This window comes from Mustela putorius, unplaced genomic scaffold (genome assembly GCF_011764305.1).
Source record: "Mustela putorius furo isolate JIRA1106 unplaced genomic scaffold, ASM1176430v1.1 tig00003898_pilon_pilon_pilon, whole genome shotgun sequence".
NCBI lineage: Eukaryota > Metazoa > Chordata > Mammalia > Carnivora > Mustelidae > Mustela > Mustela putorius.
The window spans coordinates 12,163,475-12,235,563 of record NW_025422047.1 but is presented as its reverse complement, the minus strand read 5'-3'; the positions used below and the strand labels follow the sequence as shown (position 1 = coordinate 12,235,563).

Here is a 72,089-nt window from a genome sequence, read left to right as displayed (position 1 = left end):
TCTCTCACTCTGATCTGCTAAGATTAGGTCTTCCATATCAACATCACAGGAGTGAATCTCCCATCACATATGCCATATTCATTGTGTAGAAGCAAGCCTCAGGTTCTGTCCACAACCATATGAATGGGATCACCCAATGATGGGATTAGTTGTGGCTTCCCATAGAAGCTAAAATGGAACTCAGAATTGTCCCACTTGCAGAACGAAGATGGTGCTTATCTGCTAATTCCCAGCTTGCTCCACAAGGGGCAAAGAAAAGTGCCCCTGCATTCAGAGGAAGCCCGGGACCAGTCTCATGAGTTTGATATAAGAAACCCTCCATGTGTTTGAGAATGTCCACGGCTGATGAGAAGTCAGCTGCCCGCTAGAGCACCTGCTGACTGCTATTAAGCAGAGAAGCCTTGAAAAGTTAAAATAAAGGTGGAGGAGGGACAACAAATTCTTAATATTTTATAATATTTTAAACACCTATTCTTTTAAAGGTGTCTAAAATGCTAGATACAAATGAAAAAGGTTAAGGCTATACAACATGGACATAATACTTGTAGCAAATGTATGAAAGACTTCTTTAATGTTAATTATGGTTTCATAATGAAGTTTTTTTCCTTAAATATTTAGCATCAAAGAAAGTCACAGTGAAAATACAAATCAGAAAACTTGCCAACATATTCTCAGGATCCAGGCCCCAGCCACATTTTTGGCACAAACCATCCACAGAGGTGAGCAAAGGTCATGGCAAGAATGCCACAATGTTATCATAGCAGAAAAAGCAGAGGTCTCTGAAGCCTCCAGACTTCCCTGGACCTTGAAAAGAGGAATAGAGGTTCGATTCTGTATCTGCCACCTCTCGGTCTGTCTCATAGTACAAAGCTTTCTGTTGTTACTTGGTGTTCCTCTTTTATCGGAGTTAGCATTCAGGTGTCTGAAGGAGAGTGGTAAACTCTAGTCTGCACCCTTTGGGGTTCAAGTCTCTCATAGTCATACCCCTCTCTTAACAGGAGCATTTACGGCCAGTGCTATGGTTATGACTGTGTCCTCACTGCGCTCTTTCTGCTGTGCCTTAGAAGCAGGAAGGATGGGGCACCTGGGTGGCTCAGTGGATTGAGCCTCTGCCTTCAGCTCGGGTCATGATCTCAGGGTCCTGGGATGGAGCCCACATCGGGCTCTCTGCTCAGCGGGGAGCCTGCTTACCCCCCTCTCTACCTGCCTCTCTGCCTACTTGTGATCTCTGTCAAATAAATAAATAATATAAAATAAAGAAGAAGCAGGAAGGCTAGATTCATGCATGCACTGGATAATGACATCTAGCTTTCTGTCCTGGTTCTATTGATTACAAATTGTGTGATCTTAATCAAGTCTCTTAACTCCCCTGGCAAACAGTTGTTCAGCTGGAAATGATACTGAACCAGACGACCTCATCGTTCTCATCAAATTCTCAATGTCCTGAGCTCTGTGACAGTATTGTCAGGTCTCTGTAAAACAGCACAGCCATCACTCCAGTGCTGGAAGTATACTTTCTCTGTGCTATCCAATATGGTAACCACTAGTCACCTGTGGCTACTGAACAGTTGGAATGGGGTAGTGTAACTGAGGAAATGACTTTAACTTAAATAGCCACACGAGGGTAGGGCCTACTATACTGGATAGCACTGCTCTAGAGACACATGCATGGGTAGAGAGAATAATTATTTCCTTATTAATGTGTAATCAGTTGTTCCATTTTTTTTTTAATTCATAGAGTTGTTACAAGGATTAAACAAGAATACATGTAGAGAACTTCAAACAATACCTGGCCCACAGTAAGCACAAAATAAATGTTAGCTTTTCTGTTAATACTCTTATTTTATGTAGTTGGCTGTTAAATTTTAATTACTAACCAGCTTTTTTTTTTTTGTAGTTTGATAAGATAAACAATAGATTTATAAAACTCTAAGCATTTATCTCCTTTGGTTCAATATTTATCTGCATGGGTAGAGGAAAATGGAGCTTGGGAGTGTAGGGGGGGAAACGTTTAACCAATTCCTGAGAATTAAAAATATATAGCAGCATAATCTAAAAAAATTCAGAATGGAATTCTTTATGCTTTTATGGAGTAGTTTCCATTTCTGATGGTATTTTTTTCATTTCAGCTCCATTTCCTCTCCACCCTTAAAGGGTCTCAACCTGTTTCTGTGGCTCAGTAGTTTTACAACCACTGAAAATAGCTCATTTTACCTCTTGTTAGGTGCCCTTCAGAGCAAGATAAGATGGCTAATTATATATGCCATTAACTGAGTGCAATTCTAACTAATTGACAAAAAAAGTATTATACAGCAGCAATTTTTAAAGAACAAAGTTGTATGAAATACAAGGTCATACTTCAGAAGTTTGTCTCCAGGAACAAAGAATTCTAAACATTGACTGTCTCCTTTATGAATTCTGCTAAGATCTGTGCCTGTCACGTAGTGTCCCAGAACTGCAGGAGCTCCAGCATTTAACCCAAATTCATTGTGTGCCTGCTACACATAAGCTCCACTAGGGTGCCTGGGTGGCTCAGTCAGTTAAGCGTCTGCCTTCAGCTCAGGTCAAGATCCCAGAGTGCCTGGGATTGAGACCTGCATCAGGCTCCCAGCTCAACAGGGAGTCCGCTTCTCCTCTGCCCTTCAGCCTGCTTGTGCTCATTCTCTCTCATTTGCAGTTGCTCTCTCTCAACTAAATAAAATCTTAAAAAAAAAAAAAAAGGCAGCAGCAGCAGCTCTGCCGGGTGTCATGAAGGAAACAAATGCATCTAAGATATAGTTCCTGACCCTCAAGAGGTTTGCATTTTCTCTTCTACTGATAGTGGTTCCATGAGTCCTCCTTGCGCTAGGGTAATACCTGTAGCACAGTCTATGGCCAAGCATGCTCTTGTCCCAGCTTTCCCACCCCACCTGATCTCTCCAGTTCTCCATTATATGTCCTGTGCCTCAGCCTCACGAGAATACATCTAATCTTCCATCCATGCAGCCCAGCAGTATATGCAAGACGACCCTCCACAACTGCTCAACATCTATTACCTTCCAGATTCATTTTTGGTCTCTCGTGCTCTCTCAAACACACACTCCATTCATTCATCACTCATTTTTAAATTCTAACAATTTCTTCTGTGAAAACTGCACTAAAGCCATTCTCCTTTCTGCTCACAAGGCAGCTTCAGCATCACATGATAATGACTGTGATGGAGATAATGTTTTATGGATCCCTCTACCCTGCATCAAACGCTCCTTGAAGACAATGGCCAAGTCTTCCCATTTACATAACCCCAGATCCTAGACATAGGTTCTCAAAGTTGGCTAAATAAATAAATGAAGTAAAAATGAGATTTAAAAATATGCACTTAACTAGATTTCTATGCAAAATATCATAGAATGCATTCAGATTTTTGAACACATTGCCATGGGCAATTTAATGGGGGATATCTTAGCCTGTAAGATCTCTCAGAAAAATACTGTCACTTTTGGTTGAGGTGACAACTGAACCACACCCCGATGTAGAAGGTAGAAATGAGAAGGAAATCACCTCAGAAGTGGCAGGCAGGCATTGAGGTTAACCACTAGGACCGATCTTTATTTATTCATCCATGATCATCCAGTCACTTTGAGTGCTTTGAAAAATCCAGAGAATAAAATATATGGTCCCTATTCTAGGGGATTTTAGGATTTAACTGAGCGGATAAGAATTTTTGCATATTCTTATACTGAGGGACACATCTGAGCTAACAGGTGATTCTGAGCATGCCGTTCACAAAAATAATTCTATTTCATCCTGCAAAGAATCCAAAGGGAATCCTTGATAAGAGTGGAGAAAAGTGGGGACAGTCTGAGTCAAGCAGATATTGTCAAGGCCCTGGGGTGTTTTGGGGTTTTTTTTGAACTAGCATGAGATACAAGGTGCACACAAATCCATCCAGAAGTCACTGAGGGAAGAATAAGTATTTGGAGGTATTCCTTTCCAACCCTGCAAACACAGAAGTTTCCTTCTTTTTCTCTCTTAGCAGCCTGCCTGTGCAAGGTTGCCTCTCTGCTTCTGGAGGTAGAGGAAATATCACAGAGGATCTGACTCCCTGAAGAGCTGCTGATGGACTGGTGAGATAAGAGAGTTAGCTCCCCTCGAGGACCAGAGGAAATAAGACAAGAGAGGCAGACAGGTAAAGGTCTACTCCTTTCTCTCCCCTATGACCTCCTGAGGTGTGGTACTTTCCTGGAGAAGCCCTATGTGTTGAGTGAACACAACTACGGAGCAAGACACCATGTCCTTCAGCAGCCAATTTGTAGCAATGAGCACTGAGGGAACTCTCGAATTGCTTCACATCTTTCCCAGCTCAATTCCCTTCTCCCCTCACACTCACTGCCCTGAGCTGGTAACACTTAAATCCTTGTCTCAATTTCCAGAAGCTCCAGGTTAAGACATTATCTTATTCTTTGTTTCTCAATCACTGTAATTCTTTAATAAAAATTTTCTGAACAACTCTGTGAGAATTTTATTATAGAAACAGAATATAATCCAAGCTAGTTATAATAGATGACTTCACATGCAGCCTTGGAATAAGGACCATTGTGTTTCTCAAATAATGGCTAATAAACAGTTCTCACTATGTGATGTATCCTAAGCATATTACATAGATTAACATAATTTCTGCTCACAATAGCCCACGAAGGGGTGTGATACTCCTTCTCTTGCCAGGTGAACACACATGACAAGTGTCTCTATAATTCCTTATGTAAAGGCAGTTAGTATCACCTAATATCACACTGTTTGGTGTCTTTCTTCAGGTCATCTGCTCTTTTCTTCCTCAGCCTTAGCTCCCTGGTCTTGGACCTCCAGTATAAGCACGCCTTATTCTGCTTTCTAGATGATCAAGGAAGAAATACACTACACTTAGGACTCAATTTTAAAACTGTGCATTTAATTTCAGTAAGTTAGCTAAACCTTACTAGAAAATCATGCAGTCAGCTTTACGTGAACCTTCCATGCAAAAATATCGTCAGTATGCCCAGCCAGAGTGAAGGCTTTACCGAAGCGGCATGTTGGTACCTCTGTCATAATGGTAGCTCTGCAAGAAAACGCACATGGGAGATGGATTTTAAGTATGATTCTAGTAGAAATTCTGCAGAAGAGGGAAACTACAGCCCTCATAGACCACTGCTCTCATTCCAGTAGAATAAGATTGTTGCCATCCATTGAAAAAACTTAAAACAGTTTGCCTGTTCACAAAAAGCACACAGTATCTTTCCTTTTTTTTATTATGCTTATCCTGGATCACACAAAAATGAAGGCAATCTGTAAGACATATGAAATACATTATTAAAGAAAATATCAGGAGTGAACAAACGGTCAGAACTTTGAGATGGTGGCTCTTCAGATTCAGTCTTAGATAAGAAATGGGAGTAGGACTGAAGTTCATTCATTTAATCAACAATTGACTGTCCTGATGCTAGTTACTGCACAAAATGCACACAACACAAAGACCACAAAAGCACTGTATGCCTCAAAGAAGGTTATCCTCTAATGGAGAAGCTGTGATAAGAGGAAACATGTTCTCTCTGAATTTGTGCAAAAGTATTTGAGGGCTAGCATGAGAGAAAAAGCTGTAGCAGATAGGACGCTATGCTTAAATCTCATGGTCATTCAGAGAGCTTCAAGAGTTCTTTGTGATTGTTGTTTTTGGGTTTCTTTTCTCCTTTTCTTGTTACCATAGTAAATGTCGCTCCCATCATAGGAATTAAAAAACTGCAGAGCTGCATCAAAAAAACTATGAGTGATACAGGTAAAAATAAAGCTAGAACTTGGTGTCAATGTTCATAGGCATTCAGTTTCTACAGGGCCATTGAGGGCTTTCTCTGCTTATAAACTAAAGTGTAGGGACTCAAAGATTAGTTTCAACATAAAGATTATCATAAAATTGTCCTAAAAGCAGCTACCTGGTATAGTAGGAACAGAGCAGAGTAAGTACCTGTTGCATTCAGTTCCCTGAAAACAGTCATAAAATATATGGCATTTGAGATTGTCTTTGATTATCTGTAAAAATCGAACCAAAAGTTTTATTGTCTTATCTACAACTAGTAATTGGTGCTGGAAGCAGGATTCAAACTGGTCTGTTTCCAAAACCAGCCATGTTTCTGTTAAAGTCAGGCATCCCCCCTCATATCAGTCAAGATAATGTCTGGTGCTGTCACTTACTGTGTGACTTTGAACTTGTCACTAGAAACCTGAAGCAAGAAGAGACCTGGGAAATGTAGCTTGGCTCCTCCATTTCGAGGATGAGGAAACAAATTTCAAACAAGCTTAAAGAAACAGAGCTGAGAGCATTTGACAGGTTTTGTTGTTTTCTACTGAGAGATAAGAAATTCCATTAACATGCTTAGTGCCTCTAGACAAACTTAGTTATACCATTTGCTGAAATATCCTTGAAATACCTGTAAGAAAAAAAAAATCAATTTAGAATAACTGTCATTTTTACTCTAAACGCACCTCAGGTAAGAAAGACATCTGCTAAATCTTGCCCAAACAATACTCAGAAGATTCTTTTCTGAAGATTTTTAAGTAAATGCCGAAGTCAACAGAGATGAAGAGTGTCTTTAGTTGGGGTGAAACTGCTGCATTATTTATTATCTCATTATGAACCCACATATTTTAATAAGTTCCTTTCTCCTAAGGCCCATTCACCAGAGGGTTTAAGAGAGAAGAGAAGGTCATGAGAACAGTAAGGAATAAGTCCATCTGAGTGGAATGTGAAAATCCAGTTTGGGGGTACTCCTATTGGGGGGCTACTTCTTTACTCCCTTGCCAAAATGAAAAGCAGAGAACACAAAATCCAAAAGCACTTGCTCCCCGACGCTTCATTTCTTTTGGACCATGCTGCATGGGGAAAAAAAAAAAAAAACCCAACAACTTTGTCTTATAATTATCGGTTTCCAATAGTTAATGCTGTTCGATACCTGTCAGCTTGTTAAAATTTTTAAATAAAATCCTTCCTTAAAATAGGAGCTTCAGGGGCACCTGGGTGGCTCAGTCAGTTAAGCATCTGCCTTTAGCTCAGGTCATGATTCCAGGGTCCTGGGACCGGGTCCTACATCAGGCTCCCTGCTCACTGCAGAGCCTGCTTCTCCTCCTCCCTCTGCCATTCACTCCATTTATGCTCTTTGGCTCTCTGTATCCATCAAATAAACAGATAAAATCTTTTAAAGTATGAGCTTCATATATATATCAGGAAAAACTCTAACCATGGCTTCTCTGCTGAATCTTATTTACAACTGCCTCCAGCATTCACTCAGTTTTCCTATCAATATCGCCATCAGGTTTGAACATATTCCAAACCTAACTTTCCCCATCTACCCTCTGTAAACTAACATCCACAGTTATTTGACTGCCACTACCATTATTCTAGCAAGCTACGTTCAGAACTCTCGAATTTTCTATCTTCTCACATTCAGCTACCCAATTGTGTAGATACTACTTGAGTATTTGTGTCCATTTCTTTCTAAGATGTTCTCAGGGGCTTCAGAACCACTTGCAGAGTCACCCAGGCTAACTGGTCTCCCTATCTTATCTCCACTCTTACCAAGTAGCAGTGGATAGGCCAAATTAATGAATGAACACAAAACTGTCAAATCCGAAACAGAAGTAAACACCACACATGACACACAATGAAGGTAAAAAGCAGATTATTTGTCGATGCCTAAAGTCCTAGAATTAGCAAAAGAATGTATTTGATAGCAATTTCTCACCATACCCCAGAGAGGAGTACTTGGGTATAGCTTGACACATCAGGGGTTGGGCTCCAGAAGATAAGCACAGCCGTGCCCCCCCCACACCCCTTAGTTCTATTTATTTATAGAGCACTAGAGGAAGAAGGAAAAGGAACACACCAACTATTATCTAATAATGAGGATTAAAAGGCCCTGAGCTCACATGGTGAGAGAAAGCAGCCTTGCTGGCAAAAGAAACATCCAGCTCCCAGGGTTAGTGTCCTAGGAGACAGCATACCAACATCAGTATCAGCTCGAGACCTTGTCACTCTTTTTACTGAGACATTTATCCTTAGTCTACCTGAGGGAGCCACCTGGACCACCTGGACATTCAGCAGACAAAGCAGGTATGTCTTACTTCAAAACAAACTCATTTTCACAGCTTAACTCAAAACTTCCTGATTCTTCATCACCTAGGTAGGGCAATATATTTCTCTAGCATAGAAAACAATATTTCCAGGAAGTTATTAGTCCATCCTTTAATATGGCCATAGTATTATCCTACTTCCATGAAGATGATACCTGCTTTTCCTCCATATCAACCCTATCTCCAAAGAGCAATCTTCCTCCTTTGAACTTCTGTTGCATTTGTTTTACCTCTCTGGTTCTTTTCATACTCCTCCTTGTATTATAAGAATCCATTAATCATCTTTTTTTTTTTTAAGATTTTATTTGACAGAGAAAGACACAGTGAGAGAGGGAACACAAGCAGAGGGAGTGGGAAAGGGGAAAGCAGGCTTCTCACCAAGCAAGGAGACTGATACGGGGCTCGATCCCAGGACCCCAGGATCATGACCTGAGCCAAAGAGGCTTAACGACTGAGCTATCCAGGAACCCCCCATTAATCATCTTCTTTACAGCCTACTTTCTCACACCTCCACACCTGTTTGTCGGTCAACATATCTAATTCAAATGTAAAACACAATGCAGAGTCTAGTTTAAGACAGTGACAAAGGCTCCTGAACTCACCTCCCCACAAGGATGCACCAAATCTCCAGCTATACACAAAACAATTCCCTCTGAAAGAAATCCAGAAACTAGCTGAGCAACTCCTACACATCAGGCAAGTAAGAAAAATCCCTCGTGAGGTGCCTGGGTGGCTCAGTCCGTTAAGTGTCTGCCTTCAGCTCAGGTCAGGATGCCAGGGTCCTGGGATTGAGTCCCACATCAGGCTCTCTGCTCAGTGGGGAGTCTGCTTCTCTCTCTATCCCTCACTCCTACTCATGGTCTCTCTCTTTCTCTCTCAAATAAGTAAATAAAATCGTAATAAATAAAAAAGATAATGTAATAATATGTTTTTTTTAAAAAGGAGGAAAAAGAAAAATCCCACTTCAAAATGAGTAGGAGAGGCTGAGACACAATCTCCCCATAAACTCCACCCCCTCCACAGCAAAGTACAGTCAGAAGGAAACACAACCCCAGCTTCTTCCCGGGGAGTGAAGGGTTTGCACCCAACATCTAGATACCCAACTTTAAAACTTCCACTTGAGACACAGGGTCCTAAAACACCTAGCTCTGAAAGCCAATAGGGCTTGCCTCTACAACACTCACAAGACTATGGTAAACAAAGAAATAGTTCTTGGGGCATCTGGGTGGCTCAGTGGGTTGAACCTCTGCCTTTGGCTCAGGTCATGATCTAAGTGTCCTGGGATTGAGCCCCACATTGGGCTCTCTGCTCAGTGGGGAACCTGCTTCCCCCTCCCTCTCTCTGCCTGCCTCTCTACCTACTTGTGATATCTCTCTCTCTCTCTCTCTCTCTCTGTCAAATAAATAAATAAAATCTTTTTTAAAATATTTAAAAAAAAAAAAAGAAAAAGAAATAGTTCTTAACAGGCTCGAGAGGACTTACTGTGGCAATCCCCCACCTCCTGCAGAGTCCAGCAGCTCACTAAAACACCCAGTTTTTCCCTGAAAGCAGCTTATCTATATATCGCAAGAGCTGGAGCCTGAGAATCAGGATTCTAATTTGACACAGGTCTAGGGGCCAACTGCAGTCCTCTCCAGAAACTCAGGAGGCTGGCATGTGCCACCTTCACACTGTTCCCCTGCCCTGACTCAGGTCACCAGTATCATATGTCTGACATCCCATCTTTTTTGGCTGCAAATAAAAGATCATACCCCCTTGGTCTTCTGCCCTTGGTGGCCAGTGATGTTTCTGTTCATGGGTCTCACAGTAAAGAAGGAAACAGTTCTTGACTGGCTATCTCCCTAGAACTCAGCACAGAGTCACTCAACTCTGAGGCTTTCCCTAGGGAGGCCAATTTTCCTATCTTGGGGACTGCAGCAGGGTGTCTGTCTTCTAGTCTGACACACATTTAAAGGCTGACTGCAACACCCTCCAGAGGTGAGGGAGATACCATCTTCACATTCACCTTCTGCCCCATTCCAGATCAGCAGTGCCCACATGAAAGGAGCCTGGGCATACATCTGGTATCCCAGCTTCTGTGGCTGCTGCCCTGAGGACACATCCCTTGAGAGCCTGGCTGCTGGCCAGGAGGGCTTGTGTTCATGGGTTCAGTGGCACTGCAATGAACAAAGAGATAGTTCTTGGCTATGTGCCCAGCCAGAAGCTGGGCACAGAAGGAGCTGAAAAAGTCACCAACCTCCTATTTTTCCCTGGAAGTAGTATATTTACATACTTTAAAAACTGCTGCCAAAGGTCCAGCTTCCAATCAGCCTGCCTCTAGGTGCAGACTGAGATCCTTCCTTTGGGACACTGATGGTCTTGACACAACCTCAATTAGTGGGAGCCACTAAGAACAAAGGAAGCTGCTTAAGCCATCACAAAAGTTTGAGAGATAGCCAAGATCTAGGGCTGGAATAAATAATAAGTTTCTTCTACATGGGATCTCTCCTTCTCCTGGTAGAGGTAGCAGCTTTATCTAATTCACTAACCAATGTAGAGTCAAAGAAATTGAAGAAGACATGTTTCAAACCAAAAGACAATAAAATCCCAGAAACAGACTTAATGAAAGAGAGATAAATGATTTTTACCTGATAAAGAGTTCAAAATAGTGGTCATAAAGGTACTCACTGATATCAAAAGAATAACACATAAAGAATTTTAAGAAATATAAAAGATAAGAAAGGACCACAGAGTAATCACTGAACCAAAGAATACAGTAATTGAACTGAAAAATTCCACAAAAAGTTTCACTTACAGACTAAAACAGTAGAAACAAGGATAAAGCAATTGAAGATAGGGCAGTGAAATTCCAACAGAGAAGCAAAATAAAAACAGGATGAAAAGAATAAATATAGCATAAGGGACTTATCAGACATCATTGAGTGGACCCATATTTGTATGATAAAGATCCTGAGGTGGGGAGTGGGGTGGCAGAGAAAAGGCTGGAGGGAAGAAGCAGAAAGCTTATTTGAAGAAATAAGAAGCAGAAAGCTTATCTGAAATTTTCCCTAACCTGGTGAGAGAAAGAGACAACCAAATCCAAGAAACCCAGAGTTCCAAATGAGATGAAATCAAAGACACACAACTGAGACACATTATAATTTATTTGTCAAAAGTTGAAGACAAGGAGAGAATGTTAAAGGTAGCAAGAAGGAAGAAGGAAAACACACACACACACACACACACACACCCGAGTTGTTACATACAGGGGTAACCACTATAAGACCATCAGAAATTTCAGTCAAAACTTTGCAGACCAGAAGGGAGTGCCAGGATATATTCAAAGTATTGAAAGAAAAAAAAGTGAAATAATAGAAAATATTTCATATTTCAAGAAACAATGTAACTTTAGACTTCAAGGAACCAGGAAAAAAACAAACTAAACCCCAAGGTAGCAGAAGGAAAGAAACAACAAAGATGAGAGCAGAAATAAATGAAAAAAAGACTAACAGGACAATAGAAAAAAGCAATGAAATTATGAGTTGGTTTTCTAAGGTTAAAAAAAAAAAATCACAAGAAATCACAAAACCACTAACCAAGAAGGAAAAAGAGGACTTGAATAAAATACAATCAGAAATGAAAGACACATTACACCTGATACTACACAAATACAAGGATCATGAGAGACCACTATGAGCAATTATAGGCCAAAATGGACAACCTAGAAGAAATGAAGCAATTCTTAAAAATAACCAACCTACCAAAATTGAATCATAGACAGAAATTCTGAAAAGATCAGTAACGAAGAAAGGATATTAAATCAATAATTAAAAACCTCCCAAAAAACAAAAGAGCAGGACCAGATGGCTTCACTGGTAAAAATTTTAGCTAACATTTAAAAAATACCAATCCTTCCCGAAATCTTCCAAAAAAAAAAAAAAAAAATGGAAACGATCCCAAACTCATCTTATAAGGTCATTCTTACCCTGATACCAAAGTTAACCAAGGACCACACAAGAAAACCATAGTTGATAAACATAGATGTAAAAGTCTTCAACAGAATATTGTCAAACTGAATTCTACAGTAAAGAATTTTATAATTCTTTACACATAATCCCAAGGTTAAGTGGGAATTATACCAGAGATGCAAGGATGGTTCAACATACACAAGTCAATGTGATACAGCCCATTCACCAAATGAAGAATAAAAAGCACATGATCATCTGAATCAATCCAAGAAGAGCATTTAATAAAAACTTTTGACCCATTCATGATAAAAATCTCAGACAACTGGATATAGGGAAAATGTACCTCAACATAATAAAACATATTTATGACAAGTCCACAGCTAATACCAAACTTAATAGTGAAAAGCTAAAAGGCAAGGATGCCCAATCGCATTGTAATGGGAGTCATAGCCAGAGCAATAAAAAGAAGGCATCCAAACTGGGAAATAAGTGCATCTATTTGAAGATATGTAGATAGATACACATACATGCACCCTTAAGGCTCCACCAAAAACTGTTAGAATAAATTTAGTAAAGTGGCAGAATATATAATATCTAAAAATCAGTGGTCTTTCTATAAACTAAAATAAGCTAGAAGAAAACTTCAAACAATTCCATTTACAATTGCATCAAAAAAAATACCTAAGAATAAATTTCATGGAGATGAATAAATCCATGGAGATGAAAGATCTGCACACTGAAAACTACAACACTGAAGAAAGAAAATGAAGACCAAATAAATGGAAAGATAGTCAATGTTCATGGATTATTAAAATGTCCATACTACCCAAAGAAAACTACAGATTCAATATGATCCCTTTAAAAATTCCAATGGCATTTTTCACAGACCTAAAGGAAACAGTCCTAAAATTGGCACAGAACTTTAAGAAGCCTCCAAAGAGCCAAGGCAATCTTAAGAAAAAAAAGAAAACTGAAGGCACCACACTTCCTGATTTTAAACTATATTACAAAGCTATGGTAATCAAAGCAGCAATGTAGCCACATAAAAAGGTCTCACACAGATCAATGGAATAAAATGCAGAGCCCAAAATAAAACCCACATATACCGTCACTAATAGGACAAAGAAGCCCCAAGTATACAATAGGGAAATGACAGTCTCTTCAAAAATGATACTGGGAAAAATGACAGTCACATTTAAGAGAACTGAACTGGACCCGTATCTTACACCATACGTAAAAAGCAATAATTCAAAACCAATTAAAGACCTGGACATAAAAGCTACAACCCTAAAACTTCTGGAAGTACACATAGGGGGTAAACTCCTTGCAGTTGGTCTTGGCAATGATTTCTTGTGATGATTGTGAACAAAAGCAAAAACAAACAAGTGGGACTACTTCGAACTAAAAAGCTTCTGAACAGCAAAGGAACCCATCCACAACATGAAGAGGCAACCTATGGAATGGGAGAATATTTTATAAATCATATATCTAATAAGCAGTTAATATTCAAAGTATATGAAGAACTCACCCAACTCCGTAACAAATCATAATTAAAAACAGACAGAGGAACTGAATAGACATTTTTTTCAAAGATGACATACAAAAGGGCCAATAGGTACATGAAAAGATGTTCAGCATTGCTCATTGTTTGAGGTTTTCTCCTAGCTTGTTTTTAGTTTATGGAAAGACCACTGATTATTCAGTATTATATATTCTGCCACTTTACTGAATTTATTAATTCTAACAGTTTTGGTGGAGCCTTAAGGGTGCATGTATGTGTATCTATCTATCTATCTATCTATTTATCTTCAAATAGATGCACTTTTTTTTCTAATTTGGATGACTTCTTTTTATTGCTCTGGCTATGACTCCCATTACAATGCTGCATAAAAGAAGTGCGATTGGGCATCCTTGCCTTTAGCTTTTCACTATTAAGTTTGGTATTAGCTGTCATAAATGTCTTTTATTATGTTGAGGTATATTCTCCCTATACCCAATTTGCTGAGATTTTTATCATGAATGGGTCAAATGCTTTTGCTAATCAAGAGGGAAATGCAAATCAAAACCACAATAAGATACCACCTCACCTCTTAGAGTGGCTTTCACCAATAAAACAAGAGGTAAATATTGGTGAATTTGCAAAGAAAAGGGAACCCTTGTGCAGCCACTATAGAAAACACTATAGAGGTTCCTCCAATGATTAAAAATGAAACTACCACTTCCTAGTACATATCTGAAGGAAAAGAAATCACCATGTTGGAGAAATATCTGCATCCCCATGTTCACTGCAGCATTGTTCATGAAAGCCAACACAAAGAATCAACCAACCATGGGGCCAAGAACAGATGGATATTGAAAATGTGGTCTATATACACAAGAAGGTATTTTCTTCAACCACTAAATAGATAATCCTGCCATTTGCAACAATCTGCATGGGACGTGAGGGCATTATATTAAATGAAATAAGTCAGAAAAAGACAAATACTGTATGATTTCACTTATATGTGGAATAAAAATAAATGGAACTCATAGATACAGAAAACAGATTAGGGATTGCCAGAGGTGGGGTGGTGGGTGAAATGGGTGAATGTGGTTAAAAGGTACAAACTTCCAGCTATAAGATAATTAAGTTCTGGGGATACAACATATAACGTGGTGACTAAAGTTAATATTTTGTATATTTGAAAGTCTTCCTAAGAATAAATTTTAAAGTTTCTTACCACAAGAAAGTAACAATGTGAGGTGATGGAGGTTAATCAGTTGTGGTGATCATTTTGTGATCATACATATACTGAGTCCCAGTATTGTACATTGGATACTAATACATTGTTATGTGCCACTTATAGCTCAATAAAACCAAAGTGAACACACAAATGCATTGTACAACATAGTAACCATCATAATCCATTACTGATAAACTTCTCATGGTTTTAAAAAATTGTTCAGGTCTAAATATATATATGTATGTGTGTGTGTGTACATCTGTGTATATGTGTGTATATACATATTTATACGTAGATCCTTTTGTATATATAAGTATTATACATGTATTACATGTAATTCAAGGAATCTTCATTAGTTGAAGCTCTTTGGTTTTAAGACACATGTGACTGGTTAGAGCCAAACAAGTTTGTTGTAAGACCATAGGTTTGTTTCACACTCCGGAACCCAAAAGGGAGGAGAACCTCAGGAGCATAGGTCATATATTATTCAGTCATGATCCCAGCAGGAAACAAAAGGCAGTCTCAAAAAGGCCTAATTAGATTCATTACAAAAAGGTCAGAGGCAGAGTTAAGAGAATTCAACAGGGCAAGATGAAGCCTTCTGCACCACCTCCAAAGCCTTTAGGTGGTAACAGTGTCTTCCCAGTCGCTAGACAGGAGGGGACATTTCCTGAAACACTGTGAGATCTATAGCTACAGCTGGAAGAGAAATATCATCCTGCAAGTTCTGTGACCTTGTAACAGAAAGGCAACTGCTGCCAATCCGCAGCCTAAGAGTGAGGAAGCGAGGAAATAAATACTCCAACCTTGCTTCCTGCATTTTGATCTCCTCATGAAACCATACATTGTCCAAATCCCCCCCGAAGCCAGAAGGTGAAGGAGTCACCTTGAATCAGATGATGGAGGGCTGAATCCTGGGAAACAAAGCAGGAAGAAGAGTGAAGATGGATTCAAGAAGGGAAAAGTGAGTATTCTCCCTGTTGGCATTCCCTCTTCATACCACGTTTCTATAATGATGGGGAAGAATAGAGAAGCCACGTGGAAGGAAGTCAGGTTGGCTTTTGAGCTTCTCCTACCCCATACAGGGGCAGATGGCCACCGTGTAGTTCTCAGGGTTACAGATCCCCCGGCCTAGGATCAGCCCTCGCTCCATCTCCACTGCAAATTCCGGACAGAGAATGTCTGGCCAGGCTTCAGTTAGGTATCCACTTCTCATTCAATCCCAGGTGACTGAGGGTATCAATGTGACTGCCAAAGGACTCAACCCAGACGATCCATAAAAATCTCAAAGAACCAGGGCAGCACACACATCTCCAAGGAGTCTGCAACTGAATCCTAAGGAAGCATATTTAAAAGCAACATGCTCAACTTGTGAACGTGATCATCAAGTAACCGTGAGATCAAAAAGGAGAGAAAAAAAAAACAAAAAACATCGGAAATAAAGGTTTACCTCTGCTCTGAGCCCTTCCATTAAAGCTGCCAAGAGTGATATCCACCTGATTAGGCCCTAATGGGCTGAACACATTAACCAATCTGAAAGGAACATTTTCATTTACCAACAGAACTCAGTGTTAAAAATGCACTTGGGTGCGTTTTCTGTTTATTTGCCTCAAACTCTGCCTCAGGCTCATTGAACGCCACTCAAAGAAGAGAGCATCTCAGAAATAGTTCAAGGCCCCAGTTCAACCTCAGAAAATGTATTGACAACTAAAACAAAAACAAAACACCCCCCAACAGAGAAGAAAAAGTATGACTGAAATGGTCTCCACTGTGAAAAACCGACTCTTCATATTACTGCCCCAAGATGTACTAGCAATAAACATTACAGTAACCTGGTATCACATATGTGACAGACTGCCTCGTTCCCAAATGTGTATATATTAAAATGGAACTTCATGAAAGAGGCAGAAATTACATCTTCTGACAGATCAACTCTATTTGAAACAAGACAATCCAAAACCCCTATCCCACGTCTCCTTGACTTGTCCTTAGCATAGAAATTGTGTGCTGCCTCTACCATGTGCATATTTTCCACCTGTAAAATTTAATTTCCTTAAGGTGACATAGGATATCCTGAATTTATGCTTTGGAGTCAGACTTGGACTCAAATTCTGGATCTGCCACTTAATCGTGACTGACTTAGCTCAGGTCCTTGGGAAAGCAGAACCTTGGGGAAGGATTAAAGTGATAATATCTTCTTTGGGAGATACAAGACATATTGGTGAGGATGAAAAGGAAAGAAAGGAGTAAAGCGTGATGTGACGCCTTCCCACACTGGCTTCTACTCACAACAGGCTGTGAAAAGACAAAGCAAGATAAGCAGCAGGTGCGTTCCCTCAGTACATACCCAGTGCTTCTTTAGAAAAGTTACATATTAAAAGTGATAATTACAGTAGCCCGAGGAGGGAGGGAATTTAGGAATTCATGCTCCTCTTCCTCCCATCTCTCCTTTCCCATTGTCAAAACTCCTCCAGCACCCACCCCCCCAACCCTGGGGAGTTGACTCCCCTGTACTTCTGGGCTGTCATCTAACTCCAGCTTGGGAGACCAGATCCTATGCACTGCAGTGTGTGTCTCATTTTATATTACTTTTCCATTGCTGTATGACAAATTACCACAACCTGGCTTCATAAAACACAGTTATCTCTGTTTCTGTGGGTCAAAGTTATCTCCGTCTCTGCGGCTCTTCTGTTCAGGGTGTTATAAGGCTGACATCCAGGTGTCAGCCAACTGCATCCTTATCTCAAGGCTTGACTGGGGAAAGATTTGCTTCCATCCTCCTTTGGCTTGTTGACAGAATTCATTTCTTTGTAGCCAGGGGACGGAGGTCTCTGTTTTCCTGCTAGCTGTTTGTGGGGGACTATTTCAGTTCCTAGAGACCACTCTTGGGTCTTTGCCAAGCTGTCCCCCTCACAGTGTGGCAGCCAGCTCCTTCGAGGCCAGCAGAAGCATCTGGTGCCCCCTCTTCTAGTAAAGGACCCTACTGATGTCTTCCGAGGGAGGATGGATCACAGAACCGAATGAAAGTGTATGGGGGGTAAAGCTGGGAAAAGATGCCCAGAACCAGTGACCGATACCTGCCCTTTTATTAGATGCTTTATTTCCACCCCCCAGGACTGCCTTGCACATGCAGGCTGTTCTGGCGCTGTGTTCCTGTGGCAGCCACATAGGTAAGCCTTAATCTGCACCACTTACAGGTCATTAATTGTTCCTGTGCAAAATGAAAGTCCAAGAAAACAAACCACAGACCGTAAGCACCTATGTAGTGATTTAAGTAAGAGTGATGGGGCCTGTGAGTTGATACTGAGACTGGACTCTTGGATGAGGCACCACTGACCCTGATGTAGCTTTAAGTCATACTAGCTGGATGCAAAGGGGTCTGAGCCCAGGACTCTCTAACACACTGCAAACAGATTTTTTTTTCTTTTTTTTTTTTTTTTTTTTGGTTCACTGCCAAGCTTTTGGGCTTTGTTACTGTACTGATACCTCAAATTCAAACTTCAGTTCCTGAGAAAGATAAGTCAACATCCTCAAAATGCTCACAGGTCTATATGCAACTCTGGCCTCCAGTCTTCCCAAAAACAAACACCGCCAGCTCCAGCAACCAAATGTTGCTAAAGACAATTCCAGTGGCACCAACCAGCTGGCTGGCCCTCCACCCAGAACTGCCAGTGCCAGCTGGAGCAGTGCCTCACAGGAGGGAAACGTTCCCTCTCTCCTTTGTCTGACTAGATAGGACCCCAGGGATATAGGCCTTTTTGTCTTTCAGGTTTGGTGTCAGAGTGGGGTTGAGAGAAGTGAGCTTTAAGGAAACGCCTTAAAAATTGTTTCTCTCACCACCTGTGAAGGAACCTCACCTGACTAATGGCTATTTCCCTAAGAATGACGCAGCAAGTCATGGGGCTTTGAATCTCTGTACCTTGCCATTGGCGTGTTAACAGAAATCCTCTCATTCCAAGTCTGACTGACAGTATCAACATGACAGGCATGCAGCCCTCACACCCACTAAGCCCTCAGGTGGGTCTGTTCCAGAAAACCTGCCATGGCAGGGGCTGGGGGGACCTGTTTGCCTGAACCTCAACAAGGTCATGCTCATCCTCTTCCTGAACCCCGTGTCTGTGCTCAGGGCTTGAATTATTAGTCCCAACTCTGGCCAAAGACAAGCTTCCCTCCAGATGCAAAGGGCAGGAGATGGTAATTTCCATAGCCCAGCTGGCCTTGGTAACCTGTGAGTTTTAATTGGAGAACCCTGGGCCAGGTCAAGCAACAGTGTCTTCAGGATCACAGAATATTTTGACCAGTTTAATGGTGGTACCACACTGAGTCAAGATAAGCAGCATTTCAAGGTTCATATGAAGCAATGCTTATTTTTAAAATTAAAATGTATTTATCTACATAGATGAGCTTTGCTGAGAAGTTAGGTCTGTTATAGACCAGAACCACATGTTGTCATTTCATGTTTTCTTATTTTTTTCTTAGATATTTCTATTTACAGTAAACACTGTTGTAGATAAATAATGTACCTGTATATATTTGTTTCCAGAGTGTTTTTTTTTCAAGGGATATACTCCCTCAACTTACATAAAGAAATACCAAGTATCTATCACTATTTGGTTGTAAAGTGAATAGTCAAATTGGAGGGGGTATGGCTATCAAACTGCAAATACTAGGTTCACAAAATAAAAAGCATGTTCAAACAAATAAAGGACTCCTCTAATCAGATTAAACCCACACAGAGTAATTTCCTCTTGATTAACCAAAATTAGTGGGCTAGAATCAAATCATGGGAATGATACCCCATCATATTCACAGGTTCTGTCCATGCGTAAGAGGAAGGTATATACAGGGCATGTATATCACAGGCAGAATCTTGGGCTCCTCTTAGAATTCTTCCTGCCACATCCAATTCCAAAAGTGGAAGAGCAGCCAGGGGTTGCTGGGGCACCAAAGAGAGAAAGGAGGAAGCCAGAAGACACAAAGAACACGTACATTGTTTCTGTCTCAATACACTGACCTTAGTCAATTTTCACTAGTATTTTCTCCATGTGAAAAGTAGAAAAACTAAAGCTAAGAACTTGTACTTTTGGTGGGAAGAAGCGTTAAGTCAGGGTGCCTATTAGCTATCATTTATTCTTATTTTCTCTATGTTGTGCGTGCTCTCCACAAACTGTCCACTGGACAAACCAGGGAGTCGGTCTTCAAAGCCTCATTTTCCAGCTGAGGCTATCCATCTTGTTATCACCTCTAGACCTTATACCATACTTAGAACAGTGACTCACATAAAAGTATATTTTAAATGGTGGCTATTAGCTTAAGAGTTATATAAAGAGTTGTAGGTCACTTTTGGTTAATCATACTTTTATATTTATAGCAAATTTAAGCTGTATGGACCAAATAATCCCCATGCCTGCCCCAAAATTAAAAATATAAGTTAGGAAAACAGTGTGGAGTTTCCTCAAAAACTTAAAGATAGAGCTATGACCCAGAAATTGCACCACTGGGTGTTTACCCCAAAGATACAAATGTACTGAAAAGAAGGGGCACCTGCACTCCAATATTCATAGCAGCAATGTCCACAATAGCCAAACTGTGGAAGGAACAGAGATGCTCTTCAATAGATGAAAGGATAAAAATGTGGTCCATACACACAAAACAGATAATCCTGTCAAAAAATGGGCAGAAGATGTGAAGACATCTTCTGCCCATTTTTTGACAGGATTATCTGTTTTGTTTGAAAAAAAAACACTTGTTTGAAATGTTTTTTCAAAACTTGTTTGAAAAAAAAACACTCTGGAAACAAATATATACAGGTACATTATTTATCTACAACAGTGTTTACTGTAAATAGAAATATCTAAGAAAAAAATAAGAAAACATGAAATGACAACATGTGGTTCTGGTCTATAACAGACCTAACTTCTCAGCAAAGCTCAGACACTTCTCCATGAACACATACAAATGGCTATCAGACACATGAAAAAAATGTTCATCATCACCAGCCATCAGGGAGATTCAAATCAAAACCACACTGAGATACCACCTTACACCAGTAAGAATGGCCAAAATAAACAAGGCAGTAAACAGTGTGTGTTGGAAAAGATGTGGAGAAAGGGGAACCACCTTACACTGTTGGTGGGAATGTAAGTTGGTGCAGCCACTTTGGAGAACAGTGTGGAGATTCCTTAAGAAATTAAAAATAGAGCTTCCCTATGACCCTGCAATTGCACTATTGGGTATTTATCCCCAAAGATACAGATGTAGTGAAAAGAAGGGCTATCCATCTGTACCCCCAATGCTCATAGCAGCAATGGCCACGGTCGCCAAACTGTGGAAAGAACCAAAATGCCCTTCAACAGATGAATGGATAAGGAAGATATGGTCCATATACACTATGGGGTATTATGCCTCCATCAGAAAGGATGAATACCCCACTTTTGTATCAACATGGTCGGGACAGGAAGAGATTATGCTGAGTGAAATAAGTCAAGCAGAGAGATTCAATTATCATATGGTTTCCCTTATTTGTAGAGCATAAGAAATAACATGGAGGACATGGGGAGATGGAGAGGAGAAGGGAGTTGAGGGAAATAGGAGGGGAAGATGAACCATGAGAGACTATGGACTCTGAGAAACAATCTGAGGGTCTTGAAGGGGCGGGGGGGTGGGAAGATGGGTGAGCTGGTGGTGGGTATTATGGAGGGCAAGTACCACATGGAACACTGGCTGTGGTGCATAAACAATGAATTCTGGTACACTTAAAAGAAATTTAAAAACTTAAAAAATTTAAAAAAAGATGTAGTCCATATAGAAATGGAACATTACTCAGCCATTGGAAAGGATGAATACCCAACTTTTGCATCAACATGGATGGGACTGGAGGAGATTATGCTGAGTGAAGTAAGTCAAGCAGAAAAAGTCAATTCTCATAATAGTTTCACTTACTTGTGGAAGATAAGGAATAACATGGAATATATTAGAAGGAAAGGAAAAGTGAAGGGGGGGTGCAGAATCAGAGGGGGAGACGAACCACAAGAGACTGTGGACTCCCAAGAAACTGAAGGTTTTGGAGGGGAGAGTGTTGGGGGATTGGGTGAGCCTGGTAATGGGTATTAAGGAGGGCATGTATTGCATGGAGCACTGGGTATTATACATAAACAATGAATCTTGGAACACTACATCAAAAACTAATAGTGTATTGTACAGTGACTAACATAACACAATAACAAAATTAAAGTTTATAAGAGATATAAATTAGGCAAACAACAATCTTCTTTAAAACTATTAAGGAGGGTACATATTGTACTGGGTATGGTGCATAAACAATGACTCTTGGGGGGCACCTGGGTGGCTCAGTGGGTTAAACCCTCTGCCTTCGGCTCAGGTCATGATCCCAGGACCTTGGGATGGAGTCCCATATGGGGCTCTCTGCTCAGCGGGAAGCCTGCTTCCTCCTCTCTCTCTGCCTGCCTCTCTGCCTACTTGTGATTTCTGTCAAATAAATAAATAAAATCTTTAAAAAAAAAATGACTCTTGGAACACTGAAAAATTTAAATTTAAAAAATCTTTGACTGCTTGTGTTACTATTTTAAGTATTAAACGTCAATGAAGAAAATAAAATCTTAACTTCACTGATTATGTGTGTGTGTGTAGATCTACAAAATGCATACTAATTTTAAGTGTAGAGCTCCAGGCAGGAAAGCCTTATGTTCTTCCCCTTGATCCTATCAGAACTTCAGAACAGACTACTTGCAGTACTACTTTCAAGATAATTAATAACGTATATCTCCCAAAAATGCAAATTCAGAATTGGTAATTTATCTTTTTTTCTTTTTAATTATAGAGCTGCTATTATCCCCACCCATCCACAGCTCCAGTCAGGGATTTTTTTTTTTTAACCAGTTCAGCTTCCTTATATCCCTCCTTTCTTTGCTGCTGCACAAAAATAAAAGCAAAACAAAACACTAAAAATGACCAGATTACAGGAATCTGAGATACAATGGCCAACTGTACTTTAGCAATATTCCTTCCAGAGAGAGAATTACTACAGTCTAGTGCCCCTTAGTCCTTTTTAAGTGAAAGTATCAAGTCTCCAAACAGAACATACACAAGATGAAACCTATGGAAATTTCAACTCTAACGGTCAGTTTGGATGAAATCATGCATTGATAACAATCTCAGTGTCCTGAAACAGCAGAGGTTTACTTCTCCCTCACTCTGTATTTTCATCATGTGTCAGCTGTGTATCTGCATCATGGATCTTTGTGTTGAGGCCCAGACTGACACAGCAACCCGTGACTGGAGTATTTCTCATCTTATGACACAGTGAAAAAGGGGGCCAAGGCCCAGTCAGTTTAGCATTTGACTCTTGATCTCAGCTCAGGTCTTGATCTCAGGGTTCTGAGTTCAAGCCCCACATTGGGCTCCATGTTGAGCGTGTAGTTACTTAAAATGGACTGGGGGGGGGGCGCCTGGGTGGCTCAGTGGGTTAAGCCACTGCCTTCGGCTCAGGTCATGATCTCAGGGTCCTGGGATCGAGTCCCGCATCGGGCTCTCTGCTCAGCGGGGAGCCTGCTTCCTCCTCTCTCTCTCTCTGCCTGCCTCTCTGCCTACTTGTGATCTCTGTCAAATAAATAAATAAAATCTTTAAAAAAAAAATGGACTGGGGGCATTAGGGGATGACCAAGTAGTAGACTCTGCAATGGTTTTTAAATCTTCTGTTCAGGAGTGACACCCATCCTTTTACTCATTGGCCATTTCGCTTCGTGCAATGCATATAGCGGAGAGGGATACCAAAGGAGTGGGTGGGGATACTTCCCTATAGGCAAGCAGTAATGTTCTGAACAACAGAAACGGTCATGGATAATTCATATTAATGCTGTAAGGTAAATTACTCCATCACACTCAAAGTAAAGTAACATAACATTTCTTTGTCTATCACCATGAAACAACTCCCCCAGGTAAATGATTTTGGACCTTCCACCAATTCTGGTACACAGTATCCTTGAGCAAGGCCCATGTGTATTTAGATAAAAGCCTGGATGATGGAAGCCATAGCACAACAGCACAAGGTGACACTTCCAGCAACTATAGCAGTGTAACAACCATGGGATAAGACCTCTCTTTCTAGCCCTAGTGATTCATCTAGGGTCTTGCATACCCGGCTGGTCATTGTGTGTCCAGTGTGATCCATTCAAAGTCAGACAAGTCTGTTGGCAAGTGTACTCTATGGTAATATCACCCTATACACAGGGGATATGAACACTCACAAAACACTTCCTACACAGCTTACAGATACATGGCGGCCAAACATTTAGATTCAGCCACCTCTAAGGTGCCCTTTTCAGGTTAGGCTCAAATCTACTCTTGGAACCTGGTGGTGTGATAGTCTGATCCTTTCCCAAGTCTGAGGAGCTCAGTATCACAGAAAGAGAGGGAATCTTCTTCAACCTTGTAACATTACTCCTTTATGTCTTGGAATAATACCTTTTAATTTTCTATCAGCCTTATGGTAGTTGCTGTGGTATACCACAGAAATCCCCTTTCAGGACTAAGGCACACATCCCCCAGCCACAAGGAAGGGGCATTGGCTGTTGATGGCTCACAGCAGTGTCCCTATCCAGACATTGCCCTTGACTGAAGGAAGCTGCACATATTACTTTTCCATCTCAGGGGCAACCCACACTGATGTGCTGGTACAAAAAACTGGCCCCCTATCTAAATTGGAAAATTGCTGAAGGGCCTAGTTTTAGAGTTCCTCACCATATTGGCTAAAATGGCTATTACAACTACATTGCAGTTCAGCTTATCCCTTGGCCCAATTTTGCGTCCATGGCCCCCTCAAAATGTATTCACCTAGACAGCACACACAAATAGACATGCTGGATGAAAATATCAGTGTCTGAGTGTTTCCTAGGGAACCTGATGATTAACAGTTGGTACTGGAGATGATCCTACAAAGCAGACTCTCATGGATTTTGGAGATCTTTCACTAACCACCTGGTAAAGAGGAGCCCTTATTGGTAGGTAGCAAGAGGAGTATAAACAGTTCCTGACTTGTTATAGTGGTGTAATTGTCAAAAACTTTTATGAGTGATGAAATGGAATGGATTATCAGCAGAAGGGAATGCACTATCAGATGAACATAGGAGGCATTTGAGAGGTACAGGAGAGGTAGTCATTATAAGGTTATGGAATCTGTTGACGGTTGCTGGGTGCATGCAAAGCACTGAAGAAAGCAATGAATTGGATCATTAATCACCAACTTAAGGCAAAATATGAAAAACAGACGCCCTCCCTCATAACATAAGGAGACTTAACTCCTACAGGCATAGAGCAGGAAAAAAAACTAAGGCTTAGATCTAGGTCTTACGTATAACAAGAAAATGGAAAAGTTCCAAAAGAGGTTGAATTCTCAACATCAACAAGTCTACTATGACTAAGAAAGTAAATCCTAAAAGTTCTCATCACAAGAAAAAACAATATGTAACCATGTGTGATGATGGATTATTAAACATATTAGGGTGATCATTTCATAATATATACATGTATCAAATCATTGTGTACACCTAAACTCACGTAATATTATATGTCAACTCTAATTCATTAAAACAAGAAAGAAAGAAAGAAAAAGAAAAGTCAAGTCTTTACCTTAAAATCAGCATTCTGATTAAGAGTCAACCCCAAGGCATGGAAAAATCTGGATTAAGGCATTCAAAATCTTGAATCCCCTGGTTCATCTAAAATTCATCCACTCCTCCCATGCTAAAGACCCTCATCCATGAGGAGTCTAAAGAATCTAGAGTTGTGGAACAGGAAACACAAATTCTTTAAATGGAAACTAGGATAGTAAATGAGGCCACTCCAACTTTCATTCCGTGGTTCCTAAGCCCACGGGTTCTATGTTTTGGCCCATTGCCTGACATAATGCCAAGTAATGGTCATTGATTCAGAATAGATCTCAGAGTCTAGAAAATGCACTTCATCTTCACCAGGTACCTCCATGCTGAAGCAACTTCAAAGGTGGTTTCATTCAAGCCACCAGCTTCTGAGTGGTAGCTCAGACTCCTAGTCATAAGCTCATGGCCACACCTTATTTGCTGTTAAGAGTTTCTCTTGGGGAAATTATCATCAAACACTCTGTTCTAAGATTTCATTGCTGATTGAGGCCCTGATAAGAAGAAAGAAAACATACCTGAAATATGTACCAATTCTAGCCACAATGAATCACTGCTCCTTCCATAGAAGAAAAGATCCAGTGTTATCCTCAATACCAAGTAACTAGTTGATCCCTCAACAGAGGACACTAGATCAGGGGCTTAGCACTGGTCTTCATTGCTGGCAGGGTGGGCATTTGGTGGTAGCAGAAGGTAGATTAGTCTTGGCAAGCAGGAACTCATGCTATGGGGACCACATCACCTCCATCCCTGCTATCATGGTCACTTTTACAAGTGCCCAGGCACATGGGTGGCCACTGACAGAAGCTGTTTAACACTAGTCAAGACATTCTGTGTAGTCAGTTATTCAGTACCAACCTTCTGCGCTTCACATATTCTGGTAGATGCCAACATGTTATATAAAGACCTTCACACTTCATGCCAACAACCCCCTGCCTCTTCCTCAGACAACTTTTCTCTAATCTTCTAATCTTTCTCATTCCAAGCCCACCAAATAACCAACCAAGTCATCTTCACTTCCCATGGATTAGGGCCTGGGTCCCCCTTCAGTTAAGCCATCTAGAGCATCAGAGGTACCAAACAATGGTGAGGGTTTTCTAGAAAGGGATTGGAAGAGGGAGATGATGAGTATCAGTTGTGTTGTCAAGATCAGCTACAGCAACAGGAGCGAGAGGTATATCCCTCTGATTTTCTTTTTGGAAGTTTCCCCAGGAAAAGAAACTACCCAAGATCCTAGAAGACATCTTCACAGGTGGTATAAACCTACTATATAGAACAAGTGGACACTAAAAATGGATCCTAATGGATCAAGACCAAGGCACTCATGTCCCCAGCCACTGGAAATATGTCTGCTACTACAGACGCACAACTGTTTTCTGCACGGGGAACTGCCCTCAGCTAAAAGAATCTGCTTTGACCAAGGTTCTGCTCCTTCCCCAGCTGATCCATATGGAGGCACAAAGGTCTTGTCTCTTTGCCAGTTTGGTACTTCTCTGAAAGGCCATCCCAGCGGCACAGCAACATGTGTTAATGATTGAGAACTGCAACCACATCACTGTTAAACTTCTCCCTCTGAAAATTCTGCTTTTCTCCACTCCTTAGCAAGTGCTAGGGAATTCCCCAGTAGATGATCTTTTGTACCTAAATGTCAGAGACAGACTCTGTGTCCTAACAGCTCTCTATTCATGACAGTTCTAGGGCTCCAACAGAGGCCTCTCAAGACAGTCTCCTTCCCATCTGTACCTTTCTTTTCTTGACACACAAAATGGCAGATTTCTGGAAGCCAAAGCTACACATCTCAGGTGAGTTACAGAATGGTAAACTGTACCCAAACCCATTCCTGCTAGGCAAAGAAAATATTCATATTGTCCAGTATTAGTGTTGTTCTACAGGGTCCCAGAGAGCCTCTCTGGCTATGTCAAGAAAGAGAGCATTCTACCTCAGCAACAGTAAAAAATTTAAAAATTTAAAAAATTTTAAAAAACACTTAGATATGTCCAAGAAATTGGCCACTGGCCAAAAGAAACATGAAGAATATAACCAAGCTGGTTCAGGTACTGAGGAGTTTTATAATGACAGCATCCCAGCTGTCAGCCAAGTGGTCCAATGGAAACACTATGAATTGGGACTGGCCACAGTGTCTGTGAAAAGCCAGAAGTCACTGATATATACAAAGGTGTACAGGCTGGACTAAATGGCTTCATGCCGAAGAGGAGGAAAATAATGGAAATTTCCTTGGAATTAATTCAACAACAAAAATGAACAGATTTTTCTATCAGTTTGTTGGAACGATTCGGACTCGGCTTTTCTAGATGCTAACGATAGTGCCTATCCCCTTCACGTTACCAAGCTGACAGTGGAAGTATCAAACTGTAGGAAATAAACCGGGAAAGAAGGAAAGAAATCTTACTTTTTTTTTTAATCCTTTCCTTTTCCACACATTGAAGAAATGATAGTAATCTCCTTTTAACTTTGCTATGAGACAAATATTTTCTGGTAATTATAACTTCCAAGGCATGTCCTCTGACATTCTTTTACAGAATAAATGTCCACAAGGGCAGACTAATGGCAAGGGGATAAATTTAAGTTCCAGCCTCTGGAGAGTCAGGCTTATGGTTCTTTTGGGTACAGTGACATTGCCAACTAGTGCATCTCTACATATATATTTACATATTTTTATGTATCCATAGAGAACTTCCTTACAGGTACAGATGATGATCTTTACATCTACCTACTCTCATGTAGCTATCACCTAGATCAAATTAGAAAAGGTTCCCATCACCCCAAAAATTCCCTCATGCCTCTTTCCAGTCAACACACAACTCCCATCTACTGAAGGTAACAATTTTTATTGCCCCCCCCCATCCCTGATAATGCCTCTTTTAAAGAAAAATTCAAGTCCCAAAAAATGGTTCCAAAAAATGGTTCCAAAGATGTGGGTTCTCTTTATCATAGATGAGGAGAAAGATAGGGCTGGAGAACAAAGACTTAGTATCTTCCTAGGAAAGGGAATCTAGGGAAAGTTGCCATTCCTTCTTTCTGTGTCTATCGCAGCAAGAAACACAAACCAAATTTAGTTATTCAGTGATACCATTACATTAAATTTTCAAATTATCTTGCTATATTATATCTCTTTTCTGCATCACATGGACAAAGAGAAATATATCCACAGATATGAACAGTGGATCAGGAAAATCCAAAAGAGAAACCTGAGCTTCCTAAAAGAAATAAATAGGTCAACAACAGCCAAACTGTGTGGGCTAGTTGAGGGCCCAAACACCACCATGTCAACTAAATTAATTGCCCCAACTTTAAGCTTACTTTCTGGGTAATTAATGAGAGTTACTGCTGTAAGGGCAGAACAAAGAAAACTTAACCTTTAAAAAACAGGCTGTAGGTTACAAAATGTAACAAATTAGAGTGTGAACATGTAACTAATCAGTCCCCAGTGCATTGGGAAAGGAGGGGGAAACAGGATACATTTTTTCTCATTTTCATCCCCCAAGGATACAAGACACCCCTCATCCCATCTCCTAATAGAGATGTGCCCTGGTATATCACTGGAAACCCAATGCTTCTGTGTCTCTTACTCTGAAACTGTCCAAATTGTTCTTTTTTCAAACCTCAGAGGTAGATGATTAGGAAGAATATGGTTTTCTACCCAAATGGAAAAGATAAACACCTTGATAATTAGTGCCATGTTTTTCTTTTCTGTTTCCAAGCTAGGAAATTGTCTTCAGAGTTAACTTGGTTTTCAGCACAGGCTTCAGTTGCTTGCCTCAGAGTCCTCCTTCTAGACTCTGGAATATTTTTCACAAGGAGAATGGGAACTATTACATGTTCCTTATACATTTCATCTTTTTGTTATAAGCTGGGTCCTCTAAGAAGCCAACTCTGACGGAGTTTAGTATCTAAGAAGCCAACTCTGACAAACTTAACCCCACAGGTAAACACAGATAGAACGTAGTGATGAACTCCCAGAACCTAAGTCAGGTTTGGTGGGGTGAGGAGTTTTGGGGCCGACCACTAAAGAAAGAATTCTTAAGACATCGTTGGTGCAAAAGGTTATTTATTAGAGCATGGGGACAGGGCCTGTGGGCAGGCGGAGTTGTGGCTGCCCCGGGTTGTGAGGGTAGGCAAGTTATATACCCTGCTGTTGGGGGAAGGTGAGGGGAAGGGAGGTTTCAGTGGAGTTTTCATATGCTAAAGAGGGCCTACAAGGTGCCAGGATGCTCCAGGCCTGCCTGAGGAGGCCTTGCCCTTGCTGCTGGATCAATGTTGTCTTTAGACCAGCCATTAACATTAAGATAGTCGGGAGACTTTTTGGTGGGGTGTCACAATCCTGCTATCAATCATCTTTGTTAGTGAGATTTAGGACATTTGTAAGCCAAGGGAGACTCCTGTCTAACAGGATTGTGAGCTCTGCAAGTTAACTATTTGCTTATTGTTCATGGCAGTCAGGGCTGCCTGAGGGATGCTACACTTATGGAGGGGAAAGGGTGAAGAGGGGGTGCAAGGCGCCCCCTTTTGCTTTGTCCTCAGCCAGCCTCCTGCTCCCTCATCATTCCCCCCTGAACAATTTTGACCTTTAAGGTGGTTGAAGGTGGAAGGTCTCATCTTCTGTAACTTCTTCATGCTGAATAGGGGTCTAGAGCTGTCCCTACCTGCTCGCGTCAATATTGGTCAGGGTAGGAACGTATAAGGGAGTTACGAAAGGTGGAGGCAGCTGAATCCAGCGCTGACAGTGAAGAGGCGTCCTCGCACGTGACAAGGATCGTCTGCTGTGGTGTAGTCATTGTAGCAATGGAGTCTTGGCACCAAGTAGAGAGACATGGAACAAAGCAACATATTAAGATTAATAAGGCGATAAAAATAAGAATCCCGAAAATGAGATTTTTAATTGTTGGCCATAGTCCTCCTTCAAACCAGGAACTTATCCAATCACTAAAAGAGAAAGAAGGATCTTGTAGGGCCTTAATCTGGGTGTTTATCCTTTATTATTCCTGTGACATTTTTGCAATAGTCTGGGATGTATACGCAACATTCTGTCTTGATAATTGCGCATGTGCCACCCTGTGCTGCTGTCAGGACATCCTATTTTGTAGGACTGCCTTGCGTATCTGAGTAGGGGGAGGCTTTTTAGTGAATCACTGAGTTCCTTTGTAGTATTATTTACTAAGGGCTTCTACATGCCACATGACATCGTCTAGTCCCACATTTGGAACAAAAATGGATGCTAAGTGATCATACCATTTAAAACCCAATCATGTGTATCTTTGTTTTAAATTGGGGAGATTAACTGGAGTGGTGATGGTTTTAGTAATGCACCCATGAATACCAGGCAGATCCTAAAGTACAGCGACCCATCCACCCTGGAGTCAGCCAGGGCCACAGGTTGGTTCCACATATCCAGTCGGTTCTGTTTGGAGCTGGCCATCTAATGCCAGGTCACCTTCCCCAATCAGTAGCAAAACATTCAGTAGCCTGGAGTACTATTATTTGGGAACACATTTCTAATGATAGCCATCCTCGATACTGTGTGTTATTTGCCCAAGTATCATACGTATGATTCTTTTGTTCCCAGCATAAAACTGCATTTTGAATGAGCTGCCCAATGGGTGTGGGTATGAAACACAAATATGTATCCTAGATTTGATATACACCATCCTTAGTATAGCCATATGGAGGGTCTTGTAATTTAGACCCATATTTGATTGGGGAGTTATGGCTTGACAGCAATCCCCTTTCCTTCCAAATAGCTCCATGGGCATGTAGTACCAGGAAGGCATATTTGGCATCAGTATAAATGTTAATTCTTAGGCTTTGGCAATTGCAAAGTGCTAGTGAGCACTATGGCATACCTAGCTTATTTTTTTTCTATGAAAACTACTGTCATCAGAAAACCAACTGTCATTCGTATTTTTAACAGGGGCATCTTAAATCTGGACAAATAGAGTAAGCAAGATCAATAACCTCTGAACATTTTTGCTCTATAGAGAAGGAAGTACAGTGGTCAGGTTCAGACATACAGGTAACTAGGTTTAAAGTCTGACAAGTTTCTAAGTATTATTTCTGGCATATCTGTAAGTATAGCCCAATATTTAATTAGTTGGCCTACATCATCCATTGGTGGCCTTTGGCTTCTAAGACAAATCTGGACCTGATGTGAACTCATTACAGTCAGGGACTGTCCCATAGTGAGCTTGAGGCTCTTTTATGAGGGCTGTTCTAGGTTTTGCTAAAGCATCTATTTGCAATTGCACCTCAACAGAGGTGGCCTCTAGGATAAATATGACTAAGGGATGAAACCAATAAGAAGACCTTTGAGTGGTCCAACCTTAACAATATCCTGATTACAGAGGATCATTGTCAAGTGAGAAGACTTGTCAAGAGATAAGAGGAGTTCCCCATGCATAATCCAATCCAATCATAAAGAAAGTGGGGTCATCCATTATCTCCACAAGTCCATAGTTAATCCTATGGAGTGCAATAGGCTGGCTTTTAGGCAATTTCATTATCCTAGCCACACATAAGGTGTTAGTAGTTATACAATTGTAGGGGAATCAATCCCATTTTCCAGTTATTTAATCATGTGCCATGGGGTCTGCTAATATCCCCACAAAATAATAAGATCAACTAAAGAAGCTATTGTGCAACCTCTCTCAAGCTTACCTCAAATTGTTTAGCTTAGGTAAACAAACATTTAAAGACAATCAAATGTAGAATTTAACATCAATAAAGGCATGTTACTAAAACATAATTTTTCTCTCTAAAATAACCCTCATTTACAGAGATAGCCAAATCAGGACTAATTCACTTGTGAAACAAGTCCAGTTTTAACAAACTTGGCCTAATTATTTACATAAGCTCAGCAAGAACAGTGAGTGTGATCAATAGATCTTTTAGAATCTGCTTTGCTGGAACTTTGTATAAGGTATCTCTAGGTTGAACTTTTAGTAGCCTCTCCGGGCCAGAAGCCAAGCCCTGTACTTGCCATCAGGCATGCCTGCTATACCTTTGGGGGAATTCCTCTTCTGAGACTGCACCCACCAAGGAGTGACATTCTTTACTCACCTGGTGAGGCTGCTGGGAACTCTGTAAGCAAGGTATCAGGCCAACAGTCCCAAGGGGCTTTATGGCTCCAGGTTTCATAAAGTCAACCTTCGTTCCTTTAAACTGTCTGGTCATATCTGAGTCTTTTCAAATATGACATCCCAGTCAAAGCCTTGGTAAAATAACCCATGTTTCCAATTCTTTCCTGTTACAAGGAGAACAGATTCTTATTGAACTTATGCAAATGACTGATTGCCAAGGAAGAAAGAATACTTAACTGAGACCTTTTGGTTTCAGAGGGTTCAGATAGAGAGAAAAGGTGAAGGCTTTGAGCACTTTTACATCTCTGTAAGTTACAGGTAACTTAAGGAAAAGTATCCCTAGTCTGGAAGAGCAAACATTAAAGAACCAGCAATGTTTAAAGTAAGACAAAACATTAAGAGACACAACACTATATAATCTTTTAGTTCATTTAGTCCCATGTTACTAATTCTGGTGAATGCAGCTTTAGTTAGCTTTGGAAATTCTGACCCATTTCAGTTTAAGGATTTTCAAATATATCAAATATCTATATTTGTCCTGAAAGTCCTTTATAGGAATCTCCTTGAAGATAAAACTCATTTTACAAGAGAATTAAAACAATTATAAATGACAAAAACTCAGAATGGATATGGTTAGAGCTAAAGAGACATGGGAGTTTACAATTTAGCTGCAAGGAAATCGGGTTATTTCTGTGATACATAACATTTCCATAATTACAGTATCAAGCGATGATCTCTCAAAACGTTAAAGCTTTGGGAAGTGCGTAGAATCTCTAGAATAGTTATAGCATTTTCCCAAATGTAACCCAATGTTTGTCACTGGTTCAGTAGTACTTCATGAGCAACTTCGCATATCAAGGAAAAGCCCTGAGTTAAAGAGATTTACAACTTAAATCTTGTCAACATTTGCTAAAATCTTACAAAGTTTTAAAGCAAATGCCTAAATATAATTAGGGATGCTAAACACGTGATAAAACAAAACATAGAAATTGGTTTTTCTGGGCAGGCTAAGAGAAAAACCGTTTTCATTTTCTTAACAGCAGATCAAGTAATCTAAGAAAAACCTTGTCCTTTGAACAGAGAATTTCAGTCTTGTATCAATGTACCTTTAAAACCCATTCATTTAGTCCATCTTGACCATAGCTAAAATTCCTTTTCTGAAGATTTCCCTTCACAAATCTTTTACAACTTTCTTTTGCATTCAGGTTTTGTCCCAAGCCATTCCCTTCCAAACAACCACCTCATTTAGGACAAAAATTACCTTTTATCTTTAATAAAATGCATTTTCCTTCTTTAAATCTTTCTTACATATCATCTACTTTCCTGCAGAGTTTCCCTTATTTCCATCAGTCTTAGTTACACTAAGCAGAATTTGATACTCTTGGAAACCCCTTAATCTCTAGTGAAGACTAAGTATTAACCAATTGTGAACTGTTACAACAGAATTCTTTAGATGACAAATTTATGAAACAGTGCAAATTTATGAAAAGTGCAAAACACGTTTACCAACAGATTTAAACTTTAAACTTTAGGAAGTTTAAATTTAAACAAAGAAACTTCTTAGTTTCTTTGCATTTAAGTAAGTCAAAAGCACAAAACTACATCCAGTAATTAACGACTTAGCTTTTTATCCTGTTTGGTTAAGATATAGATGTCCACAATTCAATTCCGTTTGTCATCCAAGCAAAACTTTAAAACTTTCAGGTTACCAAAGACTTTGAAAGTTACTTCAGCAATTACCCATTAGAACTTTGAGACAGACAATTAACCATCAGTTTAGTCATTTCTTTACTAACAAATTTTAACAAATAACATGAGCTTATTTGACCTTCAGTAAATTTTGAAGTTTCACATTTACTGCTAATAACTTAAAAGACAGATCTATCTTAATTAAACCAACAAACTTAGTTAATTCCAATACTGATTTACATTTCACCTAGACCCACTCCACTTTGAATGTTTACCTGAGACACAAGTGGGAAGATCTGGAGTGGGGGGTGTTATGTCCAGAGGGTGCTCTTCTTGCTCCTGGACAGTGAAGAGAGAAGGAGCCGTGCTGCATGATCTAGAGGCTAGTCATGCAGGCTGCACGCACGTTGGTGCACGGAAACAGAAGGGGGAAACAGAAGAAACAAAGTGCTGCCAGGAGGCAGAGAAAGGATTCCCGGTTTTGGAGCTCCTAAGCCCCAACAGAGGAGCAGATGCCATGCTTTCCCACCAGCAAGGTGGGGGGAGGGGTTAAGCAGTCCAAGTCGGCCAGAGAACACAGGGAAACTTGCCCAAAACAAAGAGAGTTTCAACAGCTGCTTGGGAATATTCCTTACAGTCTCTGTCTCGAGTTAGACTAACCCCCGTTTGCTCCAGTTATAGCCATTAACACGGGAAGTGAGTAAAGGAGAAGCTCCCACATCTATTAGGAGAAACAGAAAGAAGGTCAGAGTCCCCTTTGCTAGGGCTGGCTCAGCAACCTGGGTTTACTAGAAGGCGGCTTATTTACGTAATTATCATCCAATATGTCAGGAGGAAATTTACTAGCTGACTCATTTGGGCAAACATTCCACAAAAGCCCCTTATTTGGGGTCCTGGTGCAGAGCAATGAAGGCATAGGTATGAGCAGTGAAGGTATCCTAGGTCCATTTGCCCTGTTTCCTGCAGAGATCTAACTGATAGATCCCACGGAGGCCATGCAGTGTTACAGGAGCTGAGTCCTTTCCTAAGTTTTGCAATCCAAATTATTTCCGGTGGGTCAAAAGGCACCCCAAGGTAGAGTCCAGAAAAGTAAAGAAGGTCCATTACCAAATGCCCCCTGACTCCTGGGTGGCGTCCCACGCAGGATAGGTCAGAGGTTCCTGTGTGTCAAAAGCGACCAGAGGCGTCCCTCAAGATATCGCTATTGATCACCACCCTGCCTTCCCTGGGAAGATATTTCTGCCCTAAAGGCCCTGGAGGGGTACAGGCGTCCCTCCACTTCCCCATCGCATCCTAGGCTGCCGATGGGTGCCTGGTGAATGGACCAAAATACTTGTGCCATGCCATGCCATTGTCTGTCCTGAAGACTGCATACTGTTTTGCCATTTTAACCCATGTTAGTACTAGAAAAGTTTGGCAAGGGGAAATTACCCAATTTCATAGCTTTAAGTAGTCTGTAGAAGACACTGACAAGAAACAGTCAAGACTGAAATCCATCATGGTCTATGCGACATTCCAACACATGTGGCCCTTGCAGCCAACTTCCCTAGGAAACGGTCCTTGGCTGCGTTTTAGTTCAACCGGGTACTGGTTTCGGCCGGCTCCCAGTGGAGGTCCCTTGGCCAGAAGTGGCTAGACCAGGGATGTGGAGGGATCACATTAGATCAATCAAGAGGAAACCTCACAGGGGAGTCTTAAGATTGGCAGCCATCCTGGTGACTTAGGTGGCTGTCCCGTGCCCAAGACAGACAACTTTATATAAGAACAGGGATAAAGAGAGGCCATCAAGTTTCTGGGTCTTATTGCCATTCCAGCCAGGGTACTAACTTACAGCCAAAAGGCAGACGTTCTCCTCCCCGTAGAGTAACCACGGGCTAGAGGATTGCAGCCTGAGCAACTGACATGCAAGTGTTCCAATGAGACCATACTCCTTGAAAAGCCCTGAAATCAGAGTAAAGGAAAAGGAGAGAAAGTACTCACCATTATGCACCGAAGCTCAGAGTCCAAATGTAAAGACTCACAGCCCCACGTTCGGGCGCCATATGATGAAGTTCTAGAACCTAGGTGAGGTTCGGTGGGCTGACATCCAGAGCCGATGACCAAGAAAGAATTCTTGAGACATCTTTGGTGCAAAATGATGGTTTATTAAAGCACGGGGACAGGACCCGTGGGCAGGAAGAGCTGCCGCCCCGGGTTGTGAGGGTAGGCATGTTATATACCCTGCTGTTGGGAGAAGGTGAGGGGAAGGGAGGTGTCAGTGGAGTTTTCATATGCTAAAGAGGGCCTACAAGGTGCCAGGATGCTCCAGGCCTGCCTGAGGAGGCCTTGCCCTTGCTGCTGGATCAATGTTGTCTTTAGACCAGCCATTAACATTAAGATAGTTGGGAGACTTTTTGGTGGGGTGTCACAATCCTGCTATCAATCATCTTTGTTAGTGAGATTTAGGACATTTGTAAGCCAAGGGAGACTCCTGTCTAGCAGGATTGTGAGCTCTGCAAGTTAACTATTTGCTTATTGTTCATGGCAGTCAGGGCTGCCTGAGGGATGCTACACTTATGGAGGGGAAAGGGTGAAGAGGGGGTGCAAGGCGCCCCCTTTTGCTTTGTCCTCAGCCAGCCTCCTGCTCCCTCATCAGTAGGGCAAGGAAGCCAGAGTGGGCAGAAGTCAAGCTACAACACAAGCCCAACAGAGAGCAAGTGAAAAAGATTTATTGTAAGGAAATGACTCACAAAATTGCAGAGGCCTGGTAAATCCGAAATCTGCAGAGCGGAGCCCCAGGGAAGAGATGTAGTTCGACTCCAAAGGCAGTTTGCGGGTAGAATGCGCTCTTCTTCCGGGAAGGTCAGTCTTTGGCTCTGCAGGCCTTCAGGTGGTTGTTTTATACCCACCCACTTAATGAAGGACAATTAGCTTCACTGAACTCAGCCTCTTGATTTAAATGTTAATCTAACAAATACCTTCAAAGAAACATCTAAAATCAAGTGTCACCAAATATCTGGATATAGTGGTCTAGCCAAGTTGACACATACATTTAACCATCACACCACCCCCAGAAAAGCATGATCTGGGGGAAAGACGGTTTTCTACAGCTGAGGCTCTCTGAAGGGACTCCCAGGTGAAAACTGTCTGCAGATGACATTCTCTGCAGCCGTGGCAGTGAATCTTCCCAGAGTGGAATCTGAGCAGAGCCTTTCTGGGTTCATCACACCTATGCGATTAATTACATGTATTCAACAATTAAATTTAGTGTTAAAAAGTTTATTCAGTATGATGTTTCAAAGCAAAGGCTGATAAATATATATTAAGATATAGACATAAAGGACACATAAACACCCATTTTGTTTGAAAGAAATGGTTAAGAGTGTTTGAAATACCTGAAATTATTGTTTGCATGTGCGACAAACCAAACAGAGTCTGTGCTGTTTTTACCACGTAGAATAGTTAACTCCTCTCATATGGTGAGCCCCTTGGTTGCTTGTTATCTCTAATCCCTTTCAGGGCCAGATGCAGTGACCTCTTAAGGTCTGGGATGAAGAAGGGGGAAACAGCTTCGAGAAACTTATCCTGTGATTTAAGCAATTATTTGATATTTCCTGGAATCAACTAGTAAGTATTATTTAAAGATAATGGGTCAGTGATGAAGTTTTAGAATATAAGTGAAGTCCGGAGCCGATGACTGAGAAAGAATTCTTAAGACACCACTGGGGCAAAAAGGTGATTTTCTTAAAGCATATGGGCAGAAAGACTTGCAGCCCTGTGATCCCAAGGAATGGCTGATTATATTCTTGGGAGTTGGGGAGGTGAGAACAAAGGAGGTGTTCAGAAGGACTGTCATACAGTAAAGAAAATTCTCAGGGGCACCTGGGTGGCTCAGTGGGTTAAGCCTCTGCCTTTGGCTCAGGTCATGATCCCAGAGTCCTGGGATAGAGCCCCACGTTGGGCTCTCTGCTCAGCGGGGAGTCTGCTTCCCCCACCCACCCTCTGCCTGCATCTCTGCCTACTTGTGATCTCTCTTTCTGTCAAATATGTAAATAAAATATTTAAAAAAAAAAAAACTCTCAGGATAATGGAGGCCTGGTTATTGTCAAGCCAAGCAATTTTTTTGGTTTGTTTGTTTTGTTTTATTTTTTCTCTAAGGGGTACCAACATTTGGGGAGACAGACAGTTGGGGAGTTTTCTGGTAGAATGTCATACTCCTCCTGTCACACGTCCTTGTCAATAGGCTTTAGGTTTAGAAGAAATTCAACTTTATTTACATTTCCTTCCACCTCAGCCTCCCTCAATTTTATGGAGGGGAGGATGATGTTAAGGGCTTCAGGAACTGAGTTATGGGTCTCTGGAAATTAGATTATTGATAAGAAAGCTTCTTCTTTGTAAATCACTAGGACATTTGTAAACTGAGGGAGACTCTTATCTTGCAGGATTGTGATCTCTGCAAGTTAACTATGTGTTTTCCCTTTAGGGCAGCCAGGAGTGCCTGAGGAATGTCACATAAATCTCAAGGAGGGAGGAGAGAGGGTTGCAGGATGTCAGCTTCTGCTTTGCCCTTAGCTTGCCTTCTACTCCCTCATCATCAGGACTCAGCACAGAAACACAAATCCACAGAAGAGCCCAGCTGCCACTTCCCTCAGTTTGTGTGTCTCTCCAGCTTCTAGTAGCCATTCTAGGAGACACGAGCGACCATCACCCCAGGAACGGGTGAATAAAGAACCATTAAAGCAAATCCCTTAGGATGGCCCACTTGGGATGGGCCTCACCATTTTCTTTATCTAATGGAACTCACTCTTTGGAAGGATTCCAGCCTCAACTAATAAAATTTACATGGAAGTGATTCCCCTCACTCTTCGGCCACAGTGATTGGCTCAGGAATGGACATGAAAGAAATGAAAGAAATAATGAAATATTTACTGAAGTTTCTGGGAAACGGGGAGGGAGAATCCGTGTGCTGAAGGTGAATTTTTTGCAGCCACCCTGAGGATGAGATAGGATGAGATAGGATAGCACTGCTGGCAGCAACTGATCCTCTGAATTAAAGACGACTTAAAGTTAATCCCACTTCTGGGCTTTTCAGTTATGTGACTTGGCGAATTTTCTTGTTTGTATTTTTATGAACTACATCATTCATACAAAGAAGAACCTAAAATATATGTGAGGTTTAATTAATTATAGCCTCTCCCCTAGATGCCAGAGAAACAGGGTGGGGGAGGGGCTGGTTAGGGGTGCTGCATAGGAAGTGCCCTGCAGGGGGAGGAGCCGGGATTTGCTAAGGCCACACTCACTTGCTGGTGCCCACAGCCTGGAGCAGGACTTCAGCCTCTCTCACAATCAGGGCACGGTCACGTGCACGGAAAGTACTACTATTGGGAAAGGGCTGCAAGCGCGGTGTTTAATGGCCACAGGGCCTCTACAAGCTCGCGGAGGACACAACCACAGCCCCATAAGCAACCTGGAGCTTCTCCTCACACAGTTGGTAGAAAGACTTGGAGTCCTGGGTGACCTGGTCTCGCTGAAGAAATCCTTGGACCCGAATTACCTACTGTCTGAAGGTCTGGGTGAAAACAAGAAACTGAGAAGGAGAAATTGCCGAGACGAGAAGGAAAATTCGAGAAGATCCCGGCGGGGCAAAGTGAGAGGACTGTGAAGTTTCTGAGGAGCTGCCACCTGGAGGTGGGGTGAAGAACAAGTTCAAATGGGAACTAAACCCTGAAACAGCCACCAACTATTTCTTCAAAAATAAAATAAGATAAAAGGGGTGCCTGGGTGGCTCAGTCGTTACGCATCTGCCTTCGGCTCAGGTCATGATCCCAGGGTGCTGGGATCAATCCTCACATAAGGCTCCCTGCTCAGCAAGAAGCCTCCTCCCTCTCCCACTCCCCCTGCTTTTGTTCCCTCTTTTGCTCTCTCTCTATCAATCAAATAAATAAATAAATCTTTTTAAAAAATCAAATAAAAACAAGAGAGGGAGACAAACCACGAGAGACTCTTAACTCTAAGAAAAAAACTGAAGGGGGTACCTGGGTGGCTCAGTGGGTTAAAGCCTCTGCCTTTTGGCTCAGGTCATGATCCCAGGGTCCGGGGATCAAGCCCTGAATCAGGCTCTCTGCTCAGCAGGGAGCCTGCTTTTGCCTGCCTCTCTACCTACTTGTGATCTCTCTCTCTGTCAAATAAATAAACAAAATCTTTTTTAAAAATTAAAAAAAACACAAAACTGAGCGTTGCTGGAGGGGAGGTAGGTGGGGGCATAGAGTAATTGGGGGTTGGGCATTAAGGAGGGCACGTGTTGTAATGAGCGCTGGGTGTTCATATGTAAGTGCTGAATCACTAAATTCTACCCCTGAAACTAATAATACACTCTATGTTAACTAAACTGAATTTAAATAAGTTTTCTGTTAAAAAATCGGTGTTGTAGTCGCCCCACATGCATTAAAATTACCAGAAGAGCCCATTACACAGTGGGCAACAGCAAATGGACTGGACACTGTGAGGGTACCTATGTCTGTGGTGAACCTTGAGAGCCCCAAGACCAAAAGCTACAAACATGGGTTAGCCCAGCAAGCTGCCAAGGGAATGGCCCCCACCACCTCTGAGACCATCTGAACTCACTCTCCCTTGAAAGCAGAATGGCAGAATCAGTGGAGCAATGAGCAAAGATGGGCCAGGACCCTGGTACCACTCCCAGCTCTGACCAAATAATGAAATTTTAGAGAGCATATGGGGACAGGGGCCTAAGCTGCACGTTCACTTTGTAACCTCCATATCTCCCACCTCAGTCTTTGCCCGTTATCACATGGGACCTTGCTGGAACCGTCCTGCTCGAAGAGTATCAGGCAATTGGTTTGATTAGCTAAATATCAGCAGATGGAACTGTCTAGATCCTGTTTAGGCTCTTCCTTCCCTGGAACACTTTGGAGCAAATGGAAGAGCTACCCACTGTCTCCAGTACTGGGCTGTCTCTCATACAAACAGAACATTTGTAGCTCAAGAAGAAATAGAGAGACTGTATTCTTTTCATTAAAAAAATTATAATAAACAAAAACAATTATAAAGCAAACACCAATGTAACCACCAAGTGAGGCAAGAGAGAATATTTCTACAACATCAGAAGACACCTATATACTTCTTCCACCTCCCAGAGGTAACTCCTTGCCTAACTCTGATGATAATTATTCCTCCTCTATCCTGTGTAGTTTCTGTTTGCCCTCCAGATATATTCTCCATCTTTCACCTTGCTCTGGACCCCAAGAGAAATAAATATATGTATTACATTAGCAGATTCTCTTCTCCTCTGGTTTTCAGTTGAATGTGACCAAAGGGAGGGATTGGAGGAAAATTGGAATATTGGAGAGGAGAAACCAGGGAATTTCTTTGTCACTCAGACTCTAGGGCAGAGGCTGCCAGCAGCTGTGTCTCCTCTTTGAAGTTCCTGCCAGGAACAGCCCCTCGCTTTGTGTTTCCCTGTGCCATTATGGTTCCGGCCTTTACCCGAAGGCCCCAGGTTCTGGACTTCGGTAATAGTTCCAACTCTCTATGCTGGGAACAACAATCTCCAGTAAGAGCCACCTTCCCTCTGTGGTTTCTCCACTCTGACAAGATATACTTGGTCCCAAGTGATGGGTTGATTCCCTAGATAGATGACACTACCTAGGGGGCATAGCTCTGGTCTTTGTTGCTAGCAGGTTGGACATTTGATGGCAGCAGAAGCTAGATAATTCTGTTTGCTCATTTTGTTCATGAGTTCTCTTCCTGAGTACAATTCTTTCACATCTTAATAGGTGGGAGCAATATTATTAGGATATTAACATTTTTATTGGGAGCGGGGTCATCTTTTCTGATTCTCTCAAAGTTTTCGCTGGAAGTGTTTCTTCTGGAATGGCAGACAGAACTCAATGGAAAATATAATTTGGGATATTCATTGGTTTAACTATGGTTCCAGATCCTTTAGTCACTAGATGACTATCCACACTTCCTACTTCTTTGGTATGAACTTATCAAAGTTCCTTTCTCTAATAGAAATGTTTCCATTTTTCTACATTTTCAAAGTTATCAGCATAACATTGTTCATACTTTTATCACACTAAGCTTTTTTTTCTTCTTTTTATAAAGATCAGCTGATTAATTTTAGGAAGAGAGAGAGCACACATGCATGAGTGGGGTGAAGGGCCAAGGAAGAGGGAGGGAGAGAATCTCAAGCAGACTCCTTGCTGAGTGGGGAGCCCAATGCAGGGCTTGATCCCACAACCCTGAGATCCTGACCTGGACCAAAATCAAGAGTCCGAGGCTTAGCAGATGGAGCCACCCAAGCACCCCATTTCTCACTAACCTTTTAAGAATTGGAAGATCTGTGAATTGTGTAATACTGACGAATCACAGATCTGTACTCCTGAAACAAATTATACATTATATGTTAATTTTTTTAAAATCTTCTAAAAAAAGATAGGAAAAAAAAAAGAATTGGAGTATCTATAGTGATGTCCTTGTTAATTTTGGTAACACAGCTACTTATGTTTTTTCCCTTTGGAAAAAACTCTAACAAGATCAGTCATTAAATAAAAAAACAGACTATGGATTTTTTAAAATCTTCTCTATGTTTGTCTTCTAGTTCTATAATTTCTACCTTTAATTATTTCCTTCTTTCCAAATTTTAGATTGGTTCTGATTTTTTTTTAATTTTCTCAAATTTCAAGTGCAGACTGAGTATTATACGTAAGTGATAAATAACTAAATACTACTACTCCTGAAACCAAAAATAAATAAATTAAATTAAATACTCCCCAAACCTGCTGCCTAGCACCTTGACCCCTCCCCAGGACCCTCCCTCTCCCAATACCTACCAATCCTGGTGTGGTGCTGGGGGGTAAGGCCTGGGTGGGGGCTTCAGGATGCTGCTGACCTTGGTCCTCGCCATTGCTACCCCAGCAGTTAAATATCATTAATATTTCCCCAGCCCCTTCCTCCTCCTCCTCTTCCCTGTCTCCCCATAAAAACAGTTCCTCCTCCTGACTTCCTTATTTCTGGGTCCTGTATCTCATTCTCTGATTCATGTGACATGGAGCCTCTTCTGAGCCCTCTTTTCCTCTCCTCTCCTGCTCACCTTCAGTTGGTTGTCTTCCCTGTGCCTTTGACCTCTTCCACCCTCTGCCTTTCCTCCTCATCTCCTCCTTTCCCCTCTCTATAGCCTCCACTCTGGAACAGACCCTGATTCCTGGCCCAATTTCCTTGGCCCATGTTGAACTCTCTTTACCCCCATCCCTTCCTCCTCCACAAACCTGCCTTCCCTATCTTGCTTCCTCATGGGATTTTACCTCCTAATCAAGGTGAAGGCCTTACCCGTGCAAATGTCACCTCTATTGGAAAGCCTTATACAGAAAAGTTATTTCATAAATATTTATTAAATTCAGTAACTTGGGGCACCTGGGTGGTTCAGTTGGTTATGCATCTGCCTTTGGCTCAGGTCAGGATCCCAGAGTCCTGGGATGAAGCCCCACTTCGGGCTCCCTTCTCAGTGGGGAGCCTGCTTCTCCCTCTGCTGCTGCTCCCTCAGCTTATACACACACTCTCTCTCTGCCATATAAATAAATAAATCTTTTAAAAAATATGTTAAATAGATAAATTCAGTCAACTGATTTAAAAAAAAAATTTCAAGTGCACAGAATTATATTAAAATAAACCCTAGGTCATGAAGTACTCTCACCATTTCTATATAGTCTATGTCCCACCTTCCCTGTATCTTTTCTGTTCCTCTTACTTTCTTTTCAGCTGCTTGTATTTTATTTCTCCAGTCTTTCCTCAACTAGATTATATTCTTTTTAATTTCTATTCTTTTGCTGGTGACCTAACAATCCCAATGTGTGTCCTACATGTTTAATCTATACCTTCTCCCTACTTCCTTAAAGACTTCAGCTCCACCTAACTCCTTCTCCACTTCCCTATTATTGTTCATCATGAACTTTGATTATACATTTTTACCCCATTAGACATTATTGTTTTACACAGCCAATACTTACTTAAGTGTACCAATATACTTGCTACTTTTTTGTTTTGAATTACTCCATGCACATCAAACCCTCAATGTGGGATGGTTTTTCTTTCTTTTGACTTTCAGAACGTTTTAGTCAGGGCCTGCTAGTAATGAAGTATGGATTTTTAACTTAAAATATCTATTTCATCTTCAATCTTGAAATATTTTTTTAAGGTATAGGATTTTATTTTGGCGGGTATATTTTCAACTTACAAGGATCATATTCCTTTGAATACCGGCTTCCATTATTATCAGTAAGGTGCTAGCTAGCAGTCTACTGCTACTCTTTGGAAGTAATCTTTTTTTTTATGACCACTTTCAAGAAAGTTTGTCTTCAGTTCTCTGTAGATTCACTATGTATCTAGATAGGAGTTTTCTTTTTTGGGGGGGAAGGGGGGGTTCTGCTTTGGATTCTTTGGGTTGAGTCTTTGGATTAGAGTCTGTCCTCCGTTCTAGAAATCTATCAGCGGCTGTCTCTTTAAATATCTCTTTTTCACTCTCTCCTCTCCTTATCGGACTCTAAACAGATGTTAGACCTTTTAACTCTTATCTGCATTTTCCCTCTTTTTCATCTCTTGATAATTTCTTCTGACTTGTCTATCCTCCAATTCACTAACTCAACTCACCTGCATTCCATCTGGTATTAAGCCCCATCTACTGAGGTTTGTTGTTGTTGTTTTTTAATCAACTTTATTGAGGTATAATTTACCACCCATTGAGTTCTTTCAATTTAGGTCATCGTGTTTTTTTATTTCCTAAGGTTCTATTTGGTTTATTTACAAAATTTCTTTGGCACTTTTTATAGTTTTCTGTACCATCCTAAGATTTTTCAAATTTGTCTTTATTTTAGTGCCTTATAATCACTGTCTGATCATTTTCTGTTTGGTCTGTCTGGATCTGGTTGCTATTATTTCTCTTGCAGCCATCACTGTCGGTACCCTGCTCTTATCCCTAGGAACTTTTGGTGCTCTCTGACTCCCAGTTGCCACTGTCCACTGTCCATTCTGCACATGATGGCTCCCTCCTCAGGACAATGCCAACTCTTCTGCCCATGTGTATGGCTGGCTAGTCGTGCAAAGTAATTCACAATATCAACACCCCACAATGCAGCAACCATCAATCAGTGATCGATCTATCAGAATTGGCCTAAAGGTGAGTTTCCTCATCTCTTAGATGGGATTAGTCTAAGATATGTGTTTTGTGCTATTTCCCAGTTTCCTAGTGAGTGGAAATACTGATCTCCTACATTGAGCTTTATTGTCTGCTTTCCCTATATCACATCTCCACTTCCCAGCTAGTGTTACTTGCAGTGCCCAAATAATCTACATACTTTCAAATCTTTGTCTTGAAGTCTGCTATCATGATTAGGATTAGGATATGGTTCCCTATTTTCTTCTGTGCTTAGCTGCCCACTCACAACACCCACTACCCCCTTTGTCACTTGTCAATTAACTTAGAAATAGTTTTGGAGAAATTCAAGACCAACAATAAAGATATATTTATCCAAAGGTTTGGATTTGCTCTGATGATTTGGGGATGCTTGTTGGACCAACAAAGTGAAAGAAATCTAAGCTAAACATTCACTTGAGGACCAATCTATTGTTCAGACTTTTCAGGGCCTTTTAAGTTCTGTTCTGTTCAGCACAAAAGTACATTTTCGTACAAGCCCCTGGGGTAGAGATCTAGAGCAGATTTAATTCTGGATCACCCTTACTCTGAAGAATGGCCTTTTGGGTTCCAGCTTTATTGGGGGTGGTCTCCCATGAGGTGCCCATCTTGAAAAAATGCTGTTTTGTCGTCTGACTCCTGTACCTAACAAAACTCCCCCCCTCCACCGGCAAAAATACAGGTTTGGTAAATGTTCTTTGAATAAAACAAGAATTCTCAATTTACCTCTCTGGGCTCCCACCTTCTTTGATAATGGCCTTTAATTTCTTACAATCCAGCATGTCTCCAGTACTTTAATATTTTATTTAACATAGCACTTTTATTTTTTTCTAAGAGGAAGGGTCAGGTCAAATACCTAGCTATTCATGTTATCAGAAATGGAATTCTACTTCCTTTTGTTAAAAGGCAACTTGACTTTAGGTTTTCTGTCACTTCCACATGAAAAAGTCCTAATTATTAAGAAGATGTGCCAAAAAAAAATTATTAAATAACCAGCTAAGCATAAAGGAGATAGTATCACTGCATTTTCCTTTGTCACTTGATTGCTCCTTGAAATAAACCTTCTCAGAACTTGAGGTATGTTGTTTTGCTAGTATATTCTAGGCACATGTCTATGTCATCCTGTGGGCATTACAGGGTCACATTAATTCATGGGTTCTATCTATCCATGTAGGCTAGAGCCCTCAGGATGATGGACCAGAGTAATTCATTTATTATTCAGTTAACAAATGTCCATTAAATGTGCCTTGTACAGACACTAAAAGTACAAAAGCAGCCAAGATCCTTGACTTCATGTATCTCACATACAGGTATGTAAGACAGATATCAATAAAATAATCACATCAGAAAATATATGCATAGACATGCCGCAGTAAGAGCATATAATAAGGGAACGTGTCCTAGCAAGCAAGTCAGGAAAGACTTTTGATGAAACAATAAATGAAGTTGTTAGTGTCTGTGGAATCCATGTTATTATTTGATTTTTTTAAGGGATTAAAAATTATAGGGGAGAAGCTTTTTTCTGTTAATTTGAAATTGTTCATTTACAAATAACTGTGAACAGGCAGGTCTCAAGGTTGGCTAATTCAAAAATCAATCAAGTAAATTGTTTTACCCCTTGTCCATGCCAGTGAACTCCATATGGGATGCTTTTTAACCAGAGGGTCATGCACGAAATCTAAGCATTCATCTCACACAAAATGTCAGGTGCATTTCTCAAGTACTAATTCTTTCAAATTCTATACCTTCCCCCAGAACTATCACTATTATAAAGCGAACTAAGGTGACTATCATCAAAGACAAAAACTATAAATTAAAGATGCCATCCCATTTATCCCTGTTATCCCAGTACTTGTTATTTTAGACAAAGCACAATTGGCTATGGATTATTTGCCAGCTGTGCTTAAGAAATTGGCCCAATCAAATAACCCAAGAAATCTCTGATTCCTCAACATGAAACTCTAGGTGGTAAGCATTAGTTTCAGGACATGTTTTTTCAGTGAGTTGTTTAAGATTTATGGGGTCATTTTTTTGTGTGATTATTTCTGATGTTTCCCGACTACATACACTGCTTTCAGAACTCAATGCAGCAGCTCCAACTCACTAAGTGTTGCCTGGACCTCTCATAATTCACTCTAGCAGGGCCCTAACTGAATCAGAACCTTTCGGTGTTGCCATCTGCAAAGCAAGGTCTGGGAAGTGGAAAACTTTCAGTATTTGAACCAAAGTAGGCAATTCGATTTTTTATAGAAGTCACCTTGAATTTTCAGTCCCTCAATATATCTATTTATCCTCACTTCACACAACTCTAATTCTGTAGAAATTTACTTGTAAGGGATGCATTTTAAAATTTAAAAAAAAATTAGAAATATCACAAGTTTGTATTTTTTTCATATTAGGCCAATAGGTTTAAAAATGTAATTTGCCTACATCGAGATTTCATTCCCAACTGTGAATATTTCATTTAGAAAATACTCATATTATGTTAGACACATGGCAATGCAGTGCAATTCCAAAATAAACAACTCTGCAATATTGCCAGCTGAAACTTAAACCAGAAAGTCAAGGAAATAATCAGTGTCCACATAACACATGGTATTTAATTGTATTAATTACAAATGAGTATTGATGATTTTGATAATTAAGCTGATGGTGATGTTTATTTTTTCAATTGCTTCATCAATGCCGTATTTGGATAGCATTAGACAATAAGTTGTCAAGATGCTGGAACACATTTTGTTGAAAATAATGTAAATATCTTTGGCAAGTATAAAAACCATTTGTATTATAAAACTGTTCCTCAAATAATTCTGAGAAACTTTGCAAAGCTTTGCTCTGTAACCCCTTAAGGATAAACTTCATTGAAGTTTTAGTTAATGGTAAAGACAATCTGTCTATACTGACACAGAGTTCATGCTAGTTCTACTTCACATCGCTTAAAAGAAAAGGTCTATAAATCACACGGAAGAACAAAGATATTTTACAAAGAGAAATATAATCAACAGGCTGTTCATTCCTCACTTGTCTTTACATTAAAAGAACAGGATGAGTGAACAAAAGAAAGCTCCAGTAATGACATATAATTGCTAATGTTAGCCCAGAACGACATTTTTATGGGACAAAATACGTGATGTTCTGTAGGATATGTCCTGTCTGCAGTTTATCTATCCCAGATACAGAGATCAATAAAATCGGACTGGGAAGTAAAAACTTTTCCAGGCTCTTCCCCCTCACCTTTATTCTCCCTCTTCAGGCCTCGCTTCTTCCTGTTTCCCCTCCAGTTTTTCTCAAAAAGACCAGTAGGGTGGAGAAGGGGATCGAATGTCTTGGCAGAGGCTACAACAATGTCTAAAGCTCTTAAATGTGTTATTAGAAAATAATGTTAAATTTGACTTATTTAAACCCTTTCTGTTACTGCATCCAGCTGTCTCTATATCTATAATCACTTGCTCTACCTGCATCTTCTGTGTGACCGGTATTGAGGCCAAACCCATCAGGCGGTGTTGTGTAGGCCAGGGGTCAGCAAACTTTCAGAAGGAATGATCCAAGAGGCTATTGTCTCTTCCCTTCTTAAAGAGGATTAAAAATGCAGCCAGGGACACCTGTTGGGTCTGAGGCTACGATCTCTCCCCCTTCATCTTCTCTACCACCTGGGCAGTAAATTAGACTTTAGTTCCCACTTAAAACTATAATAGGCCTGCTCAAGTTTGCTCATGTCACCAAATGAGTTTTAAGTTTTTCATTTTCATTTTTAATTTAGCTATACTGAGCTCTGTTCAGGATGCGACTGTATACTGTTTCTTGCCAAGATGGTGCTCCAGAGGGTCCTGCGGAAGAAGTATTTGAAAAGAGTATATTCTGAGACAGTTAGCAGGACTACTGCTTGAAGAAGTCATACAGGGCCCAAACCAAGCTTCTCTCGCTTGATAATTGTATCTGGGCTTTGGCGCTTGATCATCTCATTGTGCCAAAATATGCTGGCATTGACCAAGACTGCATTTGTTCAAACTGAATACAGAGGTGCTGGTTTTAAATACAGACCTGGTTTATAGCTGCCTGGTATTGTAAAAAACTATAAGGTAGTCCTCATCTTGGTTTCTCCTTGGGAATGAATAGAAAAGAGAACTGTGTGTGTATGATCGTTCCATTCCAGTTGAAGGCTGTTTATTATTTTTTAAAAATTTTTAGAGGGGGGAGGGGCAGAAGAAGAGAGAGAGAGAATCTTAAGCAGGCTCCATGCCCAGAACAAAGCCCAAAATGGGGCTGATCTGAGCCAAAATCAAGAGTCAGATGCCTAACTGATTTAGCCTAGCCACCCAGGGCCCTGAAGTGTGTTTATTTTTAAATTAAACTGGCTATTCACTGGAAAGAGTGAATACCTACCATTTACATCAACATGGATAGAACTGGAAGGTATTATGCTAAATGAAAAAGTCAATCAGAGGAAGAGAATTACCATATGGTTTCACTCATGTGGAATATGAGAAATAGCACAGAGGATCATAGGGGAAGAAATCAGAGAGGGAGACAAACCATGAGGAACTCTTGATTCCAGGAAACAAACTGAGGGTTGTGGAAAGGGAGGTGGGTAAGGGGATGGGGTAACTCGGCGATGGGCACTAAGGAGGGCGCGTGATCTGATGAGCACAGGTGTTACATGCAACTAATGAATCACTGAACACACCACCAAAAACTAATGATGCACTGTGTGCTGGCTAATTGAATTTAAATAAAAAATTAATTAATTAAATGAACTGGCTATTGCATGAATGGATGAATAATGGGTATAATGGAGAAGAATCTTATGAGCGAAAATACCTTGGCTTTCCAGACTGATCCTATTAAGACATAAGTCAGATCACGTTGCTTCTTTTTCAAAATCCTCCTGTGCCTTCCCACTTGGATCTAGGAGTCTGAACTTCTGTCAGTAATAAACATATATTAGCCATCAAACACCAAACACTTCCCTAGGCTCTAGGGATACAAAACAGACAAAAACTCCTGCTTTCATGAACCTTATATCACGAGGGCAGGAGTTATTGGAAACTAAACAATAAATTAAAATTTATTAATTTAATAATTAATATTAATTATTAATAGTGATAAATGCCAAAGAGGAAAAGTAAGAACCAATTCAGTGTGAAATCCTCAGTGCAGTGCTAGCACTTTATTTATTTTTTTCTGAGTTTATTTTTTTATTTTATTTGTTCAGTGTTCCAAGATTCATTGTTTATGCACCACCCCCAGTGCTCCATGGAATACATGCCCTCCTTAATACCCACCACCAGGCCCTCTCAACCCCCCCAACCAAAACCCTAAGTTTGTTTCTCAGAGTCCACAGTCTCTCATGTGTTGGCATTTTAGATAGGATGGTCAGAGGAAACCCCAATAAGGTGGCTTTTGATTCAAGATCTGAATAAATTGAGGGACTTAGACATCTTGAGGAAGAGAATTCCAGGCAGAGGGAACAGTAAGAGCAAAAGCCCTAAGGCTTTTGGTGTGCGCATGGTGTGAACAAAGAAAAGCAAGGGGCTCAGTGCAGCTGGTTGGAAGGAACAATAACAGCAAGAATCAAAGTCTTTACTATGACTTTCCAGGTCATAGGATGTGATCGGCCCCTTGAATGATGTAAGAAGTCACTGGAAGATTTTGAACACGGAGTGCCATGATCTTTTAATAGCATCAGACCAGGAATCCAGGGTGTCAGAAAGGCAATCAATGTACATTAAATCACAAGGCACTATAATAGAAGTAGCACTGAAGGCCTAAATAGTAGCTAAGATAATTGAGGAATGACAGGGAGTGGGCTGGGGATAGAGGACAGCAAAGGACTGTCATCAAAGAGGGGTTGAAGGGGATATGGTCTGATTACATGAGGTTCAAAGCTGAGTGTTTTTATGGAGAGAAAAAAGAGCAATAGATATGGCAGGGGATATGGAAAGAAATCAGGACACCCTTCTGACCTCCAGACTCCTTCTGAGGATAGATGTAAAAGACAGAAAACACCCCCTGTAGGGGGGCTGCAGAGTAGTTGTCAAGAGAAGAGAGGGTTTCAGAGGAAGAAGTGGAGAGAACATTCACAGATAAAGGGATCTTAATCATGACTGACCTTGTGTTTCTGGGGACAATGTGAAAGAGTTCAAGAGATGGTGAGGCAAGGAAGAAGGGTCAGAGAAGGCAATAGAGGTAGCTATGGGGGAGATGAGGGATGATTTCAGTCTTGAACTTGTGATGGACATGGAGAAGGGGCATGCAGAGAGTTTGGCCAATGGTCCCAAGGCATATAATGATGGAGAAGCTGTGAGAATTGAGAAGAAAAAGGGATGAGGGAGTCTTTCAGGAGCAGAAATATTTCTGGGCTCTTAAGAGATGAAGGAAGCACACCCTATAGAAGGTGATCTTTTTCAATGTAGGTTCACTCAAGATCCCCATAAAATAGTTGTCTGTGGGGTACGGATTCCCTTCTGATCCTGCTGATGGTGGACTGCCAGAGTATGTGGTCTGACTCAGAACACAGGCAGCACTTGGCCCCTGATAAATGGGGGACTGCAGGATGCTGAGAATTCTCCCAGACCAGACAGTACCTCAATCCCTTGCCCCTTGTTGATGGTAATCTGTGAAAGGGGTTCTTCCTCTGAAAATTCAGGGACCCTTTTGACATCTGATGAATGAGAAGTTGAGGTTACCTTTAGGAATACTTTCTCTTTAGAAACAAGGTCTATTTATTGAGCACTGAATGTGCCCAGGTTTTGTGATAGCCCTTAAAATACATTCTTATTTAATCCTCTAATGTCCGCATATCTCAGTGATATAGTCCCATTTTACAGATGAGAAAATTGAGGCTCAGAGCTTTGTTCAGAGTACTCAGCTAGTAACTGGTAAGTTAGAATTTGAATGCCTGGTCTGAATGATGCCAACTCTTGAACTCATTATCACTACACTTTACCACCTCCCAGCTGAGAGATCATAAGACTATTGCCTAACTGAGAGCTGTCAGTAGCTCGGCCACTATCCTTAGCTGTGATGTAAGCCTGTAAGTTAAGACAGACCTGGGGGCACTTCTGTGGATGAATTCCAGGGAGCATTGTCTCTAGTCCAGGATCTTTCCTTTCAAGAGACTGCAAGAATTAGAATTCCTCATTTGATGGCCTGAGGATGCTAATCTCTTTAACTTCTCAAGGTCTGGGACAGAATCTACAGGTTCTATACTCACCCTAGAAAAAAACATGATTCCCAGCATTGGAGAGTCTAGCCATATCAATGGGAAAAAAATGAAGCTGACACAGAAAACTAGAAGCAGACCAGCTGAGCAAATGAGCCCACAACCCACCCAGCTGCCTTCCCTTTCAGTGGTTTAGGGAAGCACTCTGGGAACTGAGAGAACCAATTCTTCCTTCATCTTGGGTCTGACCCCAGTAGCTCCTGGAACGTTCTGGTCAGAAAGGGAGTGAAGGAATCGACTGTCACCAAGAAAGCACAAGGGCTTCAGTTTGGGGTCTCCCATTACCTCTGTCCTGGCAATAGGGAAGGGGAAGGATCTATTTGGTCAATTCTGGTCTGTCAGCTATAGGTACTGAAGACCTACTACCTTACAAGTAGCTCCAGAATTACCTTACAGCTAGCCCCAGAGCCAACCAGGACTAGGGCTGACAATATCTTAATAGTTATAGCCACCCACCCATAGCAGACACCACAGGAATACAAAGGCAAAAACCTCATTGACCCTGATCCCATTAAGTAGCTATAGATGTCTTCCTGTCCTGATAACTATTAACATTGATTCAATGTTTCTTGGTTTCTTTTTACTGTTCCTACCTTCCCTTAACTTTCCAGTCCATACGATCTACTTGAGAAACTGAAAGTGCTCTAGACACAGAATTCATCACCATTTGCCTTCTTTTCAACCCATTCTCAGTGACCCTGAAGTACTCTAGATAAAAACAGGTGCAAGCTTTGATTATGCCAGCGATGTTACTGAAAGGGATGTAGAAATAGAGTTTTGCCACTAATACCTCATAACTTGAGATCCATTTCTAAAGGAATAATTCTGGCCCCAAGATGTCATTGAAAGTCACACAAAGAACATAAAATGCTATTTCATGAACTAACTCTGATAAAACATTTATAACTCTGTTGAAAACTATACTAAAATGGTAGTACTCTAGACTGCCACAAGCTGAAGTAGTTGTTATTGGGTTGTGGGCAGAAAGCCTCACTTCACCAGAGGTACACTCAAGAATTTGTGTTACAAAAAAAATAGCTCAGGTAACTAACTGCACTGAACAAATGTTCTTCCCATTCAGTTCCCAGAGGTGCCTGAAAAATCATTATTAACTTTCCCTGAAACGTTTAGGTTACATACATGATTACATCCACTTGATAAGATTGCAAATCTGTCTTAAATTGCCCAAAAGGCTTATGCTTTTACACTTGAAGCTAATTAGACTACCCCCCAAATTTACTGATTTTTAAATTCCCTTTATCCAGGTGATGAAAACTTAATGGGATGTTAAATACTTCATAGGTGCCCCCCAAAAGTTCCATCTCTCTAATCTCAGAGATATGGAACCAAGCCAAAGCCTCCGCAGTTCCCAAAAGCATGAGGAATCTGGGGAAGCTTTGGCAGAATACAGGGTTGAATTGGAATTTGGACCTAGTCCTTCAGCCCAGCCTAGTCTCTGAGTTGCCTGTAAAGAGAGAGGGCAATGCATATTTCATAGGTCTGTGGGAGAAAAAAACATATTTATCTAGAGTGTCTGACACTACACGGGTGCCCAAATGTTGATTAAACACATTAAATCTATCCCTCTATCTAGAGGTCATAAACATGAAATGCCTGGGGAGCCAGGCATAAGTGGGTCTAAGAGGGCCCGAAGGCAATGGGGGCATTCAGCGGGACTGCTGCTGGCATTCCTGGGAAGACAGCTCCAATGCTGATGAAACTCCTGGTTTTCCCTTAATGTGACAAGTCTGAATTTTTATGTGAAAAGATCTCAGCTTTTAATTATGCCTTAAATCTTTCTAAAAACACTGTTTTAAAATAAATTTTAATGAAAATTTTAAATAAATTTTTAAATAAACACCTGCTAGATCAATGTCAGCCATGAGCCACCAGCTTGCAAAGCCAGATTTTATCTTTTTCCGGTTATCAGGAAAAAAAAAAAAAAAACCCAAATCAAAGAACAGGAAAAAAAGGCAAGATGATTCCATAGCAAAACACAGCAAGGAATACATTCATTGATATGACCTACAGACAGGAGGGTTTTAGGAAACATTGTTAAAGAAATAATTTTATTAAAGCGGTTTTCACATGACAGACTTTTGAAACCATATATATTCAATCCTCTAGACTAAAGTGGTTGTCCTCAAACCTGGCTACAGTTTAAAGTCACTTTGAAGGTTTAAAAAAAAAAACACTGATGCCTAGTCCCTACTTTCAGAAATTCTCATTTAATTGCTGTATGGTGGGTTCCATGTGTTCTGTTTTTTAAGTGAACCTCTCCATCTCTCTATGTTCACCTCCACCCTGGGACTTACAGCCAAGATTAGGAACCAGATATAAAGCAGGGGCTCACAAACTAGAGGAGGTTTTGTTGCTCTTGTTTTAAATGCATCTTAGGTGCAATTGAAAACTAGTAGCTGGAGGTAGGGCTCAGAAATCTTCTTTGTGAATTTGCTCCTAGATGATTCTGATGCAGGTGATCCACAGACCACACTTAAAAACATCACTAATGGGGTGCCTGCATGGCTCAGTGGGTTAAAGCCTCTGCCTTCAGTTCAGGTCATGATCTCAGGATCCTGGGATCAAGCCCCGCATTGGGCTCTCTGCCTGTCTCTCTGCCTACTTGTGATCTCCGTTTGTCAAATAAATAAATAAAATCTTAAAAAAAAATCACTAATGTTTGGGTTGAGACCCAATGTTTTCATCCCATTTAGTACATTCAATATGTGCAGTTGTTTTTTGTTTTTAACCTAAGTATCATTTTATAAGGCAGAATTATAGGGAAGGACCAGAAATGTGCTCCCCAGGGAACATGGTGGGGCTCACATGGAGACTAAATCTGATATAAGTAAACTTAGATGAAGACCACAAAGTGGTAGCAACAGCCAAGCAAGTAGAGCAGAGCCCAGCAATTGTTGGTCCCTGAGGTCTTGGCCAAAAAAAGGAACACCAGGAAATAAAAGCACGAGACTACACTTGCCATCAGGAAGGTCATGGCAGTTTGTGAGAAAGATGCCCAAGGGCAGCAGCCACATCGGCAGGAAAGCGTAAAGCACAGAGATGGTTAAGAGCAGAGGACAGGGGAACAGAGAAGGCTGAGGAAGGCATTCGGGGAAGGTAGACAAGGTCAAGGAGCTTAGCCACCCACTGGCATTCACCACAACGCCTGAGTCATGGCAGAGTTCTCAAGCAGAAATCGTAAGTGAGAAACAGGCCAGGTCCAGCAGCACAAATGTGTGCCTAATTGCTCCCCCTAACTTTAAAATTCTTTTATTCTTTTTCTCCTGGCTTCCCAGCACTCAGAGTTGAATAAGGGGTTTCTGGTTGGCTGGGTAAATCTGACTAACTAAAAGGACTCAGCTTGTTTATAATTCATAGGCACGCCACATTTTTGTTAAGCATCAAATCATTCTTAAAAGCTTTGCTTTCCTGGGGTCTCTCAATCAGCATAATTAGTCGAACACCTGTTATGTATATTGAGCTGTGGCCTAGGTGTTACAGTGTGAGACAGAGGAAATGAAGATACCAATTTGTCCTGCACCCCACCAAACCCCTCCCTGTCCACCATAAACACAATTGAAAGTGACAAGATAATACAGCCAAGGAAGTACAGAGGGAAACGCAAACTCTCCACCACACTGGACTCTTCTTGATGAGGCTGGTGTCCTCTGGCCACTGCCAAGATCATCCAGGCAGTACCAGAGATGAGCACTGCCACAGGTCTGCAGAGACTCGGCTGACTTGCATTCTGCTGAGACTCAGAAAACACTGGCATTTTCTGGAGCCATGAATGGCCTAAAACAAAGCCATTTTTCTTACGGAAGAGCAAGGATGTATCTTCTCTCCCAATAGAGTTGTACTTTTCCTCCCTGACGTCAAAGCAACACCTCTGCCATAAGATCTGAGTTGTTGATGTGAAGCAACTTCACATTTCTACTTACAGCCCACCTTTCTTCCCCAGAACCAGCGGTCAAGAGACAACTCTAAATATTTCCAGCGAAGGATTCCAGTGGTGACTCAGTACTAGTTACTGGTTCCCCTGTGTCTAATTCTCTCTTCTTTAAGATGAAGGCCATTCCCAGGAGGCTCCCCTATGCCTCATGTAATAAATTCAGGTAGGAAGCATGCCCAGTTATGCTTGAATATCTACACACAATTTGTGCACAAGCTGTACCTACCATTCCCATTCACAACAAAGAGAAAGGTTTATAGAGGTGGAGTTTTCTATTACTTTTGCTCTCAGGCTCACTAACGAGATGTACAAAATTAGCTAGCTGGAAACAATCTAGAGAAAGTTGGAGGCAGAGAATATGTGAGGACGACGAGATGCATTAATTTCATATGTATGTGAGAGGCAAGTGGCTATTTGCTTTCTGGTTCTCTAAGATGTGTCACCTCCCAAATTCCCTTGTATTTTCTCATTTCGAATCCAGCCGGAGAGTCATTGGTTTTGTCTGTGGTTCTTGAAAGGCTTCCGTTTTGTCTTTAACATATTCGCTCTGAATGCCCATCAACTGAGGAATGGATAATGAAAATGGGCAGTATATATATATATATACATACACACACACACTAGAATACTAGTCATCAAGAAGAATGAAATCTTGCCATTTGCAACGATGTGGTGGAGCTAGAGTGTATTACACTAAGTGAAATAAGTCAGAGAAAGAAGTATTACATGATTTCATTCATTTAAGGAATTTAGGAAACAAAACAGATGAACATTATGGGAAGGAGAAGAAAAAAGAGAGAAACCATAAGAGATTCTTAACTATAGAGAACAAATGGGTGATGGGGATTAAGGGGGGCACTTCTTAGGTTGAGCACTGGGTGTTAAATATAGGTAATGAATCACTAAATTTTCCTGAAAACAACATTACACTCCATGTTAACTAACTAGAATTTAAATAAAATTTGGGGGAAAAAAGCCATATTTACTCTGGGTCCCTATCCAATTTTTAAAATGATTTTCCACATCGGCAGTGAGATTCTGTATCCCTCTGAAAGGATACATTCTCTTTTAAGTCACTCTCCAGGACTTCTCAAACCTTTAGCTTCCATCAGAGTCACCTGGGGGATTGCAGAAAACACAGATTGCCTGGCTCCATCCCCAGTCAGATTAGGTGGGTCTGGAGTGGGGCCCAAGAATTTTCATTTCTAACACATTCCCCAGGGATGCTGGTCCAGACACCACAGACACCACTCCTGGAGAACCAGGAGTCTAAACCAACCTCCTGCTCCTTTAGATTTAGGAGCTGAGTGGAATATCACAGTGAGCTTGCAAATTGGCATCAAAGAGCCTCCATAAGGTAGACACTAGAGTTAGGTATACCTGTCCCCCTCAGAAAGTATCTCACCTAGAGTCTTCTCTTCCTAAAGGACTGTTTCCACTTCTCCTGCTAGACTGTGTATGTCCTGGCTTTGGTAATGAGAATTAGAATAGGCTGTTTCTATAGACTTTTCAGGCACTCACCAAGTTTCCATGCCTCTTCATCTGTTGAACCAGTGGCTTGAAAAATCTTAAGCGTTATTGCTGTTTTCAACTAGCTTTACAAAATATAAAATGGGAGACTGCAGGAGGAGCCACACTATGTCTGCAAGGTCAAAATGCCTAATTGCACCACCATAATTACAGTCACCCTTGAGTTCTCCTCACATAAGGGGTTACATAGAGAGAGTCATTATACAATTACTTGTAAAAACACACTATGAATTCAAACTTGGCCTCCATCAGGCCATCCTAGCAATTATGACTTTCAAAATAAATATAAAAACCCTATTTAGTCTCCAGGCAATTGTAAGGATCAGTTAAAATAAACATTAAGAAAATATGAAAAGTCTTTGTTTTCCAAGCACCAGACATGCATGTTTTGCTCAATTCCAATTAAACCAAATTTTAATGATGTTAAATATAATCATTCAGTGGACTGGGACCAAGACACATTGATGGGACAATTACAAACTGCTTTGTTGTTGAAAACTCATGTTCTAACTCACCTGGAGAACAGACTTCACACTTGAACTACAGGAATCTAGACTTCCCTCCTTCCCCCAGCAAGAGAAGGTAATAATTCAAGAGTTGAGAAACACTGGCATGGGATGAGGTCAGGTACTTAGAAAGCCTCACATAGGTTGGGGAGAAACCAGGCTAGAATATGAAAGAACATCCTGCAAACCCTGTACCTGTAGCAGCATCCTCCCCAGACAGGTTTGACAGATGGTGCAGATGCTTTGGACAGGCTAGTTTGAGATTTTCTGAAAGATCTTTTCTTGCAGCATCTCCTCTAAAACTTGCTGAATCAAAGACTAATGATTCGTTCAACATTTGACCACAATTTAGCTCATGCTATGTGCCAGATACTTCATAATACACGCTACCACTCAATCCAAACATGTATTTTTAAATTCCTCTGTTCTCCTTAGATTTTTAGTGCTAGAAGAGGCATTCTGGGCAAATCTAGAACAAGAGCTGGATTTCACAAAAGCAGTTACCTGGGGAAAACCAACCAGCCTCCAGCCTTGAGTTTTCTCATCTGAAGAGAGACCATCTGGTACAGAGTAGTAGTTCTCAAACTATAAGATGCATCAAAATCACTTGAGGGACTTGCTAAAACACAGCTTGCTGAGCTCAACCCTCAAGTTTCTGACCCAGTAGGTCTGGGATGGGGATTGGAAATTTGCCTTTTTTTTTTTTTTTTTTAGGGGGGAGCCGAAGGGGGAGAGAATCTTAAACAGGCTCCACGCCCAGCATGGAGCCCAACATAAGGCTCAATCTTACAATGTTGAGATCATGACCTGAGCCAAAACCAAAAGTCACTTACCTGACTGAAACACCAGGCACCCCAGGGAATTTGTCTTTTTTTGGTAAGCTCCCAGGTGATGCTGATGCTGCTGGTCCAGGGACCATATCTGACTAGAGTATAATGATTATTGTCTACAAGTTTTCTGTGGTCAGTTTGTTCCTTTCCAGGTTCAAAAGCAGGCTTTTTGTGGAACGTTTTTTCCTGTTTGTTTTTGTCTGTGACTGTTGGTGTTTCTGGGTTGCCACTGTCTTCAGCTGTAACACTGCTTGTGAAACTAAAAGAAAACCCAGGGTACTCACCACTGTGCCGTTCCTTGGGTCCTGAGATCCCTAGCCAGTCTTTCTTTTTCTATTCTTTAGAGTCTTACATTTGCTCTATATAAACTGTTCAGGGCATTGTACTTAACCAGGAGAAATAGAGAAAAGTGGGAGAAGTGCTTCTCTACCCTTCCAGAATCAGAAGTCTGAACCCCATTTTGAGAACCAGTATCTTGGATGACCTGTCACATCCCTTCCAGCTCTATACTCTATAATTTTAAAAAGCATCTCCATGAAGTCATAAGACACATAGCAGAGCACACGCTGAGCAACACAGAAAAAGAAGAGGGCTGCCTCTCTGGGCTTCTCTTCTCTTCTGGTCTAATTACAAGCCAATTAGCACTACCAAGTGTGAAGTCTGAGGCTCCTTCAACTAACTCCCAGCTCTGAAGGTTCACCAACGTCCAGACCACACCTCCAAATAAGTATTCTGGGTTCTGCTATTTGCTAACCTCAAACCCATTCTCTGGGGCCTCTCTCCATGTCAGAACCAGTCTGTCAACCCTCTTGTGTGTGTGGTACATACTAGTGAGGGCTCCAGATCACATTTGTATGAGAATTTTATTTTCCCTTAACTTGAAGGACAGACTGGTAGTGATTTTGCCTACTTCAAATCGTCCTAGTCAAAGTTGGCATCACCTCTTCCCTGGTTTCCCACAGTCACTTCCCCACAGCTCTTCTGCACACTCTTGCCCCCTTCTAACCTCCTTTCAATATGGAAGCCACAGTGATCCTGTCAGAATGAAATGCTCATGGATTATTTAGGGTTTCCATCACTTCCTGCAGCTCCCAAACAAAAAGTAAAATACTTGCTATGTCTGATGTGGCCTGGTGTGTCTTGGGACACACCTGTCTCCTCTGTTCCCTGCACTTGGTGACAATGACCTTCCTGGATTTCCTCAACCATCTTTTTTAGTTCCAGGCACCTTCCCACCACAGGGCCTTAGCTCTTGCTGCTCATTCCCTCAGAAATTCTCTCTCCCTTCAGCCAGTTAACTCACCCTCTTTCAGATGCCAAATCAGCACTCTCCCTGATCACTTAGACATCCTCATGCCCAGCTGTTACTCATTTACAGCACTGTTTACTTTCCTTCATAGCACCTACTGGCAAATAATCACAAAATCTCTTTCACTTTTATTTTCCTTGCACCATTATATCACCAGGACCTACCACAATGTTTGGTATATGAGACATGTTAAATCAATCTCTCTTGAACGAGGTGCATTAGAAGAGGAAAAACCCTGATATAACACAGATTAGTCAGACCTCCTGCAAAAAAAAAAAAAAAAAACCCAAAAAACAAAAACCAAAAAAACCCCACACATTTGTTTTACTTCAATCAATAGTGACTAGCATAGTGGCTTTTCAAATATGGTGAAAGAAAATTTTCACATTTCATCTCTTATGTTAAAGAACTAGCCATAGTGCTCAATGTTCAGCATAGTATATTTTGCCATCCCTTAGGGCACCATCTGGAGAATTTGGCTAATCCCTCAATACATGAACAATGCCCTCACATATTATTTACTCCACAAAAGTGTGGTTCAACGACAGATAAGCCTTTAGCTCCTGATGCTTCAGTAAGATGACTGTGCCTCCTCTCGACTTTGGGTCACATGTGCAAACTCAGTCATGATTTTCCTGAGCACGATCTCAACCACTGAGATAGGTGCTGGCTCAGCCTCACTGAAGTTTTCTCTCTTACTTGATGAGCCATTTTAGACCTAACCAAAACATGCCTTGGAATTTTATGTCACTTTTCTTACCCTATTGAGTGCATATGGTAAACTTCCTCTGGTGGTTCAGGAATCATTAGGATAAAATTAAATGCAGAGTGTTGAATTCAACTTAGAAACATCACTTTCTTTGACCTTGTCTAGAGTCACAGACACCATAAAACAAAGAGGTATCCACCCAGAGACTCACAGCTGAAGAATCTTGATAAATCACAAGCCTCAGACTAAATTATAATGCTGATTTATATGTAAGATCCCAGCTCACTTATTTATATGTAACTTGAACAAAATATATGACATCAGTTAGCATGTATTTATAGCTACTTTTAAAAGGAAATGTGTTTTGAGGCATTGCATTCACGAAAGTAAGCTAAAGATTATCAAATATATCAAATATTTACCAATACATCAATATATCAAACAACAAAAACTTTCATGTAATACAAAACACTTGAAACATGACTCTACTGTGAGAGTGGTTCTTTAAAGCTACACTTCAGTGAGCAAACCTGGCTTGGACTACAGAAAATTCAACCAAAAAGCAGTCTGCAATGTCTAATCACAAATGGTCACATACCCAGAGGAGTTCCTAAGTGCCCACTGTCAGGATTTAATAAATAAACTACAGTAGTAGATGTTGTGTTATAGAAATAACAAACATCAATGGAAAAGTGTGAGCCATCAAAACACAGGTATCAATAAAGCAACAATATGGTAAGTCCAGAAAATATTAATTGAGTTACACAAAAAAGGATAAAAATTGCTCGAGAAAAACTACTTTGAACCAAGGTAAGGTTAAAAGGTGGAGGAGAGACAGTAAAGTATCCTCCAGACTGAGAAGGCACCTTGAGACCAAAAAGCAAAGCAAACTATTCCATACAATTTACAGTTTTATTCAGGGTAACTTACCGACTGGGGGAATCAGGTAGACAACAATCCAGACACTATTCTCTCACAGACCTTAAACTACAGCTTTTATGGGATGAGGGGCATCGTGGAGATGATAAAGAGTACCTTTGTGTGCCAGAGGGAAGACTGGAACAAGTCTTCTGGAATTCTGGTCAGAGCTTACACCAACCTTCCAAGAGCCTGGAACATGAAGGCCTGAGGGAGGTCACTGCACAAACATGAACAAGACGGCATGCCAAAGATGGAGTCATAGTTTTTAGCACTCCGATGACAAGTACTTCAAGCGCCTATTCTAATGTATGATGGAGACTGCCTAATGAGTCGGGCTTATGAGAACTGTGAGGCAGGGACTCAACTTAGCAGAAAAGAAGAAAAAATTAATTTGCAATATCTACCATGAGCTCGAGAGCAAAGACTGGTGGGAGAAATGCCATTTTCCCTGACCTTCGGGTCTCTCTTGTTTTGGAGCTGACCCTCGGTTCTCTCTGGTTTTTGAGCTACTTCTAACTTTTCCTTGTCTGCACCAGCACAAGCAGTTGGCTTTACTGGGGATAATATTTTTCACAAAGCACCCAAGTGTTTGTTTGTTTCACTTTAGCAGAATTTCTACTTGAGGGGTCATGCATAGAGGATGGCCAAATCTCACTGGGATGCCATGAGGTTTACCAGCTGGCTAAGTGGCTTGCTGCTGCACAACAGCTTCACAGTACGATCAGTTCCAGTTTTTGCCTCAGCATTGTTCAAATTACTACATGGACATTTAGGGTCACTCACTGATAGTTAAAAGTACGTAGTTAAATGTGTAAATGAGGTGCAGTTCTTGATTTGTGGATATGATTAGTTGTTGGCTTTTAGACATAGTCTTTCATACAAGTTGACAACTTCTGCTAGAAAAGTAGATACAGTTGGATAAATACACACACAAGCAATGCTAAAAGGAAACTTTTAGAACTGAGGCTTGCATTTGCGACAACATGGATGGAACTAGAGCATATCATGCTTAGTGAAATAAGTCAAGCAGCGAAAGACAACTATCATATGATCTCCCTGATATGAGGAAGTGGTGATGCAACATGGGGGCTTAAGTGGGTACGAGAAGAATAAATGAAAGAAGATGGGATTGGGAGGGAGACAAACCATAAGTGACTCTTAATCTCACAAAACAAACTGAGGGTTGCTGGGGGGAGGGGGTTTGGGAGAAGGGGGTGGGTTTATGGACATTGAGGAGGGTATGTGTTTTAGTGAGTGCTGTGAAGTGTGTAAACCTGGTGATTCACAGACCTGTACCCCTGGGGATAAAAATATATGTTTATAAAAAATAAAAAATTATATTAAAAAAAAAAAGAACTGAGGCTTGAAGGATTAATAGAATTTGGAAAGCAGGTTATTAGTTTTTTTTGTTTTTTTTTTTTTAAAAGGCATTTCAGGCTGATCTGCCATGGACAAAATGTTAACACTAGTCCTGCTGCTTCCTCCAAAGATCCCACAGCTACTTTACCAATGCTACTAAAATCTAGGCTTATATTAACTCTCCACTCTTCTGCCCCTTGGCTATGTGCATTAATAGGTGTTATCCTAGGACATACTTACCAGAGAAAAAGAACTCCACAGAGCTGGGAAAGCACTGCTGTGTCTACAAGTCTCTTTCTAATTTTTCTGGACTACCAGAAGCAGAAGCCATGAACAGGATATACACTATATCTTGTCTCCCAACGTTCTCAGGTTGATGAAAAGGAATAGCAGAAGTTCAACAGACTGACGACAGGACAGACACCCCTCTGCTGCTTCAGAACCCAAGCTGTTTTTCTTCGTTTGGGTCAGAACACAAGTGGTTTCATGTGTTTTGTGCCACAGAGAAAGTTCTGAATTGTCTGAACTCAGCAGCTACTTAGAAAGACTCCCTGTCCAATCAGAGACACTCACCCAGAGCAGCTCCTCTGTGGATGACAAAAGGCCTCAAACCCACATGTGTGCATCGATTGTATGCTGAAGCATTTGCTTCACGTGCTTGTGACCAAGAAGAATGTACCGTGGTAAATTGCTTTAGTATGCTTCTCTGACCATAATCTGTAGTTTAATTTCATCATTGAAATTCATATCTATAGAAAAATTTTTATAGAAAATATAAAATTCAGTGCTTTTTGTGGCTTGCATTCATTTCTCTTAAAAACTTGGCTAAGTGCACACCTTGGCATTAAATATGACCGTCTAGTCAGATTCCACAGAAGGAGGGTCTGAGAGAGGGATTCTTGTTCAAATGAGTTAGGAGGAGCACTCTCGGGAATACGGGCATGAGAAAAGCAAGACAGGGTAGGGCAACATAGGGAAGCAAGAGCACACTCACAGCTGGAGACCAGCTTCAGTATTCATCCCTGGGGGAGCTCTGGGGTATGAATTTCACCACAGTTAGTCCACTTTGAGGAAAGAAGGCCAGACTTGGCACATACTTGTTGCAGTCATTAGCCAAAGTCAGTGTTCAGAAGCGAACATCTGTCACGGTTATCAACACTCAAGTACCTGGGAGATCTGGGTGGGGGCCACCAACACGCACTAAAGCCATTTTTATTGGTAACTGGTCATCTATGCTATGACAGTTTCATTAACCAATTGATTTTTTCTACCTCACCTTTGCTTCCTCTAGTCCAGGGGTTGTCAGTAATCTTCTATGTAAAAATAAATATTTTAGGCTTTGCAGGCCACATATCCTCTCTGTCACAACCACTTAACTCTGCTGTTTTGCACAACAGCAGCCACAGACAATATGTAGATGAAAGACCGTGGCTGTGCTGCAGGAAAAGTTTATTTACAGAAATAGGCAGCTGGTTAGATGTGACACGAAGGCCACTGACTGCTACTATAGTCCATTTCTGTCTCTACTTCCTGACTTATTTTCTTTACTACTCATCTTTCATCTCCCTCATAAGTCATTGCACTATTAATTCCTCACTGCTCTCCTTCCTACTGTCCCCCTCTTCTGACACACCTCCCAGCCAACATCCTTTCCCTACTATTCCTCTCCTTATCCTCCTACTTGACCTTTAAAATAGAGCATCACTGGGGTGCCTGGGTGGCTCAGTGGGTTAAAGCCTCTGCTTTCGGCTCAGGTCATGATCCCAGCATCCTGGGATTGAGTCCCGCATGGGGCTCTCTGCTCAGCAGGGAGCCTGCTTCCCCTCTCTCTCTCTCTGCCTGCCTCTCTGCCTACTTGTGACCTCTCTCTGTCAAATAAATAAATAAAATCTTAAAAAAAAAATAGAGCATCACTTGAAGTACCTCATACAGTTGCTTGTTCAAATTCCCATTGTTCCTTCTCTCAGAGATCTTTTCTTTGTTTTACTATCACATGTCCCTTCTAGTTCTTCACTATTTCTGATTCATCAGTATATCCATTTATGCCCAAATTTAGTTCTCTCAGCCAGGTCTTCTAGAACACAGCAACAACATTGTATGCACCAACCAGGAACAAATTCTGTACTTATTCTAAATGCCTACAACAGAATAGGTTTTCTGTTTGTCTTTCTTCCTTTTATTTTTTAAAAGATTTTACTTATTTATTTGAAAGAGAGAGTGAAAGAAAGTATGAGCAAGGGGAGAGGAAGATAGAGAGGGAGAGACAGACATCCCCCCTGAGCAGGGACCCTGATGGGGGTCTCAATCCCAGGATCCTGAGATCATGACACAAGCCAAAGGCAGCCACTTAACCAACTGAGCCACACAGGCACTCCATGTCTTTCTTCCTTTTAGATATTTCTTTAATTCTATGAACAGTAGTTTAAATTTTACATGCTATATAAAAAAATATCGATTTTCAACTAACCTAGTATCCCAATCTAACCTCACACACTTCTCAAGAAGTATCTAAGGATATCCTGTAATCCATATTCAGAAGCAGTCAGATACAGAAGGTGGAGTTTTCTGTGGGGCAGACATAGACTTGTTTTCCATACAAAGAGCTCTTTTATCCTCCCCTTTTAAGACTGTTTTACTCTCTTAGAACCCACTTCTTTATATGCTGTTTCTGAAAATAGTCTGAAATCTCTTTCCACTTGACAGGAGGGATTCTTCTAGGGTGGGGATCTCAGAGGCAAGAAGGTATGGAAATGCAGCAGAAACCTCTACATTAGTAGCCTTCACAGTTTACTTATAGTTATGGCAAATTCATGAGGTTAAGATATTCCTTAAGAGTGTGGGTCAAAGCTCTGACTACTTATAAGGTAGTGATTTTCATTGGAAAGAACCCAAAGCACATATCCCTGGTGACTATTTGAAGTGGCACCAGTCATGGTAGGCAGCTGAGCAAAGATATGAGGACTCAGGATACCAGTTAAATCTTTTCCCAGAATCACATCTGATGGAAATGAGTAAATGCAGAAGACGTCAGGGCATGGGAGACAGGCTCGCTCAGAAAAATCACACTGCAGGGGCAACTGGGTGGCTTAGTCGGGTAAGCACTGGACTCTTGATTGTGGCTCAGGTCTTGATCTCAGGATCATTAGATCAAGCCCCACATTGGGTTCCATGCTAAATGTGGAGCCTGCTTGAGATTCTCTTCCTCTGCCCCTCCCTGCCCTACCACTGCTATTCACTCATTCTTGCTCTGCTCTCTAGGAAGGAAGGGAGGAAGGAAGAGAGAGAGAGAGGAAAATAAAGACAGAGAGAGAGAGAAAGAAAGAAAGAAAGAAAGAAAAGATCAAATTGGAAAAAAAAAAATCTCTGGTATTGAGAGATGTCTTCCACTACTGGTTCTAGAAGTCATCTCAGGGGGGATAGGATTCATTGTAAGAACTAAGTCAGGTCAGGTTCACTCCTAAAATACAAATTATAACAGCAATTATGTATCTGACCCCACTTGAAACAGTAAGTTCTTGTTTTATACACTGTCAGGAATTCATTTCTAGACTGAAGTAGGCCCAGGTCAGTTACAGAAGTACACTTTGGGCCTGACAATGTGGAGAATAGTAAGAGGAAGTGAATTCACTATTCTATTTTTGTTTTCCCTCTTTCTCCTATATTCAGTAAGGACTGGAGTCTAGCATTGTTGGGAATGCAAAACTGAATTTTACTTCTAGAGTCTATTATCTGTGAAGAGTTACTTTCTTGTCAAAAAGTAGGAGTATGGGGGCACCTGGGTGGTTCAGTGGGTTAAAACCTCTGCCTTCAGGGCGCCTGGGTGGCTCAGTGGTTTAAAGCCTCTGTCTTCAGCTCAGGTCATGATCCCAGGATCCTGAGATTGAGCCCTGCATTGGGCTCTCTGCTCCATGGGGAGCCTGCTTCCTCCTCTCTCTCTGCCTGCCTCTGTGCCTACTTGTGATCTCTGTCTGTCGAATGGATAAATAAAATCTTTAAAAAAAAAAAAAAAAAAAAAAAAAAAAAGACCTCTGCCTTCGGCTCAGGTCATGATCCCATGGTCCTGGGATTGAGCCCTGAATCGGGTTCTCTGCTCAGCGGGGAGCCTGCTTCCCCCCTATCTCTCTGCCTGCCTCTCTGCCTAGTTGTGATCTCTGTCTGTTAAATAAATAAATAAAATCTTAAAAAAAAAATGTAGGAGTATCTTAATTTGGATTCCCCCAGAAAGAGAATCTGAGACAAGGAATTGAGTATAAGTTATTTATTTCAGAGATGATCTAAGAAACACCTGGAGGGAAGTGGGAAATAAAACAGGAAAGGGAGGGTATCAAGCCAGCTAACACTGTGGGCCACTAAAGCCTCATGCTGCTGGGAAACTCCAGGAATCAATGTAGAACATGCATCTCACCTAAGTCACTGATTAAGGGCTTATTATGGGGCATTAATTCTATGGCACTTCTAGCCTAACTTGAGTAAAAACAGTTGGTTCCAGCTACCTTCCTGGCCAGCATATCCTGGCAGTTGGAAGAAAAACAGAGAATTTTTGTGGTATACAAACATAAGGTCCAAAGAGATGTGGTTGCAGTACCAATAGCATATTTTACAAGGTATAAATCCTGAACTCATTTGACTGTGAGCTCTGGGAAGAAGTAGCAAAATTCCAGGGTCCAAAAAAGGATAGAAGTCATTTTTGGTTTTTTCTTTTTTCTTTTTTTGGAAATTCAAAATATATGATCCAAACATGAAACGGAAAAAGGAATCTTATAAATTACCTGGAGGAAAAGGTCTTACCATCTCAAACTTAGAGATTTTATTAAAAGAGAGGAATGTTTTCCCCACAGCGAATATCATTCTCAATGGGGAAAAGCTGACACCCTTCTTTTGAGATCAGGAACACAACAAGGATGCCCACTCTCACCACTCTTATTCAACATAGTACTAGAAGTCCTAGCAACAGCAATCAGACAACAAAAAGAAATAAAAGGTATTCAATTTGGCAATGAAGAAGTCAAATTCTCTCTCTTCACAGATGACCTGATACTTTATATGGAAAACCCAAATGACTCCATCCCCGAACTACTAGAACTCATACAGCAATTCAGTAATGTGGCAGGATACAAAATCAATGTACAGAAATCAGTTGCTTTCTTATACACGAACAATGAAAATACAGAAAGGGAAATTAGAGAATTGATTCCATATACTATAGCACCAAGAACCATAAGATACCTGGGAATAAACCCAACCAAAAAGGTAAAGGATCTATACTCGAGGAACTACAGAACACTCATGAAAAAAATTGAAGGGGCCACAAAAAGATGGAAGAGCATTCCATGCTCATGGATTGGAAGAATAAACATTGTTAAAATGTCTATACTGCCTAGAGTAATCCATACTTTCAATGCCGTCCTGATCAAAATACCCTGGCATTTTTCAAAGAGCTGGAACAAACAGTCCTAAAATTTGTATGGAACCAGAAGAGACCCCGAATTGCCAAGGAAATGTTGAAAAAGAAAAACAAAACTGGGGGCATCACATTGCCTGATTTCAAGCTTTACTACAAAGCTGTGATCACCAAGACAGCATGGTACTGGCACAAAAACAGAAACATAGACCAGTGGAACAGAGTAGAGACCCCAGATATGGACCCACAACTCTATGAACAAATAATCTTTGACAGAACAGGAAAAAAATATACAGTGGAAAAAAGAGTCTTCAATAAATGGTGCTGGGAAAATTGGACAGCTATGTACAGAAGAATGAAACTCGACCATTCTTTTATACCGTACACAAAGATAAACTCAAAATGGATAAAAGACCTCAATGTGAGGCAGGAATCTATCAAAATCCTAGAGGAGAAAATAGGCAGTAACCTCTTCAACCCTGGCCACAGCAACTTCTTTCAAGACATGTCCCCAAATGCAAAGGAAACAAAAGCAAAAATGAACTTTGGGAACTTCATCAAGATAAAAAGTTTCTGCACAGCAAAGGAAACAGTCAACAAAACAAAGACAAAGCCCATGGAATGGGAGAAGATATTCACAAATGACACTACATTTAAAGGGCTGATATCCAAGATCTATAAAGAACTCCTCAAACTCAACACACACAAACAAATAATCACATCAAAAAATGGGCAGAAGACATGAACAGACACTTCTCCAAAGAAGACATACAAATGGCTAACAGACACATGTTCATCATCATTAGCCATCAGGGAGATTCAAATCAAAACCACATTGAGATACCACCTTACACCAGTTAGAATGGCCAAAATCAACAAGACAGTAAACAACAAGTGTTGGGAGGGGATGTGGAGAAAGGGGAACCCTCTTATACTGTTGGTAGGAATGCAAGTTGGTGCAGCCAATTTGGAAAACAGTGTAGAGATTTCTCAAAAAATTAAAAATAGAGCTACCCTATACACTGCAATTGCACTACTGGGCATTTACCCCAAAGATACAGAGGTAGTGAAAAGAAGGGCCATCTGTACCCCAATGTTCATAGCAGCCATGGCCATGGTCGCCAAACTGTGGAAAGAGCCAAGATGCCCTTCAACCCACAAATGGATAAGGAAGATGTGGTCCATACACACTATGGAGTATTATGCCTCCATCAGAAAGGATGAATACCCAACTTTTGTAGCAACATGGATAGGACTGGAAGAGATTATGCTGAATGAAATAAGTGAAGCAGAGAGAGTCAATTATCATATGGTTTCACTTATTTGTGGAGCTTAAGGAATAACATGGAGGACATGAGATGGAGAGGAGAAGTAAGTTGGGGGAAATTGGAGGGGAGACGAACCATGAGAGACTGTGGACTCTGAGAAACAAACTGAGGGTCTTGGAGAGGAGAGGAGTGGGGGTTGGTGAGTCTGGTGTTGGGTATTATGGAGGGCACGTATTGCATGGAGCACTGAGTGTGGTGCATAAACAATGAATTTTGGAATACCGAAAAATTAAATTAAATTAAATTTTTTTTTAAAAAAAAGAAAGGAATGTTTCAGAATGGTACATATCTTCCTCTCCCCTTTCTATTCCCCACTAAACAAAACAATTACAGTATAAGAGTCCTTTGTCAGAAGATTACTACATTTGAGGTTTAAACTCAAGGTAGGCTAGAAAATAGATACCAATTAGACTTGCCCTATGGAGAAACTAAAGGTCTCTCTCTCTCTTGCTAAGCTTTCCTTTCTTTATATGATTTCCAAAACATGCTGCATCTTTGTGGTGGTCTCTTACTGATAACAGCAAATTATGGTTAGATTCTAAGTTATGTGTTTGGTACTGGAAACACTGGATTGAGAAATACGTGTGCATAAGATGATTTGTACTTAGAATTTAAATATTTAGTTCAGTAGATCTGTGTCTAGACAGTTCCCTGAAACTTTGGAAATATGGGAGATTTGAGACTGGGGTAATTTCTAGAGGTGCCAAAGGAACAGTGCCATTTCTTATGGGAAGTACTCCAGATTGCAGCGGGGGAAGAGATCCAGGCACCAGGAAGACACCACAGAGTGAAAACTGAGCCAAAGAAGAACACAATGAGAGGGAAAGTATATATGTATATGTATGTATACATACTCATATATAATACATATGTGTATATATTATGGTATATACTGTAATAGATACTTATATAAATACATATGCTATTAGAGCTCTAATCCTTCTAAGAACAAGCAGTTGACTTTTAAAAGCAAGATAATTTTTAGAATTAAATCAAGTAAGGTTGTCAAGTAGAGTAATAAGAATTGGAGTTATCACCCCAACTTAAATAATTAAAAAGTTGGACAAAATGTATGAAACCACATTTTTCAGATATTGAATGACAAAAGAACAGTACAGAAATCCCTGACAGAAGGGAAACAAGATGAGCCCTACAACCATACTTTTTTACTATTTAGAAGCAATTCTCAGGCCTTCGTGCAGAAGGAAAACCCAAACAGCACAACACTTCTTGAATTGAGAAGATAGGGACTGGAATACAGAAGGCCAAGGCAGCTATCATTTGTAGGGCAGAAAACAAAAAAAGGAGAGCATTAGATTTCTACAGAGGGGTCCCCTAGACCCCTATGTACAGAAGTGCTGTGTTACAGGGAAATAATCAAAAGAAAGAAGTAGGAAGAACAATTCCTGAAGCCCACTCAAAAAAGGACTAGTTTTTGATCCGACCAACTAGATAAAAATATCACAAGACCAGGTGTGTCACTTAGGAGATGTAAGCACGATAATGGAATTAAATCGATGCTAGAAGTACAGGATCATCTGAATCCTCCCTAGCAATTCTTGAAAGCAACATTCAAAG

General features: G+C 40.9%; 1 pseudogene; it reads left to right on the top strand.

The window, feature by feature from the left end:
• Positions 1–26,768: 26,768 nt before the first annotated feature.
• Positions 26,769–40,856, top strand: LOC101677089 (annotated as a pseudogene).
• Positions 40,857–72,089: the final 31,233 nt, after the last annotated feature.